The sequence below is a fragment of the Nematostella vectensis genome, chromosome 1 (genome assembly GCF_932526225.1).
Source record: "Nematostella vectensis chromosome 1, jaNemVect1.1, whole genome shotgun sequence".
NCBI classification, from domain to species: Eukaryota; Metazoa; Cnidaria; class Anthozoa; order Actiniaria; family Edwardsiidae; genus Nematostella; species Nematostella vectensis.
In genome coordinates this window covers 11930829-11992545 of record NC_064034.1, presented here as the reverse complement: position 1 = coordinate 11992545, position 61717 = coordinate 11930829, and the positions used below count along the sequence as shown (strand labels likewise).

General features: G+C 39.8%; 7 protein-coding genes and 1 long non-coding RNA gene across 14 annotated transcripts in view; 3 read left to right on the top strand and 5 right to left on the bottom strand.

Annotated features, from left to right (window-relative positions):
* Window positions 1-4835, bottom strand: part of LOC5517380 (hemicentin-2) — a 49870-nt gene extending 45035 nt beyond the window's left edge. The window contains exons 1-5 of one of the 2 annotated variants that reach the window (XM_048731522.1): window positions 4677-4835; window positions 4046-4167; window positions 3515-3737; window positions 3151-3303; window positions 2654-2773 (exon numbers count right to left, since the gene is read on the bottom strand). Coding sequence is in view for 1 of the 2 variants with exons in the window: in XM_048731530.1 (XP_048587487.1) it covers window positions 605-662 (58 nt within the window). In the remaining variant the exon portion in view is untranslated. Of the gene's footprint in view, window positions 1-604; window positions 770-2653; window positions 2774-3150; window positions 3304-3514; window positions 3738-4045; window positions 4168-4676 lie in introns of those variants that run through there. The other variant, XM_048731530.1, reaches the window with a different exon arrangement.
* A 3668-nt stretch (window positions 4836-8503) lies between these two features.
* On the bottom strand, window positions 8504-10455 carry LOC5517425 (neurogenic locus notch homolog protein 2). The gene is made up of 4 exons (XM_048720050.1): window positions 10281-10455; window positions 9907-10203; window positions 9381-9545; window positions 8504-8691 (listed from the first exon to the last, which is right to left on the bottom strand). The coding sequence occupies exons 1-4, from the start codon at window positions 10453-10455 to the stop codon at window positions 8522-8524; spliced, it is 807 nt and encodes a 268-aa protein (XP_048576007.1). The 3' UTR covers window positions 8504-8521.
* A 3750-nt stretch (window positions 10456-14205) lies between these two features.
* LOC5517426 (kelch-like protein 12) lies at window positions 14206-16866 on the bottom strand. The gene has a single exon (XM_032387435.2). The coding sequence runs from the start codon at window positions 16634-16636 to the stop codon at window positions 14858-14860; it is 1779 nt and encodes a 592-aa protein (XP_032243326.2). The 5' UTR covers window positions 16637-16866; the 3' UTR covers window positions 14206-14857.
* Window positions 16867-16942: 76 nt separating this feature from the next.
* Window positions 16943-24549, top strand: LOC5517381 (ragulator complex protein LAMTOR5 homolog). The gene is made up of 4 exons (XM_001637331.2): window positions 16943-17104; window positions 17187-17248; window positions 19238-19355; window positions 24279-24549. The coding sequence occupies exons 1-4, from the start codon at window positions 17070-17072 to the stop codon at window positions 24337-24339; spliced, it is 276 nt and encodes a 91-aa protein (XP_001637381.1). The 5' UTR covers window positions 16943-17069; the 3' UTR covers window positions 24340-24549.
* A 4256-nt stretch (window positions 24550-28805) lies between these two features.
* Window positions 28806-37065, top strand: LOC116621574. Of its 3 annotated transcripts, none has more exons than XM_032387443.2 (13): window positions 28806-29679; window positions 30131-30220; window positions 31000-31107; window positions 31532-31622; window positions 32132-32193; window positions 32519-32572; window positions 33172-33261; window positions 33778-33825; window positions 34115-34194; window positions 34630-34709; window positions 34789-35150; window positions 35469-35509; window positions 36853-37065. In XM_032387443.2, exons 1-13 carry the CDS (start codon window positions 29578-29580, stop codon window positions 36938-36940), a joined length of 1296 nt encoding a protein of 431 aa, XP_032243334.2. In that variant the 5' UTR covers window positions 28806-29577; the 3' UTR covers window positions 36941-37065. The 3 variants fall into 3 exon arrangements, with proteins under 3 accessions (XP_032243334.2, XP_048580004.1, XP_048579998.1); XM_048724041.1 differs by having other exon boundaries at window positions 28810-29679; window positions 34789-35087; XM_048724047.1 differs by lacking the exon at window positions 31000-31107.
* Window positions 33968-45162, bottom strand: LOC116621576. Of its 2 annotated transcripts, none has more exons than XR_007307062.1 (3): window positions 44112-45162; window positions 36842-36931; window positions 33968-35054 (listed from the first exon to the last, which is right to left on the bottom strand). It is a non-coding gene; the product is annotated as an uncharacterized LOC116621576 (long non-coding RNA). The 2 variants fall into 2 exon arrangements; XR_004297405.2 differs by lacking the exon at window positions 33968-35054 and adding an exon at window positions 36442-36462.
* On the top strand, window positions 38054-48414 carry LOC5517383 (gamma-aminobutyric acid receptor subunit alpha-5-like). Of its 3 annotated transcripts, none has more exons than XM_048724032.1 (9): window positions 38054-39147; window positions 42258-42329; window positions 43552-43634; window positions 44445-44512; window positions 45161-45381; window positions 45940-46022; window positions 46165-46299; window positions 46920-47260; window positions 48058-48414. In XM_048724032.1, the coding sequence occupies exons 2-9, from the start codon at window positions 42268-42270 to the stop codon at window positions 48403-48405; spliced, it is 1341 nt and encodes a 446-aa protein (XP_048579989.1). In that variant the 5' UTR covers window positions 38054-39147; window positions 42258-42267; the 3' UTR covers window positions 48406-48414. The 3 variants fall into 3 exon arrangements, with proteins under 3 accessions (XP_048579989.1, XP_048579991.1, XP_048579995.1); XM_048724034.1 differs by lacking the exon at window positions 38054-39147 and adding an exon at window positions 40495-40695; XM_048724038.1 differs by lacking the exon at window positions 38054-39147 and adding an exon at window positions 40763-40821.
* Window positions 48415-56380: 7966 nt separating this feature from the next.
* Window positions 56381-59525, bottom strand: LOC5517427. The gene has a single exon (XM_032387437.2). It carries the CDS (start codon window positions 59053-59055, stop codon window positions 57514-57516), a length of 1542 nt encoding a protein of 513 aa, XP_032243328.2. The 5' UTR covers window positions 59056-59525; the 3' UTR covers window positions 56381-57513.
* Between the last annotated feature and the right edge of the window lie 2192 nt (window positions 59526-61717).

Below are 61717 nucleotides of genomic sequence, written 5' to 3'. Positions count from 1 at the left end.
ATGAATAAATGCGGAAACATCCAGCAGTTGCAATGCGTGTCGACACAGTTATTGGAATTATACTAAGATGCAATTAACAGAGATAATAATTTATAACCTTCGCTGATTTCATTTTTTGTTGTTGGGAATTTGTGGTACAGGATAATCGCATTGATGTAAATGGCGTCATGCTCGCCTCACTTGTCAAGAATATAAAATTTTTATGTGCTGAAAGCAGAAACAAAATCTAACTAGCGCAAATTGACAAAATTGATAAACTTATTTAGAATTGCACATAAAGAATTAATTAAATTGCACTGAAAGTTGTTGTGTTTTTCAATGTTTTTACCCCGGAAGCAAATCAAGATGGAACGAAATCAATCAAGCAAAACGAATATGCAGTTTGCATGTTCCGTCTTCTCGATATTCATCTGCAAATAATTCAATATCCCCCAAAACCACATTAGGAAGACCATTAAGATTTTAAAGACTGTATCAAACTTTTAAAAGATTACTTTGCGTCTAGGATAATTCGCTTAACACTGCTATTCAAATTGAGTCACTAAAACAAAGCACCGATCGAGCGTTTCAGCTGTGGGAGACACGTCCCATTAGAACAACTTACCTGCGGCTTTATGGAGAAATAACCAGCATAGCACAAGCACACAGCTAAACAAAGCCATCTTGGGGATAAAAACAAAGAAAAAAACAAGCGAGAAGAACGCAACAGTCTAACCCATCTTCAGTCGCATGACGATCAGACAACGGGTCAAATCTCTGTGGAATGTGTCGTGGTGGTTTTATATTACAAACAAGATTGAATCGTAATTGATTAACTATGTGAATATGCCTTAGGGGGAGGGGGTTTTCGCTGATCAATGATAGGGCACCCCTGCTTGTGTGAAGGCACCCCTGCTGCCTAAACTATACATCATTAACATAATGGAGTGGTATGTGTGAAAAACTATTTGATGCCATCATCAAAAATAAGAAATATTCGTAAGGAAACATCGTATGATAACCAAACATGGTAGATATCATGTAGATGTTTTTTTCTTCTTTTTTCTTCCTACTTTAACTTTTTCCTTTTTTTTTTCTTTTTCTTTATCTTAACTTTCTTTATATCATATAGTATTTATTGTTATTTTTATATTGTAATTAATAGTTTGTTAAAGGGGGGGCAACGAGATGGTCACGTCATGTGTAAGATCTTCGATGACTCCACTAAAAGCAAAACTATTCTGATGCCATAAAAATGTATTCAGGTCGAAAGGAACATCTTAAAATTGTTTCTTGATTGTGTAATGTCATCGATGACGTCAAGAAAAGAAAAATTGTCCATATTTCATGATTGTAGCATCTTTAGACAATATTATTAGAATTTTTTTATCGATCATAAAGGTGTGAAAAGGCAGTAAACAGTATGACCACGTGATGTGTGACGTAAAATGTTATATGTTATATTTGAAACATCGTCAAACAACCAAACTTAGAAGATGTCAGGTAGTTCAAGGAGATTGTCGCGTGATGTGTGACGGTAAGATCACAAGCAGTATTTTGAAATTATAAAAAAAAGTTAATGCTCCGTCTTCGAGCAGTGCCTAACTCTATATACCGTCTATATACCGAACAACATCCTTTAAATAAGCGCTCCAGCCTCTTTTGGAATAAGTGCCCCTCCCCGATAAGCGTCACCCCCACCCTTCCCCTGAAAAAAAGATTTTAACAAAATTGTGGAGGGGATAGCGAGGATGCTACGTCCAGAAATCTAATTGATGAAAGCGGAAAGACGATAATGAGAAAATAACTCAACAACAGCACCACCTAAATGGAGTAAATCTCGAGGATGCTGCGGCCAAAATCAAATTGATAAAAGCGACTGTGAAGACGATAGTAGTAGTATAGTCATTTTTTATTTTAAACAGCCGCCGTTTTAAACAGTCGCCATGGCAACCCCGGGGGAACAAAGGAATGGGAAGAGTCGAATCAATAGACTCGGAGGAGTCGTAACAATAGACTCGGAGGAGTCGTAACAATAGACTCGGAGGAGTCGTAACAATAGACTCGGAGGAGTAAGAACAATAGACTAGGAGGAGTGAGACCATTAGACTCGGAGGAGTAAGAACAATAGACTAGATAGGAGGTTTAAGGAGGAGTAAGGAAAATAGAATCACGGGGTGCAAGGAGGAGTGAGGACAAAACGTGATTATTACAAGTGTCTTAATACTCGGTTACATAATTATCATATTATAATTATACATAATTATCGTTTACCCGAGTGATCAAACGCGCTATTTAAGTAAGGGTTAGATACCTCTATAGTATACTATAGAGGCCTGAAGGTTCTCAACCCACTGTAACGGGTTGACGCTCAACCTGCCACGGCGGCAGGGGCGGATCAAGGATTTTAAAATGGGAGGTGGATGATGGCTTGATAGTCGGCTTAAAACTGATCCAGTTGTCCTTGTTAGATCACTACATAGATCTTAAAATACTTCACGCTGAATTGGATTTGTCGCGCCAGCAAAGGCAAGCCAGGCGAAGTCACATGGACAGTACCTCCCGTCCAGGGAAATAGCTGCTTTGAGACTATGTATTGCGCGAAAGCGTAAAATGGCGTCGTGATTAAACTTCTTTAAAGTTGAACCCCAATATAGGAAATACAAATACTCACGCCGACAGTTTATTCCATAGTAATCCCCAGTGCAAGTGCACGTGTAAGTCCAGGCTACAGTATCTTCAGTACAGGAACCGTGGTCCCCGCACGGCCTGCTGTCACATGGCTTGAATGAATCTATTACAGATAAAACCATAACCATATACAAAAAATACTAAGGAAACATGTAAGGAATAATCTGTCTTTTTAAATAATAAACTATAAGACGAATTTGAGGCGTGTTTCTATGTCACAGTAGTCATTTCCAAGTTTTTTTAAGTGCATAAAAAACGCAAGTCGGGCACGTTTCGGCTTCGCGTCGGTGACAGTTCGCGGCAGGGGGTAGTAGCTCGGATTACGCAACGTAACTTCACCAGGTTTGCTAACCAAACACGGAGAGCACGTCGTAAACAAGGCACATTTTACCCAAATTAGAGGGAAATTCGTGGTTTACTATCAAACACTGTTGCTAACGCCCTTGAAAGTGTAAACATAAAAAATAAATCCCGACTAACCTAGGACAGAGTCCCAGAGTCCATCGCGGTCGTAATTGTCGGTTGTACCACACCAAGCTTTGTTGTGATCAACCTTCGGAGCGGAGTATTGTGACGTTGCGTTGTACACGAATGGGAATATGCAACACTTGCCGTGTGCTGTTTTGATGCAACCTGTTGAAAGATAGAACAAATGAAGTCTATTTGACCTCTATCGAAATGCGTCCAACACGTTCATATATCGCCTGCTAGAGTACTTTGCTGTTTTTATAACTGTGCGGTTACAATTGAGTGGCTGTTTACAAACCAGTAATAATGCCGGTGCATCCTAAGCGTAGTTTTAAATTTTTGGATTACCCATTAATACTATGTTCGATGTGTTTACCTGAAGTAATGTTCTCCCCGCCCGCTACGGTAGCTAGACAGCCTGTTAACTCCGCTCTTATACAAAGCTCTCCACCGTCTGCCTGCCTGAATGGCTCCTTGGGGATAAGCCTTATTGCATTTTGGGACTGGATGAACGCTGCATCGCCAGAAAACTCAGCGTCGGAGAACACTCGCGATCTGTTTGCATCTGTATAAGTGTCGAAGCCAATGGGTAGGAGCAGCTGATAGTGAAAACATAGTACAACCATTCACAAACTACTTTTCCCAATTTAAGATAAAGTTTTCCCATAAATGGTACGACGTTATGAGTTTACTTCGGGTGACAACTAAAAACAAGATTTTCTGTGTGCACAACCCGTTTATCCTAAGAATAAAATCACATACCAAATTACCTTTACACACTAATTTCGTTTACCTAAATGACTTGATTTTCAAACTTCATTTAAAAATCCTCAACATCAGCACAAAATTTGATACAACCAGAGCATAATTATTTTGCCTCATATTACTAAAACTTTCTAATTCTTACCTCACATACTGACGTAGGTCGAGAAATGTCTCCGGCCGCTGATTTAAGCCCAACAGCAAACGGCCACTCGGCAGCGGAAGGTTTCCCTTGAATGGCTACTTTGGATATGCTAACGACAGAACCTAGAGAAAACATGGACTGGATTAGTCATAGGTCAATACTGAACGATCATGCAGCCCCCCCCCCCCCCCCCCCCCCCGACTCACACACACAACAGAGTTCTAATGACTTCTGAATATCATACCCATTCACACTATTATGCCGTTTTATTTGCATTATAATAATTATCATAACAGAGGCAGAAAGAATAAGCTGATTCCACCTCCACACGTGAATTGGTATAGAAGGATGATGCATGACACGTATGGCAGTGCCTTGAATGGAAATACTCCGTTATTTTTAAATCATTATTACTAAAGCTATAAGAAAAAGTAGGTCTTAAGCAACAGAGTAAGTAACGTAAAGCTACTGAATTTATTAAACAAGGGTTGCTTCTCTTTTTGTTCAATGAAAAGGTAAGCATCGCAATAGAGAGATAGAGCCAAACATTATTAAAATTGTAACATAGACGTAATTCAGCCTTCTGAATACAATGTTTTATGAATAAACCATCTATCTATCTAAACATTACCGAAATCTACTTGCAACCATTCATCCCACGAACGGTGGACTCTAGGACACCAGGCTGAACCTCCATTCAAAAATGGCGGGGTAGTTAATGATCCAGATAGTGCTGAGCTTGCAGAAAACGCAGACACAGTAAGCGGAGTTGGTGAGGCGTTGATTAATGGGACACAATCTGCAAGAAACGATAAATTAGAAAACTATAATATGATAATTTTAGTTTCTCTATTTTGTTTTTGGCGTATTTTAAAACATCAAATACAGTTCTTTCTATAAAGTCCTTCCAAAATTAAGTAAGAAAAATGGACAGATAGATACTTCAATCAATCAAGAAGCATTCCTAAAACAGTAAAAGATATATATATATATATATATATATATATATATATATATAAAATGATGGTTGAAGGCTTTCATAGAAAGTGCTCAATACTCGAAAGTAGAGCGGTGTATAGTGTTGGTTTGAGAAAAATACAAACTACATAGGTTTCCCTACAGGTCTGTTTCGTGGTTGCCCACTCATCAGGGGATTTAATGAGAATATTCCTACCATCGTATATATACTATTAACATTGAAATTTACATAATAATAGACTGATAGTTTTAGCTAAGGCGGCAAGAGGAACAATAGCGAGTTACATAAATATGCAAGGCGGAACGTGTGAAAAATTGATAGCGCGAAAATTTAACGGTGACGGGATTAACAGTTCTAATTGTTTCGTAGCAGGGCTTTGTTTCTGTGGCGGCACGAGGACACGAGTTCATTGCGTTTATTTAGAGTTGATAGTTTGGGTTGGCAGATGATCGTCAGCTTTTCCTTGAGGCAGAGGTTGCAACGCTTAGTGGTACTGTTGTAGGCGGAGTGGGAAGAAAGAATGCGCCATGAAATAAAGTACTCAATCATGTTGTCCTTGAGAGTCCAGACGTGTTTGCTGAGTTCGGTGGAGTTTCTGTGTTTGGCGTGTCGGAATGATGCGGTGTGGTTTCTGTACCTGGTCTTGAAGCTGTTTTCAGTGAGCCCGACGTATGTTTCCGAGGTGTTGTTGTCTTTTCGAGTTACGGTAGCTTGGTAGATAACAGATGTCTGTAGGCAGTTTCCGTCTAGAGGGCAGGTGTCTTTCTGTCGGCAGTTGCATGTCTTGTTGTTGGTAGTGGTAGGGGCGGAGTTGGCGATCTCGGTGGCCGACGATGCGGTGATGATGCGCTTGTTGTGGTTGTCGATGATCTGTTTGGTGTTGTTCATGCAGCTGTAACTGATTTTGATGGTGTTTCTGTTGAAGATTTTACGGAGGTGGTTGTCTTTCGGAAAGTGCTTGTCTATCAGGGTGAGGAATCTGTGGCCGATGTTGGTGCTGGTGTTCTTGCTGAAGGGCGGGTTGTACCATAGGATGTTGTTGCGTTTGCGGGTTTTTCGGTTGGTTACGGTGTTGGGATCGTAGCGTAGCGTGTAGTTGTATCCGCTATCGTCGAGTGCTTTCTGGTAAGGCGGCGCGGTCTGGTCAAAGGAGGCTTGGTCTGAAGATAGGGCAGATAGGCGTCTGTTGATACCAGCAGGGATGTTCTTGGTGATGGAGGGCGGGTGGTTGCTCTCACGGTGGACATATTGTAGCGAGGAGTTTGGCTTTGTATAAGGCTGGTGTGCATTACGTTTTAGGTCGAGGGTGACGTCTAGGAAATTGACAACTTGTTTGTTTGCCTCAATGGTGATTCGGAGTCCGTTGTTGTTGAAGATGCGGCATAGTTCCTTTTTTAGGTTTTCGGTGGCTCTGGGTGTGGCGTTGGTGATGGCTAGTCCGTCGTCGCGGTAGAGTCCTACGTTCATATTGAGGTCCTGAAGTTGGGAGAGAAGGAAGTTGCCTACAAGTTCACAGGTTTCTGCGCCATCGAAGCTCCCCATCGTAACATCAAATATCGTGTTGCTTTTCTTCTGCCAGGGTGTTTGGTTGTGGACCAGGAAGGAGCTCTTGGAGTGGGTTATGATCTCTTTTTCATCAGGGGTGATTTCGTCATAGTTGGAGGCGAAGTCGAGTGCTCTTGATAGTAGGTCTTGGCTGATAGATGGGTAGAATTCTACAATGTCAAAACAGATGAAGTTGAGTTGGTGTTTGTTTTCGGCAGCCTTGAACCAGTCAATGACGGCTTTAGTGCTTTTCCATTGGTTGAAGTTTCGTTTCTTTGCAATTACGCTATTGATACGGTCGAGGATCTTTTTGCTGATTTTTCCGATTTCGGGTTTCGTGGGGTTGATGAGTCTGCAGGTAGGTTTGTTAGCGAAGTTCGGCTTATGGTCTTTGAGAGTTATGAAGGCTTGCTTGTTGGCTGTGGTGTCCATTCTATCGTCTAAATCCAGTTTTGTAGCGATCTCTTTGTTTTTCTCGTGGACAGATTGCGTTGTTTCGGAGGGTGCTTTTTTGTAGGACTTGTTTATTTCTTTTTCTAGGAGATTCTTGTAGGTAGCTGGCTCTAGTTTGTAGAAGTTTGTGGTTTTATCTGCGGGGATCAGTAGTTTAGGTTCTTTTTTAATGTTGTCGGTGTCTTCTTTTAGCTTGCCCAGGAAAGGAGTGTTCAGGTTCTTGAATTTTACTGACTGGATCATTTATGTAATATATATATATATATATATATAGCACATAAACATACCTCAGAATTATAAACTGTGTTATAAAAAACAAGCCTATTGGCTATCAACATCGATAAAAAACGTTTAACCCCGCGAGGGACTCCGATAAAAACAAACAGGAGTGATCGTCGGCAAAATCAATTTTAACCCTAAGGGATAGCACTTTGGGTGTGGTCAACAGAAACTTTTACCCCAAGAGATAGCAAATTGGGTGTGGTCATAGGAATTTTAACCCGCAGAATCGAAAAAACCGTTAAACACCCCCTAAAGAACGACTGAACAAAAGTCCGAAACGTTGCCATATTTTGCGACTCACAACCCTCAAGAAATAGCATTTGGTCGAATTTTACAACCTAAGAAATAACAGAATTGGAAAAATCCCCCTAAGGGATAGCATTTGGTTGAAATTTTGTACCCTAAAAGATAGGACGATCAACCCCGTCTACTTTTCTGTAGAGTCCGCCCTGGGCGTTCAACTTACTGCTAGGACTACTGCAGGAATAAGCTTCTACGCGAAAGCACAAGCCAGTACTGTTGGTGCCGAGAGTTCCCCGTGGCGAGATCTTTAGCGTTTGGCTACTGACAGGGCTTGCAAGCTCTATCGTGGTTACTGTGTCAGGTGTCCCACCAAGATATGCTGGGCGTGCAGTCTCGTACTATTAAAAAGAAGCATTCTATGTACAGGCCCGTACTCAGGATTTTTCTTTGGGAGGGGGGGTGCAAAACCGAAAAAGTGGACCATTTTTTTCCAGGGGGGGGGGGTTGCAGGGGGAAGGAGTTCTCTGATAAAAATCTAACGGACTCCGAAAGAACAAAAAGGGATTTTTTGTGCCTTTGCAGTATCTTCACGGGACGTTTATTGTTGGATTTGGCTACATACCAGAGTGATCAAGCTTATGATTTTTAGTTTTGTCTACAACTAGCACGTCTATTGGGAACCGAAAGTGAACTTTCGGCCGTTGTGGGGGGGTGCGTTCGCACCCTCTGCACCCCCCTGGGTACGGGACTGATGTAGAAAGCTTTAACATCAATTATTCCCAATAAATTAGCCTCTTACAAAGCCCCAATTTAACTGCATAAATTGCCATGCCATTTATAATGTGAGGCAAATCCTAGATAATTATTTCCTATCTACCACACACCGCACCCCCCAAATCTTCAGCACTTGAATAAACCGCGACAATTTCTTTTACTCTTCTGTCCAAGTCTCTATACAGTTCGGCAACATTTATCTACAATATATATGCATAATAAATTTTTACCAAGCTAGAAGTATAATTTCTATTGACATCCTTGTACGCCCCCGACTCAAATGTCTGCATGCAGACTTGTGATGGGAAGGAGTCGGTGTATCCTCCGGCCTTGCCTTGGATCGTGACTGAGGTAAGATATATCTTTTTGCCTATAGATGTAAAAAATAATAACGAACTCAATTCACAAATCTCTCTCTATACATGAATGCACGCTAGGGCCAGTGTACGTATTAGCTTTCAATTCTAACAGCCTAGTTTAGTCTCATGTCACCAATGTTATATGGCAAGGGCATATGAACCCCCCTTCCCGAAACACGTCAAAGGCCATACTTTGTCGTTTGAATATGTTCTAATGCCGAAAAAATTCATTTTAAAAGCTGCTTGGAAATAATTCTGTGTTCCTTTTTCCCAGAAGGTACCATTTTTTTACAGCCAGCAGTGGTTAGGTATTTTAGCATATGAATAATTACCCGTATAACCGATCGGGACGATTTTTTTCACAAAGCATCCGCTCCAGCGCCCCCCAAAAATATTCCCAGCACAACTATTCAACTCCACAAAATTGCCATTCGGATGGGTTTAACACCTTCCCAGCCAGAAAAAAACCGGCTGCGGAACAGATCCGTTTTGTGCCCTTGAGATTAGATGCACATTTATTATGTGAAATTCGAATCTGAAAAAAATCTACAGGTTAAGTTTTGATCCAAGGTATTTTTTTTTAATTATTGCTCGCACACCTGGTTCCGTCTGGTTCCGTGACTACTGTAGCTATTTACGCCAGTTTCATGATTCGGAAGTGTTCTAGTAGTCTAGAAGAAGAGATTAATAAGAAGCTTACCAGCATCGATTTGCAGGTAAGGATTAGAATCAACACTTGTAGGACACCAAGCAAAACTCTGACCCACAACAGGTATGCCCCGTAATCCATCCTTGAACGAAGAGGCTTGGAATAGGTTTGATGATTTTCGCATAATGTCGTTCTGAATGAAATTCCCACATTTCGCTGGAAAGAAGGTGAGAGATAAGACATATGTACTAGTTGCTTTCACAACAATTTTCTAGATTTCTTATAATAGGAAAGACAAGGTTTCTAAGGTTCCACAGTCACACCCGGCGCTTTTTTATTAGAGTGAGACAGTCGAAATTCTACTAAACTAAAAATGTTCATGCTATTATAAATGCAATTAGAAGTACTAATCAATTAAGCTACGCATATGCTCTAAATGGTTTATTGAAAAGACCTCTATTTTCCAATCTCCATAATAATGGTTGTGCATGTGCACTCAGTGTCAAAGTAAGTGAAGTATCATCTGCCGTATCAATTACGCGCTATAAGGGTTATTATTAACAATCTACTGACTTACCCCCCAGGACGTAGACATCGTTGGCCAGGACTCCACCTTTGCCATCCACGCATGATGATGATGTGCCGTACTTGAAGTAGGTCAAATGCGCGTCGTCTGCAGAAAAACACTTTCCGCCGTCCTGTACAGCGAATACTGTGTAGCCTCTGTTTACAGCGACTAAGGCGCATTTGCGTTTGGCGTGAGTTCGAACATTGGGGGCGCCGTCTAAAATCGGGTCTACTCCCTCAAGGCTAGCTATGGCTGAGGTAGCTGCATCTTTATAGCATCCTAGTCTTTCGTATTCGAAATATTGTCCTAAAAGATAAGGAAAGGCATAAATAATAATGAATTTAGAAGTAGCATGGATCTGTTCCTTCAAATCAAGTGCTTACCGTTTTCACAATCGTTACCGGTAAATCCTGGCAGACATGCGCAGCTGTACCCACCAGAAACAACTGTGCAAGTTCCACCATTTTGACAGGGAGCGCTAGAGCAATCTGCATTAACAACTACAATGTGAAGAAAACAAGTGTAAGATTCTCTATGATTCAAGGTAGTAGTTAACATTATTATCTTTCATGTAAAAATGAAAACATTACAAACAGAAAAATGACATTTCCAATGCAGCAAAGTTTTATTACGATACAGAATTCCTATTCTGTTAAATCGTTCATTAGTATATTTTTTCGTTTAAAATGTTACCTTCATCATTGTAAAAATTTTATAAGGTTCCTGTTAAAAGAAGGGAAACGGAAATAATTATATTTTTTACTATACGTGCCTTTGTCTGGCTTTTGTATGGCAGTTTGGACCCAGTCCCTCCCCAAAGAAAACTTCTTCGGCAAATACTAAGACAGGGGGAGGAGGGGGGAGCGCTTTGACATGAATTTGGAATTCACAGATTCAGTTATTGAAGTAAATAAAACCAAAACTGCAAAAGATAAAAAGAGTAGAAGCCACACTTCAGATGATAATGGTTTTCAATGCCAGCAAAACGCAGTTCACGTGTAAGTCGGCGCATCACATTCATTTATCTATTTTGTAGGGGTTCTGGGGTTCTCCCCAGAAAAATTTTGAAATTCCAGACTTTTAGGAGGCTCGGGAAATTGATAATACCTGTTAAATAAGGCCCTCTTCTTTACCCTGTTTCAAAAATTAAGGCCCTCCCCCAAATCGACGCTCAAAAAAACGCAACCCTCCCCCCAAACATAGCAGCCCTCCCAATAATGACCCTTCCCTAAAAGCCTGAGAATTTTATTCCGTGTATATAGGTTGCAATTTTCCTTTTTTTTTTCTTTAAACGTTTTCATTTTAAGATTTCCATTGTAAATTGAAATAATCAAGCATAAAATTATTTCATCTAATCGTTGTAAAGAGCATTAATTATCTCGGTATTAGGCGCCCTATGGTTATCATAAACCCATTAACATGATTTGCAATTAACATGATTCTATCCTTTCCGTCTTTTTTAACGATTGCCGAGTATCATCTTTTTCCGTATGTAGAAAAAAACCAAGCTGCACTTTTGAAACTCTTGCTTCTGCCCTTGTTTGCTCTTATTTCCGACGTCAGAAAACAAAGAACTCACAGCACTTTCTCATGCTATATTTACACCTAATTGCATGTTTCCGCACTGATACACCCATGCCTGCAGTATTATTTATTTTATATTAGTGTAGTGTTGATCAGTGTTTTTTTTTAAAGATAACATAGGGGGACATGTCATAACCCAAGAATCTACCACCAGATTAAAAATCATGTTTTTGCATTTCATGTCATTATTGATCAGATTTCGTTTTGAATTTCGCTAAATTAAACCAAGTCTTTATGAGTTAGTTGTGTGTGGTTAGTTGTTTCGACCGTTTTCAAACGATTTACACACAAAAGGATTCCTGAATATAATATAAAATAGTTACTGGAATCATACTTTGATACAATGCATAATGATAATGATTTATAACTGTAATGTATAACTGCAATTTCAGTTGTTGAGAATTTGGCGGTAAAGGATAATGGCATTGAAGTGGATGGCGTCATGATTGCTTCAAATAGAAACAAAATTTAACTTGCACAAATTGACATAATCTATTAAACTCATATTGCTCATGATAAAAAAAACAAATTACGCTCAACACTGCTATTCAAATTGAGTCACAAAAACAAAGCACTTATCAAAAGCACTTATCAAGAGCGCTTGAGCTGTGGGAGACCCGTTCCATTAGAACAACTTACCTACGGCTTTATGGAGAAATAACAAGCATAGCACAAGCACACAGCTAAACAAAGCCATCTTGAGGCTCAAAACAAAGAAAAAAACAAGCGAGAAGAACGCAAAAATTTAAACCATCTCCAGTGGCATGACGGTCACGAGCAACGTGCTCGGAATGTGGTTTTATATTACAAGCAATATATGGCTCGGGGGAAGTGGGGTTTCGCTGACCATTATTGGGCACCCCTGCTTGAGAAGGCCCGCCCGCGGAATCATCTTTACATCATCAGAATATCGTTATTAACTGCGACGAAGGGTATGCTTGAAGACCACTGTCCCCTCCCACTAGCATAAGAATTTGCACACCACAGGAAGCCCGCAAAGCTATTCAAATTGGTTCCCCGTTTTTTTTATATTTAGACACGAATTTAATCCATAAAGCATGGTGATTATCAGTATTAAAGAAGCTCAAATAACCCGGGCCCCTCCGCGTCTCCAAGCATCTCCCATCCGGTTCGTTAATAAAGCATTTTGTATTTGGATGGGAAATAGGGGTGGGCTAGTAGGGAGACTAAAACGATGGCATGTTGGCTTCTACACCCCTCTTTGGTAAAGCAAAGTGCAATTAGATCGAGTTTTATACCGAGAATAAAGTGTAAGTAAAGATCACTGCAAGTGGCCCTGACGATGCAAACACGTGTGGCAAGAGGTGCATGGATACCTGCTGCAAGGTGCACAACCAAAGTAACGGCAGCCCTCTCCCCTATGCCTTGCAAACCCTACGGCATAGGGACCAGTTGAAGACCCATTTGTGTCGCCTGCGCGGGCGAATCGTGTGAGGCAAAAGATGCGCTATGCTCGAGGATCCACCGTTATCTTGTACAGCGGCAAAAAGCTTCTCGGCGTAGAGCGCCCCCGTAGCACGCTGGGTTTTCGAGGATGAAGATGCGTTTCACCGAGATTCGCGCTCGAAAACTGCACTCGCCCTGTCTGTTATCGTACCGGCCGTCAAAACAGACAATGAAAGACTGGATAACACTGGGTATACCAAAGCAACCTGGAAACGCCTACATAGAAGAGATTCTCAATAGCAAGCATATAGCAAAAGGCACCTGCTATACTAGCATGACTGGTTTCGACTCTTGGGGATCGTTTCGGGTCCCAGGATCAGTTGGGGAACTTTTGGGGATCGTTTCGGGTCCTGTACAGATCTTTCAATATATCAAGATATATCCCGCTCTACACCTGTGTGTGCGGCACTATTCTACGAACGCCTGAACTCACGCATTTGCATAATGAGTATATATGTTAATAGATATAAATTAATTTCATACATAATAGAAATCAATTACACCCTATTTTCAAATGTACAGTGGAATCCCGGCTTTCCAATTCTGTCATTCGACCACGGGCAAACAAGACGAAATGTTCGTGTACCGTATATTATCTTCAATTTGTGTACCGAATTTTTTTGTTATAAAGCCATTTTTTTGAAGTTGTTGTCATAGGTTGATCTGGTTCCGTTTTTGCCGTTAATCATAACAGTTAATCGCGATTTTCCTCCCTCATCGCGATTCGCTGTGCTACAGGGTTCTCAAACAGGGCCTTCGCGGTGCCACTGGGCGTCCCGGGAGTAACGGTGTCCCAGGAAAACCTGGTCGTAAAGGCAGGAGCAAGGGGTCGGAGTGGACGTAGAGGGTTGAGGTGCCCCGTGGACCACAGGGTGAACAAGAAAATCAAGGACTAAAAGGAAGTAAGAATGGCTTTCGTTTTGAATTGATAACAAACAGTCTTCGTTTACTGACTGAGACAGCGCACGCTGCTTCGCTTTGTGTAAGCCGTGTGTTAACCATGAAAACTCATCACTTGATGTGTCCACGAGGTGATCCCATGTTGGCCTCATGCTACATGCCACAAGACCAAAATGCGCTGCTGTGGCTTCTATGACATCGTGTGAGGTCGCAGGTGCAAGTGCGCATGCTCTAAGGCGACCGCTATCGCTAGGTGGTTGAGGCTTAGCAGGCTGAGAAAACCGCAGTAAAATGGAATGCTAAAACGAGGGATGTAAACGGTTATTTGTGGTGAATCGTAATAAAAGTGCATTGGAATCTCCAGTCTGCTCTTTATTAAAGTTATTTTACAATAAATGTTCATTAACTACCGTCAAAGCAAACTGCAGGGTTCCATTTTCCTATGTACCTCGAGTACCATATTTGCAAAAAACAGATATATTTGAACTTTATATACTTCTTTGATTGTTTTGCTACCTAATGCCTTCAAAATTATATAACTGTAACATCTCTATAGCCTCCTTCAATTCTAGGCTATCTTATAAAAGAATATGCCCTACCACATGTGCAAAACTTCCCCTTGGAGTAGAAAACAAATAGCATTATGCAAGTGTAAACATTATCAAATATCTTATTATTCTGGAAAAATATATAGTTGTCAGGGGATCATGATTTTTTCATGTGATATTCAAAATTTGAACAACAAATAGAGCTTTTGTAATTGTAAGATGGATTGACACTCCGGTGTTACAAATTAAAATGAACATCTGCTACACTGCTTAAACATCTGTTATACAGGTCGGACACATACAACAAAAGGGCCTATATAACTAGTTTCAAAGCCAGTAAAAAGTTGGATTTGAAATACCTACCCCCACCAATTCATAGAGAAAAAAAGATGAGAGGCACCCAAGAGATCTAACTTTAACAGTAGTTTTGACTACAAAATTTTAAGGTAACAGTTCTAAAATTAAAGAAACAACTCTTCATCTGATTTAGGTTCTAGAGTAAGAAATGTCTGTCTTGGAAGGTACACTGTACAAGCCTGTAGACAAGACCGAACTTCTGGCATGGGTCTCTGCAACTCCCAGCTATCATTATCAACACTGTACTGCACTACACTGCCTAGCTTATCATTTGGCCTACCACCATTTTCACCTCCGAAAAGGAAAACACTCCCTTCAATTTTAACTACTCCACAGGCAGCCCTAGGCTCGGGCATATTAGACACCATGCACCAAAGGTCACTAGCAGGGTTGTATATCTCACAACTAGAGTATGCAATCCAGTCCTCAGCGTGATATCCTCCAGCTACAAATAGTTTACCATTAATGGCACAGCCTGCAGCAAACCGACGCCTAGATTGCATGTCTGCAATGCCGACCCACTCATTTGTCTCAATGCTGTATTTCTCACCACACCCATGGACACTTTTATCCCCAAACCCACCTGCCACATATATATGGTCACCAATTAAAGCAGCAATGTGAGCTGCACGGCCACATTTCATTTTGGCCAGATATCGCCATTTGTTCACTTTTGGGTCATATTCCTGGACAATGCTTAACACATTGCTAGCCTCATTCAATCGGTTTTCCCCACCAATCAGAATGATCTTCTCCTTGTGGGTAACCACAGCTGCATGCATAACAGGATTGTCTATGTCACTAAAGTCATGACTCCAACTCTTTAAGCGGTGGTCAAATTTCTCCATGATCTGGCAGGGCGTGCCACCTAAAATATAGAGGTAACCTTCACAAACTGTAGCACAGTGTCTTGTCCGAGGCACACTTAGGTTGCTGGATGGAAAGTGATACCAGACACCAGAAATCAAATCATATGCCAATAAGTGAGGGATGGGTTTCATGGGGGCACTGTGACCTCCAGAAATCACCACCATAAAGGCTGTATCCCAGAGAGAGTCACGTGGGCGGATGAGCTTATTCAACATGCTGTCTGGAAAAAGATGTATTTGCAATCCCTCAATGAACATCTGTGTACAAATAGGGTCTTCAAAAATCAAATTTTCCTCATACAAACATTCCTGGATGGTGTACTTGGAGAGAGAGAACATACGCACTTTCCCAATCAAGGAGTGTATGTATTGCTTACGTGCTATTGGTTCATGCTTAATCCAGCGAAAAATAGCAGTCAACACTTCTTCTTCTTTTGACACATTAATCTCATTACGAGACACCAATTCGACAACTGTTTCATAACTCAGTTCCCTAAAATAGCTGGCTCTTGAAATATCAACAAAGCTCCGATCAATTAAACAGTTTGCCGCTTCTCCCAAGGCACTACAATTGTATCTGATGGCAAAGTCCCTCAAAAAAACGCAGTTTTCCGCGTTCAATGTTGCCTCGAGAAATCTAGCAGCAGCCGACTTTAAACTTGGGATCAGTAAAAAATCCCCAGCCATGACAATGTCTTGAGCGTTCTCCTTCTCCACTTTGATTGCACCCGTGTACATAAAAGAAATTACTTCTTCGCCAACATCGCCACTTATAACTTGCAATTCGATGTGTTCCTGGTTCTTTTCCTGCATGTCATTGGTAAATAAGCCACGAAAGAACGGACTCGCGGCGCAAAGAACATTTTTATGAACTGGATGGGTCTTGCCACCAATTTGAATCACGGCATCACAAAGGACGTTTTCTTTCCTTAGACTATTTAGTCTGTCGAGAATTGAAAGCTTGAAATCTGTATCTATGACTGATTTAAAATGTATTTCTTCGTCCATGGACATCCCTTTACATCTCTGTATTCAGAAAAAGAAATGGAACATCACTCGTCTGCAAAATCTTGTCTTGCCTTTACGTTTAGTTATTGACTTTAAACGACGAGACCCGACATAATATTGACTGACACCATGTAAACTAACACCAAGCAAAATCAAGTACTATTCTACAATATGATGACCAAATAATTTATCTTTATCTCTTTTCTTTATAAAAAACAAATTTCTTTGCGTATATTTTTTGCACCTAAGAAGATAAGTTTAGATACCGTAATTGCCGAACGTCGGCAAAAAGAAATCCGAGCCATTCATCTCACTCTATTTCTCAGGTCAGCGGTTTCAATTACGGAGCTGGAAAGGAGATTTCGAAAAGATTGTGAAATATATTCTTTATATATTTCCGTTGTACTCCACTTATTAGACCACAAGGAAAATACTATAAATGGAGAAGGATCTCGAGAGCCACGTGGATGATGTGTAAGTGTATTTGAGCAGTATTTTCGCATTGATTTTGACGTTTTACCACAATGTCTCAGTCTCCTTTCCTTTGTCGTTGCAGTATGTCAGAACATGGAGTTGTCGGTGTAATGTGCACAGATGATCAAGGGCTTTCTCTTATTGGTAAGGCAAATCTGTATGCGAATATAAATTCATTTTTTTTAAAATGAAGAAAGTGGTTTATGCATTTGGGGATTGTGTCTATTGGTCACATGATTTGCACTGGAAATCCCAGCGTAATTAATCGATGAAAATCGATCATCTGTTTAATTTCAATGATTTCATCTATCATTATCGGCTGTCATCGATTGACTACCCTGGCTTCGACATTATTTCTTAACATTCTCCAGGCCAACAAAGTGCTGATAATGATAGTTCCTGTATCGAAAAATAAGTTTACTGAATGACTGTTGTTGCGTTGTTGATAGTCATGGTTTTTTGAACAGGTTTAAGTTTAATGTAACACAACAGAGATCATAGCAGGCCACTCGCTTCACTCATCTTACCAGGCAAGCTCCGCTCGTATGCAACTGTTTACTATGACGCTTGTGTGCAGGCTAGACAAAATATAAATGGCTTGGATCCACTAAGGTCTGTCAAAGGGAAAGGGGTGGACCAGCGAAGCCTGGAAAAGGACCAGCGACATGTTACATTACAGCTGTATCAAATTCTATAATCTCTGCTATATAAACAGAGAGGCTTATGTACTGCTCAATGAAAATGTATAAGGTGGCAATATTATAATCCAACAATAAAATGTAATCAGCTTAGTTTCATTAGGACCTTTCCTCTGGCCCGAAACTGCCTATGTTCCAAGCCTCGTGCTATTGGATTTGGCTCCTGACTCAAGTGCATTGATGGTCGTATGATATCCCAGGGTGGCCTAAAAGCTTTTAACACCACACCTTGTTTCACTAGGACCTTTCCTCTGGCTTAAGTAAGTGTTCCAAGCCTCGTGCTCTCAGATTTGTCTCTTGACTCAAGTGCATTGATGGTTGTGTAAAATCCCAGGGTAGCCTAGCCTCATGCTCTTGGATTTGTCTCTTGACTCAAGTGCATTGATGGTCGTGTTATATCCCAAGATGGCTTAAAAGCTTTTAACACCTCGCTCTGTTGACCTTGTTACTGTCATATCAATAGGAAGATCTCACCAGCAGGATGGCTCCTAAATAATAAAATAAAATGTCTCCCATAAAATGTGACAATTTCGCAGGGGGTCCATTAACTAGTTAAAATTCATGTCCGTTTTAGTATGCGATCCCATTGTCTATGTTGTTTTCATGGATAGCAGCACAGCATGTGATAGTAGAATTGCCGATATCTATCATCAGTCTGTGGCTGCCAAAAGATATCCCAAGTTTGGTGGTTTACAGATAAAAAATGGTGAAAACAATCGTGTAGAAGAAAAAAACTCACAGCAAGGTTAAAAAAAATTGCATTTATTGTAGGCTGATGCCCCTGCATCTTGGTACAAATACACGATCCAAACCAGAAAAAAAATTCAATGAAAATTGATATTAATCGATAATGGTACAATCGTCGATTAGTAATTGATGAAAGGTCACAAATTTGCTGGACATTGATTTCCAATATTAATTGATTGGGTAGCATCAATAGTTTTCTATTGATATCAAATTTCGATTATCGGTTTCATCAATTAATTACGCCAGCAGGAAATAGGTCACCATCGCCAGGGCTATCTTGGGGAAGGCTTGTGTGCTTGAAACTAGATACATAACAGTTGTACTTTAAAAGTCTTTTCTTTTTTAATATGTTATTTTATGTGTACTGGGCTCATTACCCGGAGGGCATATTATTTATTTATTTCGGATACAATACACTGCCTTAGAGAAAATGGACCATTTAATGGACAAAAGAATCTTGGCTATGTGTCTGTGGTGTTTTGTGGTAAATTTTAATTACAAGGTAACCCAGGTGCTTTCTGTGGCTTAACTGAATCCTGAATAATACAAAAAACATTCAAGAATAATAACACATTCAAGACACTTGGAATAGTGTTATGACAATATTTTGTTGTGGTTATGAGGTCCTCTGCAGGCATGTACCTAGGGGCTACAGTTGATATTTACAAATCTCTATCTCTGTTTTCAGCAAAGGGTACAGCAAACCCAGCTACAGCTGGCTTTGTACAGAATCTAGCAGAGTCTGCCAGAAAACTTTACCCAGATAGTGAGCAACAACCAGTCATTTGTCTTGAATCAGATGCTTGGTGAGTGGCTAGATTTGGAAAATTATACCCCCAAGCACTGTAGCTCAGTTTGAAGCAGAATTGCTTTGGGGTAAGGGGGTGGATAAGATTTTAATACACTGCTTGTTGTTAGTACCCATTTTCTGTACTGTAAAGCCTGGTCCCTTAGATTCTAAAACACTGCTTGTTGTTAGTACCCATTATCTGTAATGTAAAGCCTGGTCCCTTAGATTCTAAAACACTGCTTATTGTTAGTACCCATTATCTGTACTGTAAAGCCTTGTTCCTTAGATTCTAATACACTGCTTGTTGTTAGTACCCATTATCTGTACTGTAAAGCCTGGTCCCTTAGATTTTAATACACTGCTTGTTGTTAGTACCTATTATCTGTACTGTAAAGCCTGGTCCCTTAGATTTTAATACACTGCTTGTTGTTAGTACCTATTATCTGTACTGTAAAGTCTGGTCCCTTAGATTCTAATACACTGCTTGTTGTTAGTACCTATTATCTGTACTGTAAAGCCTGGTCTCTTAGATTCTAATACACTGCTTGTTGTTAGTACCCATTATCTGTACTGTAAAGCCTGGTCCCTCAGATTCTAAAACACTGCTTGTTGTTAGTACCCATTATCTGTACTGTAAAGCCTGGTCCCTTAGATTCTAATACACTGCTTGTTGTTAGTACCCATTATCTGTACTGTAAAGCCTGGTCCCTTAGATTCTAAAACACTGCTTGTTGTTAGTACCCATTATCTGTACTGCAAAGCCTGGTCCCTTAAATTCTAATACACTGCTTGTTGTTAGTACCCATTATCTGTACTGTAAAGCCTGGTCCCTTAGATTCTAATACACTGCTTGTTGTTAGTACCCATTATCTGTACTGTAAAGCCTGGTCTCTTAGATTCTAATACACTGCTTGTTGTTAGTACCCATTATCTGTACTGTAAAGCCTGGTCCCTTAGATTCTAATACACTGCTTGTTGTTAGTACCCATTATCTGTACTGTAAAGCCTGGTCTCTTAGATTCTAATACACTGCTTGTTGTTAGTACCCATTATCTGTACTGTAAAGCCTGGTCCCTTAGATTCTAATACACTGCTTGTTGTTAGTACCCATTATCTGTACTGTAAAGCCTGGTCCCTTAGATTCTAAAACACTGCCTGTTGTTAGTACCTATTATCTGTACTGTAAAGCCTGGTCCCTTAGATTCTAATGCACTGCTTGTTGTTAGTACCCATTATCTGTACTGTAAAGCCTGGTCCCTTAGATTCTAATACACTGCTTGTTGTTAGTACCCATTATCTGTTCTGTAAAGCCTGGTTCCTTAGATTCTAATACACTGCTTGTTGTTAGTACCTATTATCTGTACTGTAAAGCCTGGTCCCTTAGATTCTAATACACTGCTTGTTGTTAGTACCTATTATCTGTACTGTAAAGCCTGGTCCCTTAGATTCTAATACACTGCTTGTTGTTAGTACCCATTATCTGTTCTGTAAAGCCTGGTTCCTTAGATTCTAATACACTACTTGTTGTTAGTACCTATTATCTGTACTGTAAAGCCTGGTCCCTTAGATTCTAATACACTGCTTGTTGTTAGTACCCATTATCTGTACTGTAAAGCCTGGCCCCTTAGATTCTAATACACTGCTTGTTGTTAGTACCCATTATCTGTTCTGTAAAGCCTGGTTCCTTAGATTCTAATACACTGCTTGTTGTTAGTACCTATTATCTGTACTGTAAAGCCTGGTCCCTTAGATTCTAATACACTGCTTGTTGTTAGTACCCATTATCTGTACTGTAAAGCCTGGCCCCTTAGATTCTAATACACTGCTTGTTGTTAGTACCCATTATCTGTACTGTAAAGCCTGGTCCCTTAGATTCTAATACACTGCTTGTTGTTAGTACCTATTATCTGTACTGTAAAGCCTGGTCCCTTAGATTCTAATACACTGCTTGTTGTTAGTACCCATTATCTGTACTGTAAAGCCTGGTCCCTTAGATTTTAATACACTGCTTGTTGTTAGTACCCATTATCTGTACTGTAAAGCCTGGTCCCTTAGATTCTAATACACTGCTTGTTGTTAGTACCCATTATCTGTACTGTAAAGCCTGGTCCCTTAGATTCTAATACACTGCTTGTTGTTAGTACCCATTATCTGTACTGTAAAGCCTGGTCCCTTAGATTCTAATACACTGCTTGTTGTTAGTACCCATTATCTGTACTGTAAAGCCTGGTCTCTTAGATTCTAATACACTGCTTGTTGTTAGTACCCATTATCTGTACTGTAAAGCCTGGTCTCTTAGATTCTAATACACTGCTTGTTGTTAGTACCCATTATCTGTACTGTAAAGCCTGGACCCTTAGATTCTAAAACACTGCCTGTTGTTAGTACCTATTATCTGTACTGTAAAGCCTGGTCCCTTAGATTCTAATACACTGCCTGTTGTTAGTACCTATTATCTGTACTGTAAAGCCTGGTCCCTTAGATTCTAATACACTGCTTGTTGTTAGTACCCATTATCTGTTCTGTAAAGCCTGGTTCCTCAGATTCTAATACACTGCTTGTTGTTAGTACCTATTATCTGTACTGTAAAGCCTGGTCCCTTAGATTCTAATACACTGCTTGTTGTTAGTACCCATTATCTGTACTGTAAAGCCTGGCCCCTTAGATTCTAATACACTGCTTGTTGTTAGTACCCAGTAAAGCCTGGTCCCTTAGATTTTAATACACTGCTTGTTGTTAGTACCCATTATCTGTACTGTAAAGCCTGGTCCCTTAGATTCTAATACACTGCTTGTTGTTAGTACCCATTATCTGTACTGTAAAGCCTGGTCCCTTAGATTCTAATACACTGCTTGTTGTTAGTACCCATTATCTGTACTGTAAAGCCTGGTCCCTTAGATTCTAATATACTGCTTGTTGTTAGTACCCATTATCTGTACTGTAAAGCCTGGTCCCCACTAGCATGCTTGCAGGCGGTACCCAGTGTTATTATCGTTTTTGGTTAAAAGCGGGTATTCGTACCATGCCACCTGGGGAGAAGGGGGACATAAAAGGGGGAAAATTGTTGTGATACGGGTAGAGGTAGGTGTCAGGGGTCAGGACAGGAGGGTGATTGTGGGGATAATGCTTCAGTGAGTGGAGTTGGACTATAAGGAGTGTACGGGATAGTGATGATTGGGAAGATTAATGGGAAGATTAAGAAGGAGGTAGTGGGTAGGGAGGTACAGTATAGACCAGAAAACAAAAAGGCGGATAAGGGGTAAGGTTATAGCTGGTGGAGATAGAAGTGAGTTAAAATATAATGAAAACAACAAAAGTTCAAAAACATGCACATCCATAAATAAATGACGCTAAATAAGGAATAGGATATTTCATAGAGCTCTTTGAAAGGTTAAGCAGCCTCACGTGTGTTCTAGTACAGGGTTTATTACAGGAGGTAAGACCAAGTACTAGTCAAATGCGAAGGGGAGAATGGAAACTGGGAGCCGAGGGATGCTAGGGGGAGGAGGAAAGATGGAGATACCTAGTAAGGAAAAAATTTGAGACGTGTTTCAAAGTGAATAAGTGGCTAGCTATTTCCGTGATAGTAACACCGAGTACCGCCTGCAAGCAGACTAGGTCCCCACTAGCGTCATAAGGATCATAAGGCATAAGGATTATGGAGCCGTAAGGGCTGACGATGCTTATGATCGGGTAGCGACGTGGGCAACATAACGATCACAAGCCGATCATTTTAACATTCCCGCGAAAATGAAGATATCAACAGTCGCACTCTTTGCCTCTTTGGTTGCCAGTATCTCCCGTTTTATCACCGAGGATAGGATTCGCGCTATCCACAAAGTAAAACTATTGCAATTCCTTGCACGTCTGTTTATCTTTAGTACGCAAAACAGGCGTCTGAGACCTAAACCGATGAGACGAGTAAGGCCCGTCCTCGCTAAAAGAGCTAAATTGATTTAAAAGGCCCTGTAAACCCATAGCTATCAAACAAACTATTTTGTCGATATTTAACCGAATTTACTGGCATAGATTACGAATATCGAGGTCTTTTTGCCTGTTTCGGCCTAAAAGTTGACATTTTGGCGATTGCAATTTTACTTCCGGTTGAATATACTGCGGAAGTAAATTTACCCTATAGGTTTTAACACTAATTTGATGGTGTTTTCGCTAAAAAGACCTTCTTAAATTTTAACAGCTACAAAAAATGTTTCATCAGAAAATTTGATATTTTGTTCACATCCTTGCAAAAGATCTTTGATAGAAGTTTACTCTAACTTAGTTAGATTTTAAAAGTTATTTTTTTCGTTCTGCACGACACAAAATGCTGGGTTTTTCTTTAAGTGCATCCAAGGTCATTTTGCAAACGCACCGGCTAAAACTCGCACAGCACAACAATCAACACTTGAAAGGTTATGGAGCATTTGGTAATGATGAATCAGAAGAACCTGCTCCTTATAAATGACTGAAAAAGATCGGAACTAGGATCGTCTCAACTACAACTCTGTGGCCGCTATTTTGACTCCTTGCACGAGTATATTAACAGCCTGGCACTAGAAGTTGATTGGCTGTTACTTATGTCATTCTTATTGCCATTATGATCATGACGTCCCCACTAGAAATTTTGCAATCATAACAATCCTAATCAACGTAAGCTCGTTCATAAGAAATTCGACCTCGAATTTCTTACGATTTTGCTTATGATGAGTATGAAGCGCCTAATGACGCTATGAGGACGCGTTCCCACTTGAGTCATTAGAAACGTAACCCCGATGCTTATGACTCTTACGACGCTAGTGCGGACTAGGCTTAAGGGCATCATATTTCAGAGAATAAGTTTTGAATGTTTGAGTACATTGGCTGTTGTTCAAGGGAGGCCAAATGTGATGGAAGTCTTTTGGGGAGTTTTTATCTAATACTATTTTCCTAATTTGTTTTATAGCAATCTTCTCATCAAATCACAAAACAAAGTCACTATAGCAGTGCATAAAGTACCATCATAGTATCATAGACTTGCAAGAGTTGCTTAGAGTATGCAGTATACAGGTTGTTAATTTAGCCACACTGTCAATACATACAGTAAATTCAATATGTACTGATGTTTTCTTATTTTATATTCCGTATTACAAGCATTGGTGACAGTGCAAACTTTCACTAAACAAATGACTATGTATAAAACATCTGAATGTTAATAATAAAAGTATAATATTTTACTCATGTCAATAATAATGTCAGAACTCCTAGCAAGCTATGTGATTTATCCAACTTGATACAACAGTATCTCTCTTTTTTATTTATAACATTTTTGCTCATCTTGGAGTGATATATTTAGGACCCAGCGTTCCTTATTAACTCCTTGTTGTGTCACTTGATCATTGTTAGCCATCTTATTGTCTGTTTGACGCCTGAACGCAGGTCTGTCATTGTCCAACAGTATACCAAAGGGTTAAAGGTAGAATTCATGTATACTATCACCATGAAAACATGAGTAAGAACAGTAGTAAAAACGAGATGAGGGCTGTACAATGCCACAAGTACTGCAGTAAGGCAATAAAGGGTATAGAACATCAAAAAACAAAGATATGTGTAAAACACACTCAGGATTCTTTTTCTTATTCATCTGATGTTAAGCCGGTCACTTTTTCTCATTCTTCTGTTTGATCTTTTGAGTCCTCCCCTATTAGGTGTAAAATAACAGTCCAGGCTAGGCTCATACCAATACTTTTTTGTTGACATGTTGTTTTGGGTGCTAACTCTAGGATTCATCGGGACAATCTCTATCCTGACCATGGCATTCTCACATATCTGTGAAATTTCTGCTTTGTCAATGCCATTGCCATAGTTGTTTCTGACTGTTTTTTTTGTATGATCTGACCATCTTCTTGTCAGGTTTAGTTGCCCTTCTGTCAGGTATAACCGTGTCTGTGTCAGGTTTGACCGTCCTGGTGTCAGGTCTGGTGGATTCTGTGACAGGTCTAGTGGATTTTGTGTCGGGTCTAGCGGTTTCTGTATTATATCTGGTATTCTCTGGTAGTCTGGGGATCTCGGGTCTGGTTGTTTGAGTACTATGACTGGCGGTTACTGTGTCAAATCTGGTGATCTCTGTAGCAGGTAAGATGTTTATTGTGTCTTGTCTGACTGTGTCAGGTCTGGCGGTCTTTGTGTCTGGTCTGGCGGTTTCTGTACCATGTCTGGTGATTTCTGTGTCTGTTCTGGCGGTTTCTGTTTCGAATCTGGCGGTCTCTGTATCAGGTATGATGTTTCTTGTGTCTGATTTGATTGTGTCAGGTCTGGCGGTCCCTGATGCTGGTGTTGTTCAGAAGGTTATCTGTCGGGTCCAGTTGAAGTCGATTGCATTTTCCACTTCTATCACTGAAAGCTACTATGTCAGATTGCTTTGACGTACCTTGCTCATTTGTCTTAATATCTCCACTACCATGCATACAAGGGACCTCATAATATGAAAATGAACTTCTCTCGCCAATTTTATTTTCGTCGTTTGTCATGTTCGTTCCTTCCACCCTTCGCATATTTCATTTCTCTGTAGAATCGCGTCTGAGTTATTGCCATTTGGTCTGGGTATTTGGTTGTGCCTGCAAACTTGATCACAAGTACCATTCGCTTCAATGCCCTCATTCGCCTTTTCTCCGTTACTACTGTCTCTTTGCATTCTTTTAATTATTTCAATAGCTACTTCCACTTCTCGCTCAGGAATTCTCTTACAAGTGTCCGTCCGTTCGCCTGTTTTGTGCTCGTGATCTTCTCTCTGCTCCTCTCTGCACCTTTCTGAAGGCAACCCTGGAAGTTTGCTTTCTCGGTCGTTAAAAAAGACAAGTGATGGCTAATCTGTCGCCTTACAACTCGGTATATAAAACAATAGCAGACGGTGGACACCATAAAACACACCGATATACTAAGGGCAGAGACGATATAAGCTAACTCCTGGTTATAGTAACCAACCGTTACTACGGTGAACGAGAGGATCCAAAAGCTTACGATAGCGACGCTGATCCGGGTGGTTGTAACCATGGTTCGATATTGCAGGTGAAAATACAGCATGAAGTAGCGATCACAAGCAATGGCCGTCATATTTATCATGGAAACCGAGATGTGCGCGGCAAACTTGGAGGCGACGGCAGCGGTTCGCAGAGTTGTTCTTCTTCCAAGATCTGCGCTGCCTTCCACACGATGTATCCAGGCATATTCGCCAAGCCGACAAGCAGATCAGACAGCGCGAGGTTACAGATGAATAAGACTGAAGGAGTCTGAAGGGAGCGAGTGAGGTACATCGTTAGCAAGATAAGGATGTTTCCAGCGATTGTAGGAAAGCAGAGGACGCCATTGATGATGCAAAGACTATAAGATACATAGTGTATAGACGGTCTACAAATAGCGCCCATCCGTTGCACATGAAACAGACGCATTACCATGGCTTGTATTCATTGTCATCATGAGTTCTTCACTCCTTCACGACTTTATTTTTTATGCTGCCGGTATTCTTGCCACACAGATACCAGATAGTCTGCAACTGAAAAGTTCTTCCCGACTTTAGTCTTTTTACAGGTATTTTGACATTGTTATGACATAGATCCTGATGGCTGTTAGATGCCTCTCGATGCTCGTCCTCTAACAGTACTTTGTCCGCTCTGCTACATATGTTGATATCGCAGGGCTTTTGCCGTGATCTTTTCCTTAATGGCAAACCGTGTCCAGCTGCTTTGGAAGTAGTTCCATTAGAAAATCTAGTAATAAGTTCCCTCTTCTGTGTGACGTTCATTAACGTTTCTAATTATTTTTTAACACCTCGAAGCTAGCTACTTACCTTAATTTTTTAATATCCAAATTTTCATCTCAAAATTAATTTAACATACTTATTTAATTAAAATGTCGTTTTCTTTCCACATTCATTGCTTTATAGTACGGCTGCATATGTCGTTTTGTCTTGTCTGTTTTCCATGGGCAAGTTTTTATGCTCTTTATCGTGTTCTGCGGGTCTTACCAGCTGGTATAGTTATGTACCCTTCGGTTGACATCGCTTTGGTGCAATTTACAACCAGAATTTGCCTTTTTTTGGTTTAACGTTTATATTCCTATGGAAAAATCATGTTATTCTTTTATCTTTCTTGGCTATTAGCCCCGTCGTGTGCTTTCATCTCCCCAAAAAATGTTGACAGTCTTACTTAAACATTCATTAAATTCTATAGGCTTATCTTTATTGTTTGCTCCGTAAGATGCATATGACATTAAACAAAATATTGTTATCTTTTGATATTTTTATTTCTTTCTTTTTTTAAATCTTGATTCTAAATGAATTTATTTTAGAAGTCATTTTTAAAAAAATCAAAGACCGCCCGTAAAACCCATAAAAGCGTAACGAACTAAGTGCCGAGAAGATGGTGGCGTGCGCGACTTACTTTCTTAGCCTTTCATTGGCAGACTGGGATCGACAAGCCCGTGGCACCATTGGTAAGGTGTTCGATTCGAGAGTAAAGTGCACCGACAGTGCTTAATAACGTATGCGCATGCGTGTGCTCTAGTGAAAACAAACAAAATCGTAGTGTTTAGTCGTTCAAGTAAAGGTACGAAAGACTGACTTCATTCGCTGTTTTGACTAACTGTTCAGCATTAAAACCATACTGTACATAAGAAGACAGTTTTTTTTATAATGAGGGAGTCATAAAGAACATTATAGCCTTAGCTTTGCGCTAGTTTTCTTAGCAGTCGCTAAAATGTGACGGTTCGCCACTAAAACTCCTTTGGTTTAACCGCGCGGTACTGGAACTAGTCTAAGCGTATTTTATCACTGGCAAGTGCACCCTGGTTACTAGATGGATAAGTTAGCAGCCCCTGGATTTGGGCAAAACAACACAACAAAAGCAGACCTCAATGTAACCCCATGGCTATAGAAATGTGTTTTATACAACGACATTCGTAAATCGCGCGCTCTGATTGGTCAAGGGTCCATGTGTTATTAGAGGATACACGAACGCTTGGCGTAAGCATGCGCGCACACTCCCTAAAACTATTTTGTTACATAACTCATTTCTATATGCGTTTGTCCTCTAATAGATGCACAGAAGACGTCACGGTGTGTCATGGATAACAGTCACGCAACTCGACTGCGTCACTTTTTTGTTCATGACACGCTGTGACGTCATCTGTGCATGTATTTGTTAGGTAATGCGTGCAGTCACAGGGAACATTCACTAGAACTACTCGACAATTACTTTCTAACATCTATGTTACCGCTAGTATTTGGGACACGATGAGATCGAAGAAGGATGACATTCATCTTGTGCTTTAGAATGCTTGGGTCTTTAAATATGCCAAAGAAATGTTTATATATCAAGCGGTTTGAAGCCCACTACTAAAATATTTCTAAGGCCCCATGCAAAAATTACGTCTCATCCGTTGTTATTAATGTGGAATGAGAGCGCAACTCCGACCACATATCACTGGCACTTCTTTTGCGGAAGAATTTCACATTAAATACATTCCTTCGACATAACAATACATAATCATTGACTTTTTATAGTGCCAACATAGCCTTTATTGCTGGCACCGCCTGGCGAACTGCACTGAAAGATCTTCATATATTTTTTGAAAAATTTAGGGAACACGTGCTCCAGTGCCCCACCCCCTGGTACGACCCTTGTTTCTATGCATCAATATTACTATATGTGCTGCAACATTGCGCTTAGGAAAGACCTCCACAATAGTCACAAAATCAAAATCCACTCTCATACTTTTTTTTGTTACTTTGTATCTATTAAAGGCCAAAAAGTGTCACCTATGCAATCGATTTTGTTCAAATGGTCGTAATAAAGGGTTGATGTTTTGAAAAAGATTTAGTCGTTTAGCAGGAAAAAGTTTAGGTATTGAAGAAATCAGAAGCCTTTTTTAGTACAAAAAAAACTAAAACCTACGAAACGAGTGTAATAAAATACTAAAATAATCTGTTGTTACGTTAGATACGATCGCCTCACCAAGTAGAACTTGACCGTGAAATTGACATACTGACTACACGTATTTATTCAATGAATTATTTATCATTTCTTATGTTTGTATAGCAACAGACGTTAAAATAGAAATATAACTGCTCTATCTTTATTCCGAATCTTACTTGATATTTTCTGTTTCAAGAATGAGATATTTTCAAAAGCAAGTAAGGTAACACAAAATATTTAATTTGCCAGAAGTGTTCTAGTGTTTTCCATGAGAGGAAAAGTTTCGTTTTCCCAATGTTTCAAAATAATATTCTCAATATTCAACGGGAAATGGAAGAGGCTAAAAATGCTTTATCCGCCGCTATTCGCTACGAGCGACGACAAATGTGGCGAAAGGTAGGGTTCACACTAGAACAATGATCAGTAAAATGGTATATAGTATACAGGGAAGCCACCAGATATTGAAAAGATATCGCAAATAATTAAAATTCTATTCTGTTTTTATTTTTTTGAATACGCTTTACCGCTTAGATAAATAGGGATTTTACAATGAAAAACTCCGCTTACAAATTCCGCTCGCAAAGTGATATGATTTATAATTTTGCTATGTTTATTTAGTTCAGCTCGTTTATCATATTCAGGAGGGAATATTATGATTTAATCCCATTATGTTACAGCAAGCAACAAACAGTTACAGGACTTTTGCAAAGTCAGCCTTACCAACGACAGTTTATCTTCAATAATATTTTATCTTCAATAATAATTTTATTGTTCTGTTTTTTTTGTAAATTCTAAATCACCATTTTTATGGCAAGGCATATAATATCATTTTATTGTGTTACGACAGGCAGCAAATAGTTACAAACATCTGATAAGTGCCCTTCGCGAAGTCAGTCTTAACAGCGACAGCATTGACGTCAATGCATTGAGAATGCTGGTAAGAGGGGCGGTTCTATGAAGAAGGATAATTGCGCACTAGTCAGAATCATGTCGATATGTTATCGTGGCATACGGATAAAAAATATTATGACATTTGTTATAAGAATTGAAACATTAGCCTGCATAGCAAGCGCAGAGGGCTTGGGGAAATGAGTGATACGCCCCAAGGATGGAGCAAATGCAAGCGCGCGCGACTCGTTTCCGTCTCTCTTCTTTCCCAACCCTTTTGGCTTGCTATGCAGGTTACTGGAACATATATATAACCGATGATGATGTTTTGATGATGTTGCTATCATTGGTGATGATGAAAAGCGCGTGATTGTTGATGAAAACGACGATTGAAGTAACGACTTTAGTATGGTTGATGTTGATAATGACTGTGGTAGTGTGAATGAAGAGGATGACTATAGTGATGACTTTAGTATGGTTGATGATGACTGCGGAAATGTAAATAAAGAGTTTGATTATGGTGACAATGTCATGGTGTGGCTTGTAATGGTAATAATAAGATACTGAGGATGATAACGATGACTATGAAACACAACAGACAACAGTGCACTCGATTCGACGAAAAAAAAGTAGAGTAAAAGCCATGTTTACAACAGTGCCAACACCGGCCAGCATTGTTGGCGCCGCTAGGTTAGTTTGACCAAAAGGCAAAAGAAAAGTGGCAAAGTGCCCCTAGTAGCGCTAGCTTTGCTGGGCTTGCGTCTCACCAGTGATGCTGGTGCTGTTTACGCGCGGTTCTACACGCTCTTCTTTTTTTCGCAAATCAAGATTTACGAGTCACACATGCATTATGGGGTAGCGTGTCAGAATCTTACTCAGACCAAGGAAGCCATCAAGCATTTCGCATCTGCTATGAGAGCAGTCAGCAGGAAAAAGGTTAGTTAATTAGCCCTTCTATCTTGATCAGAAGTGCAGTGTGTATTTATCATTGCGTTTGACCGACTTCTGCTAAAAGACTAAAACAGATTCATGGTGAGAACTAAAGTTTTTTTCTGTCAGACAGGGAGGGGCACAGTCTTTGTTAACTATCGACTTTTTGGACCATAAAATAAATTAAAGACAAGGGTATGCATTTACCTTCAGCTTTGCTACATCTAATCTCTACATCATGTAAAGGAATAGCTTATTTATCATAAAAACGTTTCCTTATCTCTTTTCCATAAGATTATTCAAGAAGTAACTCCTGCGCTCGTGTGTCGTGTACGTGTTTCGTATTGTTTTAATTCAGTTTCTAGACTGCATGATAAGCTGAATGAATGTAATCGTCCGCAATATTAACACAAACGTCCCATGATGACAGGTTGGATGTCGCGCCGGTTGCATCACGGGAAATGTTCTCCATCTCCACGTTCCGGCCCTTGCCAAGATGTCGACGTGTCATCTACAACAGGGTACGATTATGATAAGGAAGGGCGTGGTGATATTCACATTTGTTGGCAGAGATAATTTACGACAATGACAATGATGTTTACGTTTATGATGATGATGACCAAAAATGAATGATGATTTTGTTGTTAACATTTTTATCTTAATGATTGATCAGTGCCGTAGTGGCCTCGAAATATTGGAGGGGCACAATACAGAAACATCAAGAAAATGTTAGGAGCACAGTCACGCCCCTACTGGTTATTCTTTTATAATATTCGGGCCCCTGTTGATGATGGTAGTGTTGATGATAATTGACTTGAGGGCCTTGATATCAACGGTGTTGGTGTGAAGTTTATAAGGAGTGTTGATAATGGTGGCTGGGATGACGATTGTGATGATGTTTTTGATGATGATTTTAATAGTGTAGGTGATGTTGAAGATTATATTGAGGATGATGATAAAGGAGAAATGAAGGAAATGAATGTGGTGCTGGATATGATGATATTAAGGCAAATTCGTCTTTCATACTTAGGAGACTATGAGTTAGCGTTGAGACACATCGAAGAAGCTCTAGTTCTTGATTTCAAGAACCCGGTAAGGATCTACATCTAACAAATTTTATTTTGTTAATCTGGTGTCGAGTCAACATTAATTAAAAACAAATCCAAAATTCTAACGAGGGCGAAGTAGCATTTGTCAACCAATATCATAATAATGGCAGCTGATTTGAGTCCTTCTTTAGCACTTCTGCCAGTAAGACGTCAAGCCCCTGGGACAATGAGCCATTTAAAACAGCAATGGTTAAGTTCATCGTAAGCTTATAGGAAGAGGGTTTTGGGATAAGAGACAATACATGTTGTTGCTGTCAGACGGGGTTCTGGGATGGAATACCAAGAAATTTATCTATTTTTTTCTCTAGGATCTCTTTTGTATCCGGGCTTGCGCGTTCTTTTTACTGAAGTATAACGAAAAGGTAAAGGGAAAATACATGATGGGATATGTAGTAATAGGGCCACAAACCCCTACAGTTCCGTTGGGGTTCCCATGACTGGTTGAAGTGGGAGGAACCAGGGAGAGCAGTGGACTTTCTGTGGTTTACTAACCACAGGAAGCCTAGTCCAAGGCGTCCGATCAGACGCCTTGGTCCACCATATTGTCTTTCGCAAGCAATTGTTGGCACATTCTCATTTTTAGAGGAGCATTATCGTGTGCCTTAGTAATGTGGCAAAACTCCAACTGGCGGTTTTTGATAAAGATTGATAGGTGTGGAAAATAGTGTGATTGAAAGGTGTGGTAAACTTGCCACTCATTTCTATTAAAGTTGTTTTGCAAGTATACCCTGGGTACCAAGGGCTCTAAGCTCCACTCATCAAAGAGGTCTGTCCTCTATGTTCTTTCCCTTGATCTTATAGCCTCTGGTATCTAGGGTATTGCAAGAGCTACTACAAGCCATTTTGTTTCTTTGTTTATCCGAAATGTCCAAAAAGTCCAATTAGGCACATTAAATTCCGTTTTAAACCATGCTAACCAATGGTGACAGATTAGCTAACGGTTTAGCTTTTCGCTCTTTAGGCGATGAAAGACGTAAACTACTCCATTTGGCTTAATACAAGACAAGCCTGTGGTTGGCTGCTAAGAGGCATCTTCAAAAACATCTCCAAAGTAATTCAAAGTATAAAATCACCGGCGTACGCAGGATTTTAACAAGTTGCAGTCAAAGCATTCAGAAGCTGAATAAGGGCGTGGCCCCTCATCCAGCATTCCTGTGAAGGTTTTTTAGCTCTATTGGCATCAATGCGTCAGACTTTTCAGAATATTACACGATCCTCTGTCATCCTCGATCTGAAATAGGGCTTCAGTCGTCGCGTGGCACTGAACGACATAACAATGTGTTTGATAATCATCTGTAGGCTACCCACGATTGAAAAAAAATTATAGTTTTTATCCTCATCATATATATATAAAACTACGTACATAAAAATGAATGAGTAAACATTTCATTTTTTTTTCTAAATACCACATATTTAAAGGAAATCCACACTGTTGGATTTTTGGTAGGAAGTGTCCCTATATGACCGAAGCAAGCACAAGGGGTTAAAGCCATCGCCGGCACCACCACACCACTATTGATGATTAAAATTAAAATCATGTCATTGACTCCATCAATCTTTTCCTCAGAATGAAGTGAGTCTATGCGAGTCTCGATCTAATGCAGACTTCGTCACGGTACGTATAAAAAGCATGTTCAAGACATTTCATCTTTTAATAAAGCATATATTCAATATTTTCAACTTGCTAAGTACTACAAACATGCGTAAGTACTAAAACGAAAGCGTGCGGTATATGTAAATATATGATAATATTTATCTGAAATGATAAAAATAAGTATCTTCAATATATGAAATTATTTATCTTCACTATATTAATTTCCATTTTATAATAAATTTAATATGAATATAATATATATCAGAATTGTAGTGTTATATATTTTAATTGAATTTTATTCTGAATCTAGGCCTGTAACAATGATATCCATGCGCTGGCGTATACCAACACAACGGACCTTGCTGCGGTTGCCTCACAGCTTCTTAACAGGTACCCTAGAACCCCGCCCTCGTCACAAGATGCCGCCAGACTGAAGGGGACCTGTTCTCTATTGGATGCAGGGTTTCTGTAAATTACACATCCCAGTTTCTTCTTCGCCAGCTTTCGTTTTTCACGTACATGCTGCATTCATTGATTAAAAAGAGATCACAAGAGACAGGAGATGCAAAACAAAAAAATCAAGTCCAGGCTAATTTAATAGTAGGGATAGAAATTTCAACCCTGTCCCTATCGCCAGGATTGTGTGTTATGTACTTGTCTGATTTGAATTGATCAACACGCGTCATACATATCATGCATGCTAATTCAGGTAGACTTGAAGAATGAGTAGAAGGAAAAAGGACCTAAAGCTAATACAGAAGTTTGTTTATACTATAAGAGACGAAGGATATAGAACAAATACGGTATCTATCATTTTGCTTGCAGACTTTTGCCATCGCTGAGGGTCTCACACACGGTTTCTATAGACAGTGTGTTCCTGCCCTGCAGCAAACGCAATAACTACGGTAAGAAAACGTAAACGCTATTCACAAGACCACGCAAATATTCGCCATTTCTCATAAGATTTCCATTTTTGTGTTTCAGTAAGTAAGCGATCAGCGACATGTAGTCAACGGTCTATAAGCTCAAGTGGATGCGCATTCGTATGTGGGAATGCTAGACCTCTGCGCACGCCAACGCGTAGCTCACGGCTCGCCAGTTTCACTACGATGCCGCACAGCAGCGCCTCGTTTCACATAACCTCGACCCCATTCCCCAACGGTTATCGCTCGAAGACTCGATGTGGTGCCCAGTCTGCTCCCTCGCGTTGCAGTACGCGGGTCAGCGGTGTAAAGCTTACATTTGGAAACCTGTTGGATACAGAGGTTCATTACAATAAAGAGGTGACGTCATACTCATTACGCCAAGCCTATGGAGGTCATCTCTTGGCTTCCAATCTCTTGTCGGTGGGTCAACAAAAACGCTCTGGGAAACTGCAATTAACGTATAACAAAAAATAGCGTATCAAACGGGATTCGGATTTATTTGCGATGCAACAAACAATGCTTAGATATCATAGATAATTACAAATTAGCTTGGGTAGCGTTTTGCCAAAAAAAAAATGAGAGAGAAATATGGAAAAAGTATGATCCGCTAAACACGTAAAAGAAATCGGCAAACCCGTAAAACGCACAAAATATGATGCGATCCGCAAAACAGCTAAATTTAAGTTGCAGATATTTGTAGGTCACCTTTAAACCCTTTTTTTTTTCGTATTCAATTAGAAGTCTTCGGGTGCAACTGAGCAAGAAAGGCAATATCCGAGGTAAGAAGGGTCGGAGCTCATCTTAAAAAAAAAATAGCAAAAGACCAGAACAAATTTTCAAAAGTCTTGATGAAAGGATAGTGCTGGAGAGCTTCATACTTAGGGAGCGGTCATTTATTACTAGGGGTGTTGGGGCAAATATGTAGGGGGGGGAGCTTTGTTTTTTGGGCGCTGATTTAGGGGGGGGGGTCACATATTTTTGGGCTGTTATTAAAGGGGGGCGCCGAGTTTAAGTCTGGTTTTAATATAATACTGAGCTAGATAGTCATTGTTCAAATGTAAATTTTATTCACTTCACAATGTTTCCTTTGTTGAGGTACTAATCTTGTCTTTATATAAATAAATTTTGAGATCCCTCTCATGGTTGACAGACAAAGCTGCCCGTTCTAATCAGTTGAACAAAAAGAATATCTTAAAATGTTGCGAAACCTAGTCGTTTTCTAGCGACACATTTGCTGTTTATCTCTGTGCCACTCTAAAATAAATTAAATATTACAAAATACATGCTAGCTGACCTATAAACCTTCGCTGGATCATGAGGTCTTCAACAACCACCGTCCCATCTCGAATCTCATGTTTCTTGCAAAAACTTGCGAGAAAGCTGTCTCTGTTCAGCTGAAGAATCACGTGCGGGACAACAACTTTTAGTAACTGTTCCAGTCAGCTTGTAAAGAGAGCCATAGCACCAAAACCACGCTACTGATGGTCCAGAATGAAGTCCTGCGAGTCACCGACGATGGTGGCTGTGTCATGCTACTATTGCTCGATCTTTCTGCGGCATTCGACACTGTAGATCACTCCATACTGTTGTCGAGGCTTTCGACCAGTGTTGGAACCACTGGACCAGTACACAAGTGGTTTCAGTCCTACCTTTCCGGCCGTACCCAGTTTGTCCAGATTGGCAGCTGTCGATCCTCAAGCCGGCCCCTGACTATGGGCCTATGGAAAATGTGCTATATAAATATTAGACTATTATTATTATTATATTATTTTAGTAAAGGCTATATTCAGTTACACTCAGTATGTATATCAAGTCTCTGTGGTTTTAAAGAGATATGGTGGTGGTGGGAAGGAGATGCAAATTTTTTGGGGGGGTCACGATTTTTGGCTTGGATTTGAGGAGGGGGAATTTTTTAGCCTAGGGTTTCGCAAAATTTGTCGGCACACCCCCCTCCCCCTCAGTAATTGATGACCGCTCCCTTAATTAAAATAAATCGTGCTCAAGTCTTGAAAGGGGAATCTGTAAACCTTTAGACTTTCCTATTGCGCCAAACAAGTAAGACATTGACTTCATGTAAGAGACGAATGTAATAAATCTAAAATAAAACATACATTCTTTGCAGGGCGTGGACACAAAATAAGATCCCGGTCAAGATCCCGGATATTCGAGGGTGCAGGACTATCAGCAACGAAGATCGGAGCCTGAAATAATAGCAAAAATTACAAATTGAATAGAGTTCAAAGGATCATGAAAAGGATTGCTTCGGAAAATGTGTTGACTAGGAGCGTCAGTCAATTCTACCGTCAATTTAAATTATAAGATAAACTACAGTAAATATGGACTTTCCTATTGGCATATTGTCACTGCATGACACTGCAGGCCCGAGCGGAGGGGGGGGGGGGGAGGGGTGTAGAGCCCGCAAATGTAATAACTACCCACAAGTGTAGTAAACCCACAAATGTAATATAACAAGTATATGGCAAGTTACCTACAAAACTTGTATGTAGCAAGTTACCTACAAATGTAATAACATGGATCTTATGGCTCTAACTGAGGAGCTGTTAAGAACATGTCTACCACCTACTTGATGTCCTAAACAACAAATTAGATTTGATAGATACTGTTATGACGTCGTCAACAACAGTTGTGTATTCGAAGCAAACTCCGCAGTTGCAGTGTTAAATCTCTACATGACATTACATTTGTGGGCAATATGGTTCTACAATTGAGGGTTTATTACATTTGTGGGTAACTTGTTATTACATTTGTGGTTTATTACATTTGTGGGTAATATGTTATTACATTTGTGGGCAATATAGTTCTACAATTGTGGGTTTATTACATTTGTGGGTAACTTGTTATTACATTTGTGGTTTATTACATTTGTGGGTAACTTGTTATTACATTTGTGGTTTATTAAATTTGTGGGTAACTTTTTATTATATTTGTAGGTTTATTGCATTTGTGGGTAACTTGTTATTACATTTGTGGGTAACTTGTTATTACATTTGTGGGTAACTTGTTATTACATTTGTGGTTTATTACATTTGTGGGTAACTTGTTATTACATTTGTGGTTTATTACATTTGTGGGTAATATGTTATTACATTTGTGGGCAATATAGTTCTACAATTGTGGGTTTATTACATTTGTGGGTAACTTGTTATTACATTTGTGGTTTATTAAATTTGTGGGTAACTTGTTATTACATTTGTGGTTTATTACATTTGTGGGTAACTTGTTATTACATTTGTGGTTTATTAAATTTGTGGGTAACTTGTTATTACATTTGTGGGTAACTTGTTATTACATTTGTGGTTTATTACATTTGTGGGTAATATGTTATTACATTTGTGGGCAATATAGTTCTACAATTGTGGGTTTATTACATTTGTGGGTAACTTGTTATTACATTTGTGGTTTATTACATTTGTGGGCTCTACAGGGGGTTCATTTAGCTATAAACGGAACCATTTTATCTTGGGTAGCTCGTCGTAGCTTAATTTTAATTTTTCTTAATCAGACCCTCGGACCTTCAGTCGAATGTGGGGTGGGTCTTCCGAACCGCCCCCTCCCCCCCCCCTGGCTACGGCTCTACACTGAGTGTATTTTTTTTAAGTCTTTAAGGTCGTTATTTTTATTTTTAGTTATTTTCTTTGCTAAGTTTTAAAATTTTATAGGTAGAATTTTTTTTGGGGGGGGTCTATCGCGCCCTCGTCATGCTTGTGGTAGAGTACCACGATTTTTTCTATAAAGCACGCTGAACAGAACCCTGATTACAACACATATAAAATGTATATATTCAAGAAAATATAGAGAAACGCAACCATGAACGTTGACAGTAGAAATAATATCACGGGTGGCATAGTGAGACAAACAGCGTATCGATAAATTTCCCCCATAACTTTTTATTTTTACGGACTTTATGTTGAGTCAGTGAGGTAAATTTCCCAAACAGTTTTTCAGATAATATTTTCACTGCAAATATTAACTAGTTCGCGTGCTACAATAAAATAAAAACTTAGAGGGCATCAATATTTGAATTGGATCCTTGCTTTCAGTTAACGTGAGAAATTGTTATAATCTCTCCTCACTGTAGGAGATCACAGCAGAAGTCTAAAGCGTATAACAAACTCTCCTGTTCTTTAAATTCTGTTTAGCTAAATGCACCATGTCTCGCATGTTTGGAGTCTTGGTCTCCAAAATCTGAAACACAAAATCAACACCGCGACAGAGAACCCATCAAAATGACATTTCCTGAGCTACTATGGCTTGCAGGCAGGACAGATGGGTCTGCTATTGAAGCAACGATTGATTGATAGTACAGCTCATTTCTGAAGGCGCAGAAGCAGTTATCAAGCTGGTGTTTATATTGATGTAACTAAACAGGGGAATGGAACAAGGGAATTGCACAAACGTAAGTCCTGTTTTAAGCATTACTCAAAGACATTCAGAAAGATGCACAATTCGAAAAAGAAGTAAAGAAATATTGTGGGGTTTTTTTAAAGTGAAGACATATCCAGGTAAAAAACGTCTTGCGAATAATCTATCGGAGGCTATGGAATAGTTACAGTGATTTTTTTAAAGTGTTTTATAAATATTGTATAAAAATGAAAGTCAATACCAATAGCAATGGTAATGATATGTTTTCTGGCGTTTTTTATATACTAGGTTAACATTTATAATTTGCCATTGAGGCAAAATCAAGTGTGAGATGAGTTGGAAGCCTAACTCATTTCCCTCACATAAAGTACGCATTTATTTGAACTTTGTCGTTAAAGGCAGGTCGATGTTTCACTGCTCAAATTTTTGAAAAGGAATGAGGAATCAAATATTCATGTGATGTTCGCCCTAACGCTTCCAAGGGAAAATCGATTTCCATTAAGCGTTTATACAAAATAGGCGACGAAAATAAATCGCAGTAGAAATCGTTCATTCACTAAAAGGCGCTTACCCAAGATTAGTTAAGGTTGGGTGCGCAGTCATGTAATGGAAAAAAGGATAGTGTTTGACGATCCTTTAATTAGAAATGACTCAGTTTTGTGCGGCAAAAGGGGGGGAGTACTAATTCTAAAGGATAAATGATTTGTCATATGTTAGAATAATTGGTTAATAACAGGCTCGTACCCAGGGGGGGTGCGGTGCGCCCCCCCCCCCCCCCCCCAAGAAGAATCCTGGGTACGGGCCAAAGGTGTATACGCACGTTGGACGACTGTGAATGATATTGTTATTATAGTCAATAGCTTGTATAGAAATCGCCGTTCTGTTTAAGGAAGGGCTGGAATGAGTCTCTCAGATGCTAATGAACATATCAATTTGGCACGCTTTCTTCGCTGCTTTAATCGTTTACCAATGACATTTTTTTCTTAAAAAATATCAGAGAATACATGCTAAGCAAGAGTCCTTTGTTTTAAATATGAACAATGTTAAATCTTCTTGCAAATAACGGTCACACATTCAGCATCACAAAAACTCGCTCATTTTTCAAAGAAGTGTCACAATATGTATAGCATAACAATACTTCAAAGCGAGGTGCGAAGTGCGAGAAAAGCTACAGGCTTCGTGGATCCCAAAAACAGTACTGGCGCTGAGTCAGTATTAACAGGAAAATTAGCAAAATAGGAATAACATCTATGAGTTTTAAATAGCATAACGAACATTATGAACTAAAATTTGTTCCTCTAAACCTCAGGTTTATGCTTTAGTTAGCTACAATTTGAAAAGACGCACAAGCTACGTGAAGGCTGGCCAATGCACTTGCCTGTCTTTGTAGTGGTGTAAATTTGGGGTACGGGAAAGCTTTGCACTAGGCGACAAAATGTGGAGAATAGACGCTGCAGTGACTGGCGTATAAATCATTTATGAACTATCAAGTCCAAATTAGTCCTAACCATCACCACGATACTCGTACTCGCGAAACACGGGCATCAATTTTTTTTTTCCTGAAGCGGATCAAGTCGAATCGGTAGGTTGTCATATTGGGTTAGAACTCTTCTTATTTTTCTCAAAAAGAACGACAGGAAATTAGAAAACATGCCATCGTTTTGTTACTTTGATGAGATTTACGGATGCAGAACTCTTGCACGAATTTGTAAGTTTGTGTGTGACAAACATTTGTCCACTCTCTTTTATTATTTGTTTTTTGTTAACCCTTTTAATACGATTCATGGTGCACAAATATCATTTGAGACGATTATCATGAGTTTGCCAAAGCAATTGCCAGAAAGTTATAAAGAAAACTGTTGTTGTGTAATGATTACAGTTTTACAATTTATACGTCCCATTGAATTCTTTGTTAAAAAAAAATCATGATTAAAGTAGAGGACATTGCATAACATAGACAAACGACCAAAAATTGGAAACTTGAATATTGAAAAGGGTTGTGTGTATAGTATCTTGTGTTGCTATATTTGTTGATACATGTCAAGTGGTTTTCAGGTTAACCAGATTTATTTTAGGTAAGCAGGTCAATAAAATCGCAAACTAGCTCGAATAATTGATACCGGCATAACCAAATTGTTTGGAAAATATGCTATGACAAGAAAAGAAAGCATTCTAATAAAAAGGAACACAAAGATGCATTTTCAGTAGGGATGTGGTAGCAGCGAAGTAATTTTAAAAACAATTGATATTACAATGTAAGGTGTTTTGCAGGTGGAATATTTGACATTCACTTTGACAATTCACTTTTGTATCAAATAAATTATTTAAACCAAACATTATAACAGTATCAATACGTCTAGATTCGGTGAGGAAATGCCTCGAAATAGGTACTAAAATACTTCAAACACTCTGGAACACTGCAGTGTATTATGTTTTCTTCGGAAAGCCCATTCGAAAATATTACTTCGCGAAAAGTATATTTTCCGTAACCCCTTAGAATGGCCGTGATAAAAGGTATAGGAAGGAGTTCGGTCCAAAGCAATGGAAATTTGCGATTGGTACAGATAATAAAAGGGTACTGAAACATACCTTTTATCCATATCAACTAATAATTCCAATATTGAAAAGGGGTTCAATTCCAAGAAAAAAAAAAGAAAAAAAGGAAGAAAAAAATATGTACAGGCCTATCATATCTATAAATGCGAGATCAACCATCTTTATATTGATAATCTAGCACCAATTTTTCGTTGAAAACACCCTAAATAAATATAGATAACTAAATAAAAATAGACAAGGGCAAGTCACTATACGAAAACACACTTTTAGAAAGCGAATGCTCACAGTAGTTATAAAAAAATTCGCTGACCGCATTTTGCCCAGTGCCAAAGAATTACTGTTGACGGACGCACTTAAACATCAAGTTAACTTGAAAACTATGCCCCACCGCATAACGTAGATTTATTGTTGCAGATTCCAACCACTGTTGCATTCCATCGAGCCAATTTTTGTACTTGGTAACAGGGCTATCTCGAGACACTGTAATAAATTCTAGTTATACCACATGCGGTTAACTGAGATTGCTTTTCACTCATATTCAACTCTGACAATTCCTTCTCTTCTAACACCTCGCGTATTTTTTCACAGGTAAAATAAGATGATTTTGTCCAGAGAAGCGAATTTTATTTGGAAGTTTCTTCTACTGTCATTATTTACCAGGTAAAGTACCTTAGAATGTTGTTATTGACTCGAAAAAATGAGAAAGTTAAGTCTTCCAAAATGATCGATGGCATTTATAATTAAATATTAAGGAAAGTGAATCAAATCACACCTTCCTGTCATTTGAGATATGTACTAGTTGCTAACAAGTTTATATATATTGGTAAAATAACATCGGTAAAATAGTAACACTAGATATAGAGAAAACCCCCACATTTCTTCAAGTAATACAAAAGAGAAATAAAAAGCTAAATATGGCCGCTTTACATTTAACAATGCTAGATGCTGATACATAATGTGAATAAAAAGTTGGAGTTTAGTAGGAAAAGATACTTTAACAAATCATATCATTCAATGTAAACAATACCTTAGACCTTTGTCTAGCTTGTCTGTACAATTTGCATACTATTCACAACAAATGAATAACATATAGATACAATCTTGTATCTCAATATCAGGGAAAATCCTGAAAACATGGTAAATCTCAAGCTATGTTTTATATGTTATAACTAAACTTTTCTTGCTGCATTAACAGTAATGTCTGGGTACAGCGACCTTTTAATTAGTACAATTGAGCTAGAGCTTTTATGAGCCAAACATTCATCAATGGTTTTATTAAATATTGGGACACAAAATATGCAAAGGAAAAATTAAAACAGGTCCGTAGCAGGGGGTGGGGCACTGAGGGCACCTGCCCTCCCAATATTTTTTTAAAAATTAAAAGGAAATAACCATTGGGTGCGTGGCTGTGCCCCCAAATATTTTCTTACTGTTTCTGTATTGTGCCCCCACAATATTTTGATGACTGTAAAAACTGGAAAGAGAATTTTATACTTCATGTACTACATTCTATGAAAATATTGCAATAGTTTCCCTAAACGGATGGAAAATCGATTCTTTCTAACACTTTGTATTTTACAGCAGAAGTATGACGATGAACAAAGAATGTTTAGGACTAGTTGTTTTGACCATAACTTCTGGAGCTGGTTACACAAAGCCTTGAATAAGTTTTATCCACTGGATAAAGATTCATCTGGTGGATAGCCGGCATATGCATAAGGGGCATAACTGGCCCCTGTACTGCATCTTCTCAAAGATCATATGTGTATAACAGTGATACTGGAGTTGCAACTGGTTATCACATCTTAAGGTCCCTGATTCAACTACATACTCCATGTATGTATGAGCCTTTAATAACAGCTTGTTGTATGATTTTTCCTAGACATGCACAGTGTTCTATGGAGGGTCCGGTGCTGAAAATGCTATTTGATGGTTATGATAAAGAGGCAAGACCTAACTGGGGAGGTGAGGGACTATTTTCTTTCAGTTTTCGGAAAGCTACCATTGCCATCCTCATGCCCCCTCCATCCCTCATAGTTGAGGGTCGGCAATTCTGGAGTGTACAAAGAGTTACAACCCGCTCTGTCATGAGCCGAGCACTTGGGCCCAGCCTTCAATATCAGAAATTAACCTGGTAAATGCACGCCTAGTGTAGTGCATCACGTCGGAATGTAAAAAATGCTGATTCACAGAACTAATGAATAAGCGTGTATCTTCCAAGGCTTATTGCAAATTCCACAACTAGAATGTCACCAACACTGATAGAACCTAAGCTTACTACGGAAAGGAAAAGGAAATGTTTACTAACATCAAAGATCGATCGAGCCTTATTAGAGGCTCACAGGCAAAGGAGGTTTTTAAAGAGCTGAGAAATTATAGAATTATTAAAAGGATTTCTGTTCAGTAGAAAAAGCATTATCATCTGAACAAGCTTCAACCTACCATCAGATCTTGAAAAAAATTCAAAATTTCTGTCGGTGGTTTCTTTTACTCCCCGCCATTACTGACCTCGCGCTAACAGTCAGCGGACTAGCGCACTACAGGTAACCCATAATGGCTATTTTGTAACTTTCCGTTCGGCAAAATTTGTTGCAAAACATGTGAGTACAAGAGAGCATAGATAATAACAAAAAAATTTTAAATATAGAAATTATCGTATCGCGTTCCCGAGTTCATTGCACGGAGAATCGTTTTCACATGTATTGCGCTTGCGCTTGTTCGAAAGAAACCAGCCCTGAAACCCTAAGAGTAGTATGCTCTCCTCTTTATCCCTAGGCCGCCCAGTGGAGGTCCGGACAGATGCGATTGTTGAAGCATTTGGTAATATCCAGGAGGCGAATATGGTAAGACATATAGATTCTTGACAGGTATAGTTTTATTTGTGATGGCAAATAAAATAACTATTCTCTGCACTTTCTTAGTGAGCCACAGGTATCCCAGGCTCACGGGGTGAGTAGCAGAACAAACAGAGTTTCTATGAGCGATATTTAGTTTGCCTCAAATCTACTTCTGATCAAACAGTATAGTTCAAGCTGCTTTAATCGCTTTGAATTCTTCCCGTTGCCTCCGTGTATAAAAAGATAAGGTTGCAAGCTCTGACATCCGCCGAATTCTGACATGCAAAGAATTGACTGATGGTTTTCCAGCCACGAACAATAGAGTTATAATACATATTTTTATCTTTCCAACAGTGTCTTTAAAGCGGTATCTCGTCCCCGTTTCGCCGATCCCCACTTTGGAAAATTGAAAAAAAAACAATCGTTCGTTTGTGAAAAACAATATCCGACAACGACCGGGTGGTCGGTACACTTCGAAGGGATTAAATTTACGATCCACTTGTCTTGTCATTTAGCAAAATTATGAAAAGCCTAAGGGGCACACATTTGTTATTTTTGTGTGTCTTGTTATGTTGGCTAAAACTAACGGGGTCCCCCCTAAGAATTTAACGGTATATTCAAATAATTCATGTCAGCCCAACCCTACTTCCACAGGAGTACCCTGTCCAACTGTACTTCCATCAGTATTGGACAGATAAACGACTGGCAGGGAAACTCAACCTCAGCATCACCCTGACGGGATCTGCCGCGAGTAATGCGTGGAAGCCTGATCCGTACTGCTATAACGCGCGCCAGTCGAATATGATGCTGGAAGATAAAGACGTAAACAGTAGACTCAGCATAGACCCCGACGGGAAGATCTTCTACAGCCGAGGGTAAGTAAAATATTAGATACGGGAACGTAGAGGGGCACTGGGGGCATGTCCCCCCCCCCACCCCCCAATTGTAAAGTGTTCTAAATAAGGTTTATTGGTTCTATTTCTGCGATGGTTATAATAACATGCTTGATCGTGATGATTATTGTTGAGCGCTAACTGAGAGAGAGGGTTTATCAGTGTCGGATTACACTAAAGTCCTTGACATATGATACCATTACACCAATATTTTAAAATTATAAGGAAATGACCAGTAGGGTTGTGGCTGTGTCACCCCTCAATATTTTCTTAATGTTTCTGTAATGTGCTCCCTGGCCTGCTACGGCTCTGACTTACCAGGGAAAGGGTGAACTTGCATGAGAAACAAACTGTCACAAAGGTTGGAATGTTATATTATTTGCCTGCGTGAAATCAGGGTAGTTTCGCTGACGTTTTTCGGAGCAAAAAAAAAAGAGAGATTTGACAGAGCCCTTTCAGAATTGTAGGCAAGGCCACGACCTTAATTGCTATTATATTTTGATGATCAAAGTTCAAACTGTATAATACATGTGATTCCAGGGTCTCTATTGTCGCCTCATGTGAGATGGACCTGCACGACTTCCCTCTGGACACGCAGAACTGTTACCTTAAGTTTGGTAGCTGTAAGTAACATCATAGAGTTTATTGGGTGGCGGGCGGACGGACGGATAGACGGACACACAAACCGAAACACAGACGGGGGACAAACAGACAAAAGAGCAAATCGACAAATAGACTGGCATTCATGTGAGATTTTTCCTGCAGATGCGTTTACGGATACAGACATATTCTTCCGATGGAACAACCCAAATAAACTTAGTCGTGTTCAAAAGAGCGACCTCGCCCAGTTTCACCTCGCAGGATACGACCTGATCACGGAAACTGGCATCTATGAAGAAGGTACAACAACATAGCTCATAATAACATAAGGCAAGCAGACGCGTACCAGGGGGGTGGGGGCAGGCTATGCACCAACTGGCGCCGACTGGCTGCTAAAAAGTAGGTTTTGTGTTTTGCTTTTTTCCATATGACACCTGTGATTGTGTTTTGCCTATTCCCCTCAGCAAATCCTGGGTACGCGCCTGAAAAGTGCATTGCGATGAGCTGAAGAGGCGTTTGCTGAGGGGAGTAGAGTAGGGATGGCATGGAGCGTGGGATGGGGCGTAGCGTTTGGGCAATAGGGACTATGGCCGTCTACAGTAGAGTTAAGCAAAGATGCCTTTTGGGGTTCAAAAGTGCCCCCACCCCAAACAATAATAAAAGTGATAAAGGAATGAGAAAAACGAAGGAATAGCAAATAGCAATACTCCTTTACTTTCACATTTTCCACCTTGTGTTATCTTGAAACATCCTAGCCATCCAGGCTGATCCTTTGGAAATATTGACAAAACAATGCCAACGAGCATAATGAAGTAATGGTCGTTTTCCACTTTTCAAACTCGCAGCTAACTATGAAAATAAGTATGATGATACAACGCCATATCTTCCATGAACAGCTTTGTTTGATGCTTCTATCGCAGGTAACTACACTACCGTCAAAGTTATCTTCAAGATGAACCGCCGGGTGGGGTATTACATTATTCAGGCGTATTGCCCAGATGTCCTGATAGTGGTCCTCAGCTGGATCATCTTTTGGATGGATGTCAAGGACATGGGGGACCGTATGGCGCTAGGGATCACGACGATACTCACGATCATGTTCCTACTAGGGGCCGTGAACGCGTCCATGCCCAAAGTTAGCTATCCTAAAGCCCTTGACTGGTATTTGATGGTCTCGTTTGCCTTTGTGTTCTTGACGCTAATTGAGAGCATGATAGTTTTCTTGCTGACCCCTCAAGGGGAATCGGAGAAACCAAAAAAGGTAGGACGGAAAAGCTTCCAGCTATCATTCAGTATAGTGACCAATATTTATTATGATAACAAAACCGTTTATTTTGCCTTTGCTCCTATAGGAGCCTGGTCCCAAAGATTTATGTGCCAGCTCTTGTATTTGTTTTGTTTAGTACGTCGCTTTAGCAGTTTCCTCAAAGAACGCCGCTACTGGCACGCAAAGAAAAACAAAGCTAAAGCTAATACGCGGTTTTCCCGAGCGCAGCAAGCTCATGGGGAGTCTTTTTTCAAATGAAGTCTTGAATTGTCACGATTGTCATTAGTTATTGATCAAGATCTGTGGACAACCTCGTGGCTTTCTGACGTCAAATAATTTTTGGCGAGAAACAATTACAGCCATTACACAGACCACCAATGACCCCCACAACACAGCTGTCATACATTCTAGGCCGGCATGAAAACGGCCGTCCTCTACTCTAGAAAAAAGTTAGGCTCCTAGCCAGGAACGCAGCGGGTTCGTTTACCCATTTAGTGGACCTTTTTTTTATTTTTTTAGCTCGCGATGGTACTTATTTTTTTCATAAGAACGGTCCTTTTAGTCGATTGGGTTCTTTTTACGGACCCTCTTGCGGGCCTGGTTGCACGGTAAAACCTCGATAAAGCGGATTGGTAAAAATACCTATGTATAACAATCTTGATCACGGGTACTGGCAACAATAACACTTAAGGGAAATAACCCCGATATGGACGATGCGATCTTCGAGGCTCTGCTATATATAATCTACAATACTATCTAGAGTGATCTCACCATTTCCTTTTCCTTTGCAGACGTCATGCTTGACTAAGAGGGTCGTCACCATGCTAACCCCCGTCCTAAGACGACGCCCTAACTCCCATGTCGTGACCACGCCCAACAATCACGAGCTGAACAACATCAGCCCAACAGACGCTGCCCTACTCAACCCTGAGGACGGGGGAGGACGAGAGGGACCGAACGGCACCAAGGCATGCTGGGATGATCATACGGGACACGTAAAGGAGTCTAAGTGCGCGGGTTATCGAGTTGACCAGATTTCGCGTGTTCTATTCCCGTTGGCGTTCGTGGTTTATAACGTTGCCTATTGGTATACGTATTTAGAGAGAATACCGGTGCTGGGAGAATCTGATATAATGTAACTGCAGTAATTTGCAGTTAGTTTGCAATTGAACACCTGAGTATAGGAAGGATGGAAAAGGCAATACCGGTTCATTTTGATAGATTTTAAGGATATATTTGAGTTATTGCTATGAGTAGTGGGATAAAAACTACTGATGTAATGGCACACGATGTAGACTTCATGAAGAAGAAAAGACTTATCAAGGAGAAAGGGTTTGCAAGAAAAAACTTGCAAAAATCAAATGTCCAGAAAAGGCCATGTCATTATCAGATGTCCGAGGAGTCCAAGCTGAACGTTGTGGGAGGGGAAGAATTTAGAAACAGAAACATTTTCCACTGAATTTGGCCATGTGTACTTCATTTGTGAAGATATCGACCTGATAAACCGGACAGCTTGTAAAAGCCTTCCTCTTGCAGATTGCAAAACAGAAGAGCTAGCAGGTGTGCATGTTGTTGCTTTTTGATATATCGAAATTTTAAGCTTTTCAAATGAGCCACGTCCTTTCGTGGCATCCGTCCCATGTGGGAGGAAAATAGTGTGACGAAATAACGGCTCATTACGCTGGATTAGAAAATATCATGGAAAATGGGCACTCGTGCGGGTGTACAGATATCATGCGAAATTTTTCAAGCGTGTTTAACGTCAGAGGTATAATGGCCTTGATACCTTAATCAGCTGTACCACAATGAAATGGCTCAATCGTAATGAAGAAAAAATGTATAACCAGCTAAGGACTTGTAGTTTCTTGGGCTAATAGGCCGCCTAGCGTAAAGAGTCCAGATTAGCTGCAAGGGAGACTACAGTAAAGGGCTTACGGATTTCTGATAGCGATTCCACACAAATAAAGGTAGTTTACTTAGAATTTTCTCGATTTAAAGAATAGGTAATATGTCTGGTCCGCTACAATAGTGTCGAGTATTATTATTATTATCATATAGCAAGGATGCTCCATGAATCCCCGTTGACTTGTCTAAGGGGTCGTGATGAACGAGAACTCACAAGAAGAAATCCCGTTTATCCGGTATATGCTCTGGATATCGTTAATAAGTATAACTCATACATGCATGGTAGAATGGATGGGTCCCCTGGTCAATGTTACAAAATGCAACCCTGGAATGAAATGGGTTGCAATTAGCTCGTTTTTACGACATCTTTGTTTCCCGCTTAAGATTATTAGCAGGTAATCGCTCGAGTAAAGAGAGTTCTTTTGGGTCCTAGACGTAAACTTATTTCACATGCGCCTTGCCCACACATGCGCTAGCGAACACGAAATAGTGGACTAAAGAAATAAAGTTGTGTTGTAACAACTTTTGCTTTATGTGGTTATATCACATGTGCACACGTTTCTCTAGAATGAGCCGTCGAAAAATTGATGCAGAACAAAGATATATATACACTCAAACCTCTGTTATAAACTGTCACACTCTATTCGATTGTCATATTTTGTAAACGGGTCACCTATTTAGCGGCCAACCTCTTGTCACTCCAATTTTTAGCGGTCACTCCCTCAACGGACCTTTCCTGTAAAAACAACCCCTATTAAGCCACTACCTCTATAAAGCGGACGCGTTCACCTTTTTAACACTACAGTTTGTTCAATCAGATTGTTCTTAACCTCTAAAACGCTGTCAGTCTGATAAGTTCAGCCTGATACAGTTCTATTTTGCCGTATGTTTCTATCATCGAATCTTTTATATTGTTGGCTTAGGCATGAGTCTTAAAACATCATATACAACTGTAATATTTCTTATGGTGAAAGGTGAAATCAGGGAAGTGGAACGGGCTTAGTGCGCATGAATATCCTGTGTTTGGAAATGAACAATAATGGCTCTGATATATAATGATATAGTGGTTCCGTTTATTGTATTGAAGTAACAAATATATCATATACAAAATAATAAAAGCGTTAGTCGATTTCGTGAAAGTTCTGACAATCGTATACGTGTCATTACTGCTCTGCTCTCAAACTCCCTCAACACATCTGTGCCTGTTCAATCAAATCATTGTCTTGTTGGATATGATTTTAGTTTAAACCAATAAATAGCTATTGTTTTTCTGAATGGTCTAATACCGCATTCACACCAGCACTTAAACCAGTTTAAAGTTTAAATCTCGATCTCCCAAGAGTGTACACTTGTACAGAACCAAGAACAAAACTGAATAGACTATGCTGTACATGTTACTAAGTGATCATTGCCTGTACATCATAATCTGTACATGTGCAGAAAGGGGGCCCAGAGAACGCTGGAAATGGCCTGTAAATAGTCTGAAATTAGTCTGTAAATATATGCGATGCAGCTAAAGTTACCCTGGAAATAGTCTGTAAAGGTGCCGATAAGGGGCCCAGAGAACGCTGGAAATAGTCTGAAATTAGTCTGTAAATCTATGCGATGCAGCTATAGCTACCCTGTAAATAGCCTATAAATAGTCTGAAATTAGTCTGTAAATCTCCGCGATGCAGCTAAAGTTACCCTGGAAATAGTCTGTAAATGTGCAGAAAGGGGGCCCAGAGAACGCTGGAAATAGCCTGTAAATAGTCTGAAATTAGTGTTCTGCTCAACCGCTTTATAACGCACCTCGAGCAATTTAAGATTTTAGTCAGTTTCGACATAACGGCTGGGAAGGTAATTACTGGACTGATCGAGAATAGTTGTTTATTATAGGCCACTCCGGGTCCTAAGATCGTCTAAGATCGTCCAAGATCGCTCAAGATTGCCTAAGATTTTCCATTATTCATTGAATTATTTTGGGGTATTTAGCCCAAGATTGACCAAAATAACTGGAGAATGCCTAAGATCACCATTATTCACTCATTATCTTTTAAGGATATTGATTTGCTACACAGGTATAATCATAAAAAAAAACATAAATATTATTAATATTAAATATTACTTATTATTAGTTTTTAAACTGAACTGTATGTTGGAAATGAAAAGTTGAACAATAAAACAAGAGGACCGATTGTACTTCTTGAAGACAGTTTTTTTAATATAAAATATTTATTTTACTGGCAAAGCTTGACACTAAAAATTACAAAAAGATTTGTGTAACTTGGTAGACAAAAACAAAAACAGTGTAAAAACGTGCCTGGTATTTTTGCAGATTACAGGTCAAAACAGGGTGCAAACAAAAGTCTAATCTTATCTCTGTTGTTAACACCTGTTACCTGCATAATAAAAACTGCCAGTGCAAACAATCAAAATAAGATATTTAATACATCAAGTGAATATCAACTATAATCTTGCCGATACGCTTACCGAATGGATGAGCAGAAAAAAAAAATCCAATCTAAGTCCACCATGACAATCCTAGACTATTCTATGTTTTAATCATTGGACATTCTATTTGATCTGGCCTAGACTAGTTTCCAATGATGCCCAATACCCCAAATGAGCTAGCGACATGACCTTGAAAGTTTACCTTTTGTGCAGACTTGCAGTTACCAGTCGTTCTTTCAATTTCATTTTGACTTTTTTTTTTTTTTTTACATTTGCAACTCATCTTACATTCTCTGAGGTTCACTTTGTCTAAGATTATCCTCACAACTCCCTGCTTTATCTAATGCAGCCGCACAAATCAAGTGTAAATAGCAATTCATAGATCCGACATGTCAATCACACGCGCACGAATAGCCAATCAGGAAAGAGCAAGCAAACAAACCACATAGTACAAGAACAGTGTAAGTCCTACCATTAAACTTGTGTTTGATATTATCCTAGGTTACTTCAATTACATATAAGAATGGTGAGACTCGTTTGTAATATTGCTATAAATCTTGACATTTGCCGATAAAACTTGTAGTTTAAAGTCAGGCGTAAACTGCGAATTCGGAATTCTCTTCTACTTTTCCCCGCACTTAAATCACTGCAAGTTGACAAAAATAGCTTTGAAAGCAAATAAACACATAGTACCTACCGAAGAAAGCACCGCTTTATCTTATCATTTCTAACTTTTCGTATTTCGGGCTGGATTCGGGTCGTTTCCATTTAACAACCAAACTTGTAGTTATCTATTTCTATGCTTCTCTACAAGATTTTCACCAAGCTTGGACAACAAATCAATTTCTATCATGTTAGGTGACCGTCTTTTATTTCCCAAGTCGCAGGACAACCCCAAAAACGTCTATATTTTAGATAAACCCAAGCAGGATTCACAGACCTCATCCGACATATTGTAGAATTTGTGGGACTTTTGTGGGACATTTGGGTTGGCTGCATTTCGCTGGCTTCTATTTGCTGCTTTCTGATTGGTTATTCGTGCGCTCGTCGGATCTATGAATTGAAAGCTCTCTCCGGCGGCCGCCATATTGAATGCTAGCGAGCGAGGCCTGGAACGAGGTAGGTCGCCCCAGGCTCCCAATTCACGGAAGGGCTTTAAAAATATACTGTCTTACCATCGACTTGCACACCACAAATTGCTTCATGCCTATGGTAGTTCATTTTTGCATCATGTATTATATTCCTGTATCAGGACTACAAATAAAAGTGAAAATATATGTCTGAGAACGAGTTTGTATAGAAAATCATCCGGGAGTGCGGGAGTCATGTCCATCTTTATTATTACTGCCTAATTCATATAGAAGCTTGATACTTCAGGGAGAGTTTTTGACAAACTGTAAGTAATTTAGTATGTTCTGTGAATAATCCTTCATTAAACTCAAAGTTCAGCTATCCAGCCTCTACTTTAGAGAGTTGATTATTGAGTTCATATTTATTGTAATAATCCAATATTTTGAATTTTTGACATTAAAATTGATCTCCAGACTAGCTAGAGTTAGTTAGAAACTCAGTTAAAACATAATAAATTCGCCTTTGTTATGTTGTTGTTACTGTTAATCTAGAGAAAAAAAAGTTTGCACTAAAAGCTAATATATATACTAAAACTTTCTGGCCAAATTTAATTATCACGTTTTTAATTTCTTTGTGTTTGTTCGGATAAACCTTTTTAGTTTCTTTATTTTTATTTCCTTTCTTACTCTTATTTCATCTAAGTAAATTAAAATAAAATATGCTGTACAAAATATTTTACCATTCTAGAAAAATATTTGAATAAATGAATGAATAAAGTAATTTGAATAAAAACAAAGGGTTTTACAGCCTATTCCCTTGCGTTCTTTTCGGGTTTCCTGTGGTGTTTTGATGTGACATCACCCGAATCCCTCTTTTGCCTGACAGCCAACCAAAAGAATCCCGAACAAAAAGCCAGGAACTGGGTTTTATATTTTGTCTTGTAAGTGTGAAATATATTGTAATTATTATAATGCAGCTCTTATGCTATTGTATTTCTTTGTCTCAGGAACCAAATTTTACTACTTAATACTATTTAATAAATAGTGTTTCACAATTATAATATTGTTTGTGGTCTGATAATTATTGTGGTCTGATACTGTAGTACAACTCCTATGTTGAACTATTAGAAATTAGAGATTCTCAGCTTAAAATATTAATATGAGATGACCCAAAAAAAAGAACGCAACATAAAGTATAGCAAAATTTGTCAAGATCGGCCAAGATCGCCCAAGTACGGCGATCTTAGGACCCGGAGTAGGCCTTATTATCACTAATCAGCACGTAAAAACTGCAATACAAATCACAAAGGGTCTAAAATCCGTAACAGAGGCTTGCAATAGGTTACATAACATTTAATGGATCATTATCTGGCAATCACTTCGTGGTTATTCTCGTAGATCGTCCTTTAATATAGCACATTCCGACGTTGCCCAATCACAAGTATATTATTTACAATCACACTGTGAATAGACCAGAAAATCACATGGATCGTACAGCATGTCATTACCTACGCTAACCAATACAATGTACAGTATAACATAAAGGGGCTTACCTCTTTCCCCAGCTATAGGTGTATTCAGTAGATCATAAATAATCTGAGTAAAATTCGCTCGTAGGAAAGACGGCGTGGCTTGTACGGCAATTACAGGCTAACAAAATAGTGTAAACCGAAACCAACCTACTAAAAATCATTAACCTTGTAATTATAACCAATCACGCTACAAGCAAGGCGTCCTACCTGAGAGCCAGTGTGGCTTCCGAAAAGGACGTGGGACTATCGACATGGTGTTTGCTGTAAGACAGCTACAGGAGAAGTGTCTGGAGCAGAACGCAAACCTCTACTCTACCTATATCGTTCCGACCAAGGCCTTCGCCACTGTTAGTAGAGAAGGTCTTTGGAGAATCATGGCGAAGTATGGATGCCCCAGAAAGTTCATCGCCATCGTACGACAGCTACACGGGATGGCATGCTGGCAACCAGGACAACGAAGAGACGTCTGCCCCATCCCCTGTTTCCAGCGGAGTTGAACAAGGCTGCGTCCTAGCTCCCACCTTCTTCAGCCTCGTGTTCTCAGCCATGCTGACAGATGCCTTCAGAGACGCTGGTGTGGGCATCGGCATCAACTACCGGACAGATGGTTCAGTATTCAACCTCAGGAGGCTTCAAGCGAAAACTAAGGTTTCGACTGACACTATCAACGACTTCTTGTTTGCCGATGACTGCGCTCTCAACGCTGTCCCTGAAGCTGACATGCGACACAGCATTAATTTGTTCTCTGACGCCTGCTTCAACTTTGGCCTCACCATCAGCACGAAAAAGACCGAGGTAATGCATCAGCCAGCTCCAGGCAAGCTATACGTTGAACCGACCACCATCAACGAGCAGCGTCTGAAATCGGTGGATAAGTTCACCTATCTTGGCAGCACACTCTCCAGAAATGTAGTCATTGACGACGAAGTCAATGCCAGACTGGCCAAAGGAAGCGCCGCTTTTGGCAGACTATACAAGAACGTCTGGAACAGGAGAGGGATCACTACAAGAACTAAGATCAAAGTGTACCGGGGTGTTGCTCTCACTGCATTGCTCTACGGCTGCGAATCCTGGACAGTCTATCAGCGTCACTCAAGAAAGCTGAACCACTTTCATACCACCTGCCTTAGAAAACTTCGCGGCATTACATGGCATGACAAGATCCCAGACACCGAGGTCCTAACATGTGCTGACCTGCCTAGCATCCACACCATCTTGATGCAGTCCCAGCTTCGCTTGGCAGGTCATGTAGCTCCCATGTCAGATGAACGTATGCCCAAGAAACTGCTATTCGGCGTGCTACAGCATGGAAAACGCTCCCAAGTCGGCCAGAAGAAGCGTTTTAAGGATACGCTGAAGGCCTCACTGAAGGCCTTCAACATCGCGCATGGCACATGGAGCAAGAGGCCAAAGACAGAGGAGCATGGCGATTTGCTGTGCACAAGTTTACCAAGACATGCGAGGCCAACAGTATCGCTGCTGCAAAAGTCCACAGGAAGGACAGGAAGAACAGAGCTACCAGCCCTGTAGCAGCTGCCACCATTCCATGTCCTCACTGCCAGAGATTCTTTCGGGCGCAGATTAGCCTCTGCGGACTCACAGATCATAATCTCTCCCCAACTCCTAGGATGCCTAGATAGTCCTTGTCGTATAGACGGACGAACAACAACTACACTTTTTCTAAAACCAGCTTGTGTGACAGAGAATGAGCTCCCCCTCCTGGGTCCACCACAGTGCAAATGTACGGGATCCTGTCCTGGCGCCCAAGGGCCGCTATGAAAAGGGTATTTAACATTGACCGGTAGAGCTTAAGTGTTGCTAAACCACGACTCAGCGCATAACGAAATCACAGCAAAAAAACACCGGGTCAACGTCTTCAAGCAGGCTAGTAGTTCTCGTCTGCTAATTTGTTCACTTCACCGCCCTATTTCACCCTGCCGAGAGCGCTTATGTGAAGAGTGAAGGGGAGAAGCGCCAAGTCAACAACGGTTCAACGATCTTTTTATTCGAATGTAAATTATGTATCGTAGCAAAAACCGAGCAAAAAATATTTCAACTGCAGGTAAAACCGTTATGAGCAATTTTTAGATTAATTCGCTATCTTCATGAAAATAATACTCAATTATAATCAGTTTCACAACGCTAGCACGCAAGTGCAACACAGTAAGACTAACTGCTGGATAGTTTTAAATTTATTGCATACAAAAATTATAATCTATAAATACATGCATTGCATACAGGGGCCTGCCCAGAGGAAAATGTAGGGTGGAATCCAGAAAATGAGAATTAATTTTCTCACATCTAAAGTCATTCCTGAGATCTAAAAAATATGTCACTAGACATATCTCTATATCCAAACCTTTTCTATGTAAATACATAATTCATCACTCAATCACTTTCTTAAATATTCGGCAGTCAATTGAGTCTATTCAGTGATTACCCACGTAATAATTTCTTATCTCAGCAAATGAGCAGTGTGGGGTCTGGGCCCCTTGGACTTCCCCACCCCCCTTGTGGACATGCCCCTGAAATATCAATAACATATCCTTTATCAATCTTGGAGGTTTCTGTCTCATGACCCCACAGAGTATCCTTTCCCCTCCCCCCTGATAACCTAGTGTTATGTAATGTTGGTCAGAAAGAAGGATTTTAACCCCTTTGTCACCAACACTAAAATACCCCAACCTCCATAATAATTTTTAATTCCCTCTGTGGGGTATGTATGGGCTTTTTCTCAATGGATATATATTGGCCTTTTTAATAAATAATTTATTACTAGTTTTAAATAATATCAATCTTTTGGTGATAATAAATTCCTGCAAAGCCATATTGTGGTATTACTTTAGATGACTGCACAGTAAACTACTAGCTTATAAGAATATTGTATGCATGGCCAGAACCCAGAACAATGCACAGCCCTTGTTGCTCTAACCAAACAAGTCCTTGTAGTGGAGTGTTCTTCCCCATTAGTTTATGTGGCCTAGCAGGGCGTGAAGCACTGGGGGCATGTGCCCCCCCAATATTTTGAAAAAGTAGTAGGGGCGTGGCTATGGCCCCCATTGTTTTCTTAATGTTTCTGTATTGTGCCCCCCCTCCAATCTTTTGAGGCCTGCTACGGCTATGTGTGGAGGCATGTAAACAGGATTTGCTTAGAGGGGGAGAGGTGCAGCCATATCTATCATATACATAAATAAGATCACATTTTTGAAGGAGTGCCCTACCTCCACCCCTAGCTGTGCACCTGTGCTCCTCCTATTTTAAACCCCAGATAATTAAATTCTTGCCTCTCCGTAAATCCTCTAGCTTTTTAAACCTTGTTAGTACCTTTCTCTTCTTTGCTGCATACCCTTGTAACTGTCCAATCCCCATCCTGAGAGTGCCGACTGATAAATACATCTATTATCCACTGCTGGAACGTCCCAGAGCCGACAGTCACTAGGTGACTCCCCCCAAACAAGAGGTTCATCTCGATGATTGCAACCACGCCCTTGTCAAGAGAAAGAGGGTCCTTGGATGTTGGAGAAAATGTCACTGGTCTTAATTTTTCGGTCAACAATTTTTGGGTAGCTATGAGATTCTTCTGTAGACCTTCGTCTTGGGATGTCAACGGGTAAAGCGTGTCTGAGCCAAAAGCGCCAAGATCAGTGGATAGGAATACAACACTTGTATTGTGTTTCGAGGACATTTTTTCTACTAACCCAGTCATGACTTTTAAACATTTCTGAAGCTTTCCCATTCCATACCATTGAAGCTGTCTTTCGGAGCGAATGTGAATCGAGATGTATTGTTGTCCAAGAAAGGTATCTTTAAAGCGTTCCACTTCGTTTAAGATAAAATCACTATGCCTCATTGAACGTACTAGCTGCCAGGGTTTCACCGACACTCGAGGTTTAAAATGCGCTCTGTTTTTGCCAAGTCCCCTCCAGTGGATTACCACAACGCAAGGGCGACGTTGTAAAATCTTATCCTCCAATACCTTTATATTCTTTATTTTCTCTGCATCTATGCAAATTTGTCTACCGATTTTTACATTTCCAATCCGATTAGAAACATTAAGTCCTTCATCAATAAATTCGCAATCACTAATACCACTATGCTTGACGTCATTAATTACTTTTTGATATCTCTCGTCTGAGATCCCATACCATTTTTTTAAACTCTCCTCAGCGCCGTTATCATTAAAAATAAAATGTACCAAGACTGTTTGTGCAACATTTGATGAGCAGCTCTTTCTAAAGTTACCAATATCTGTTAGTGTTGAGTATCCAGAATTCGACAGCAATTCATTAGTGTACCCCGCGTCAAAATATGTCGAAAAAGGTCGAAACAATCGGCTTTTGCTTCGCTTCTCGCCGTACCAACCGCCCGGTAAACCGCACATTCTAGAATCCCGGACAAACGGTTGTACTACCATCCTCTCCATCTCTTTAGCCATCGCACAGAGTTGAAGCAAGTTCTCTGTAGCTTTCCCAAGTTGTTCGTAATGATGCAGGACAAGGATGAATTTTGTAGATGGAGTTTGAAATGTTGAGTCCACTTGGTAGAATTCTAACTCGTTATCTGTGCTTTTGACGTGTGGAGCGATCTCGAAGACATTGTGGGCGACGTCAGATGTTTTAGAAACGAAGTCTTGATCCTTATATCTTCTAAATTTATCATTGAGAAGTTCTCGTTTGACAAGTTCGATGTTCGAAAACGTCCGTTCACTTCCATCGTAAACAACCACAGAACTTGAATCGTCATACATAAACGATGTATAAGATAGGAAACTCAATAAAATACAGATAATAATGCCACAAATCACGAGATTCCTAGCCACAAATTTCAAACGTCGCAATTTTAAGAACATGGAAAAGGCAATTTATAGAAAACTCCGTCCAATCGGGCCGTTATATCTCAAAATGCAGTCAATATTTACAAGTTATGGCCCGCTTACTCGAGCGTTTCCTGTGCGCCTATGTTGGATCATAATAAGTCCATTCCTGTATTTGTAAATGGCTTCCCGATCGCCCCATTGTGACGAATATCGAATAGGGATATTTACCAACTTGAATCTCTTGTGATAAAGTCGATTTCTCCCGCTGAGCGACGATTTTAAGCCAGTGACAAGTGCCTCAGAGTGCTATATACTTAGCTCACAGTTTGAGCTTGCTAGTCTGACATATACCACTTGCTTTACTTAGTATCTGGGAAAGCTTTTGTAGCAGACCATCATCGGAATTCACGATCAAGAACAAGTGATTTCAACGATCGTTTAAACCCGTCACCATATGCTACATCATCACGCATTTTGATTTTGTTGACCTTCTAAATACCTCAAACGATTTACAACCAATCAAAACAAAAGGAAGCGTGGGCGATGCTTCCGCACTAGGGAGGGGAAGGGTGAGTAATGTAAACATTTTCGCACGTATCGTTGGGAAAATGTAAGAAAGAAAGCACATTTTGTAATTATTTTTTATCGCCATAATATCTACCCTCTTGCAAGTGTAGATATATATTACATATGCAATTGCTAGAAAACAATACCTATAGTCTTATCAATTTTGCATTAGAGCGTTTGTTTCGCATAAATAAGCATGGCGCGTTACAGCATTTAGGTGTTTGTCATCTATACCATGAACAGAATAAGCAGATAAGGTATTAACGGGAGTTCTCTCCAGAATATTCTTTTAAAAACGAACTACTATATTTTTCTAAACCTGGTAAACTATATTCATACCGTAGAAAATTTCCCACATTGAGAAATAATCTAACCTCAAACCGCATCGAAATCTTGTGGCAACAATCGCACTAATAACTATGATTGTCTTAAAACCAATTTAGTTTACTAAGAGGCCGACCATTTGACTTTTAAAGGGGGGGGGGGGGGGGAGGAAAAGAAAAACCTGCACCAATTGGTGGACAAAAAAAATATATATCCTGCATCGCAGCTATCACTAATGCAAAATCGCTTTCTTGTATCCATCTTTTTTTCTAAATGACGTTGCCCAAAAGAGAATAAGATATCTTATGCTCTCTTGCTTTGCCGCAATTTGATTGGTGTCAGAGGTGTGAAATTTCAGCGTAATTTCACTGCACGAAGTGAAATTTCAACATCACCATTGAGCGAATGTCTTGTGTCATAAAAGGGACTGTGCAATTTGTTAATTTGTTGCTAAGATAGGGCGGTCAACCTTTACTTTTCGCTTAATTAAACCACCTTTAAACTGGTTTAAGTGCTGGTGTAAATGCGGTAGAGAAACCTCCCCTTTATGCGTGACAAATCTTATCCTTTTGTCGTGGTCTTGGTATGGCCGTTGAATATGGATGCTTGGTTGAAATGGTTTAAATTTCAATCTCCCAAGAGACAGAACCAAGAACAAAACTTGATAAACTGTGTTGTACTAGCTAGCAAGAATTTAACACAATGAGAAACTTGGCAAGCTAACAGGCAAAGAAAACTTTGTTTAACTAAACATGGTTTTGTTGTGAATACAGCATTTAGTGTAAAAAACGAAGGGCCGCTTATAACAATCTCAGGTCTATGGGCCTGTGTTAAACCATTTTTAGTAAAATATTAATCAATCCATTTTAATTATTAGACCGAAAGAAGAAAATTCCACTCCTCTGGACCTTTTCAAACTAAACTATACGTGGTACTGATGTCTATCCTAATGCCAAAGTAGAATGCATTAAGAAGTAATTTACTACAGGTGGAATGTAGGAGAGGGGGGGGTTCGTAATTTTTAAGGACAGGAGGGGGAAACTTGACGCTGTTGGAAGGGGGGTCCTACGCATTTTTTCATTATTCGAAGCTCAAGTTTGAGGACCTGTACAGACCATTTAAGATTCTTTTGCAGAATAAAATTGTTCTTTTTTTATCTAGCATAGAGTTGAGCACTTCATTCCGCGTTCGGTTCCGTGAATCGGGATCTTGCGGGCCTCGGGTTCATTTGCAGGCCTGTACAGGTCCCCCTCCTGATAATTATTGCACAGTCCCTAAACATAACCATTAATCGCATTGCTTTTACGTGACATTTGGGACAAATACCACAAACCACGAGTGGATGATGTCGCAAATATTTTGTAATTCCGAGCCACTTTAAGGGCTTGTCTTCTCTTTTAATTATCTCTAGCAGCTTCAGGTATGGTCACCCCTCCCCTTTAGAATCAGTACTACGCCCCTCCCCCCTACCATCCCCCCCCCCCCCCCCCCCGGATAAAAATAGTTAACAGGAGAACAGAATTTATTCATTTTCATATAAAGAAAACGTTGTCTGGTACAGAGCAATTTTAGTTTCTTTTCAAAGGCTTTCTCCATTCAAAGATGGTCACAGTCACAGTTTTTCTCTTTTGAATATAATTAATAAAGTTTGCGAAGCACCTGCGGTACGGCAGCATTTAAAGTGACAAGATATATTTGTATGCCAATTTTGTAGCCTTAAAAACTACCTGTAAAATCGATTTGTATTTCCAATTGATTCCTATTTTTTAGCTCAACTATAAAAAGTCCATGCAACTCTTTATCA

What these genes read in the sequence shown, in the direction of transcription:
- LOC5517425 (XM_048720050.1), bottom strand. Translation starts at nt 10,455, where the DNA reads ATGTTAACTACTACCTTGAATCATAGAGAATCTTACACTTGTTTTCTT. An exon ending in CGATGTCTACGTCCTGGGGG is followed by an intron (nt 9,546 to 9,906) that starts GTAAGTCAGTAG and finishes CCTTCTTTCCAG; the next exon opens with CGAAATGTGGGAATTTCATT. An exon ending in TTACCTGCAAATCGATGCTG is followed by an intron (nt 8,692 to 9,380) that starts GTAAGCTTCTTA and finishes TTACATCTATAG; the next exon opens with GCAAAAAGATATATCTTACC.
- LOC5517426 (XM_032387435.2), bottom strand. Translation starts at nt 16,636, where the DNA reads ATGTCCATGGACGAAGAAATACATTTTAAATCAGTCATAGATACAGAT.
- LOC5517381 (XM_001637331.2), top strand. Translation starts at nt 17,070, where the DNA reads ATGGAGAAGGATCTCGAGAGCCACGTGGATGATGT. An exon ending in TCAAGGGCTTTCTCTTATTG is followed by an intron (nt 17,249 to 19,237) that starts GTAAGGCAAATC and finishes CTCTGTTTTCAG; the next exon opens with CAAAGGGTACAGCAAACCCA. An exon ending in TGTCTTGAATCAGATGCTTG is followed by an intron (nt 19,356 to 24,278) that starts GTGAGTGGCTAG and finishes TTTGTTTTATAG; the next exon opens with CAATCTTCTCATCAAATCAC.
- LOC116621574 (XM_032387443.2), top strand. Translation starts at nt 29,578, where the DNA reads ATGTTTCAAAATAATATTCTCAATATTCAACGGGAAATGGAAGAGGCT. An exon ending in GACGACAAATGTGGCGAAAG is followed by an intron (nt 29,680 to 30,130) that starts GTAGGGTTCACA and finishes GTGTTACGACAG; the next exon opens with GCAGCAAATAGTTACAAACA. An exon ending in CAAGAAAGGCAATATCCGAG is followed by an intron (nt 35,510 to 36,852) that starts GTAAGAAGGGTC and finishes CATTCTTTGCAG; the next exon opens with GGCGTGGACACAAAATAAGA.
- LOC5517383 (XM_048724032.1), top strand. Translation starts at nt 42,268, where the DNA reads ATGATTTTGTCCAGAGAAGCGAATTTTATTTGGAAGTTTCTTCTACTG. An exon ending in ATATCCAGGAGGCGAATATG is followed by an intron (nt 44,513 to 45,160) that starts GTAAGACATATA and finishes CTACTTCCACAG; the next exon opens with GAGTACCCTGTCCAACTGTA. An exon ending in AAGATCTTCTACAGCCGAGG is followed by an intron (nt 45,382 to 45,939) that starts GTAAGTAAAATA and finishes ATGTGATTCCAG; the next exon opens with GGTCTCTATTGTCGCCTCAT.
- LOC5517427 (XM_032387437.2), bottom strand. Translation starts at nt 59,055, where the DNA reads ATGTTCTTAAAATTGCGACGTTTGAAATTTGTGGCTAGGAATCTCGTG.